General features: G+C 37.4%; 1 pseudogene; it reads right to left on the bottom strand.

Moving 5' to 3' along the window:
* Window positions 1–13,673: 13,673 nt before the first annotated feature.
* On the bottom strand, window positions 13,674–44,220 carry LOC116470526 (KICSTOR complex protein ITFG2-like; annotated as a pseudogene).
* Between the last annotated feature and the right edge of the window lie 27,869 nt (window positions 44,221–72,089).

Below are 72,089 nucleotides of genomic sequence, written 5' to 3'. Positions count from 1 at the left end.
ATCTCCTTTGTAATCTTATTAATTCAAAACTAGGTTGACTGAGGATTTGAAGTGCTAGTATTACACAGCCCATTAGCCATATTCAGCCACATTATCTCCATTCAGACTAGATGACTGCTATGTAAACAGCAAAACATTGACTACTTAAAGTCTTTCTCATCATTCTTTACACTAGCCCTGTATAAACCAAAAGCTATACAGAGAAGATAATTTAAATCTTTGGTAACAGTAAAGAAGCCAATTTCTTTGCATGTCAATGAGAATCAAATTATACCGGTGACTGAGGAAACCTATTCTGGCTGATGTGAATAGTAGATATAAATGCAGAGATTCTCTTTACTGGCCTCCCTGACTCCTTATTTTATAGTTTGTTTTTGTTTTTGATTTTTGTCTAGGGTTTCCCTCCATCACTAAATTTCGACCATCATAAACTCATTTACAAACTTTACATATATACAAAGTACTAGTTTCCTAAAATATACCCAACTCTTACAGGGTCACATTCATGGGGGTTTTCTTACCAAGATTCTCTATTATCCTAGTAACAGGTTTCCAGGGATTTTGCTATCTGTTAAAACTTGGCCCTGACAGTTATATTTCAGAGAGCCCCTGGTTTAGGAGAAAGACAAATCTTCACAGATATAACCTGGTTTCTGCTTCCCTCTTTTAAGGTGATTTGCTTATCTCATTTATACCTAAGTTGAGAAGTTGAGTCACAGAGATTGTATCTGATGATAACATTTCCTTTCTCGTTAAGGAACATAGATGTTTATTTCCATTATTGTCTAACAGAGATATAAAATAAGCAGTAAAAAATGACCCTGATAAAGCATATAATGTTAAGGCAAAAGAATATTGCACATACTTGTCCTGTATCTTAGTTATAGCCTACAGAAATCATCCTTATCTTGTGGAAATAGAATGGCTTAATCCACGCCTTCTTGACTATTTCTTAATATTTTACTAGGTCCATAGGCTCAGCGTGTAAGGAAAAACTATAACTTGCCATGATGGCCACAAAATCCCCTTGGTTTGCTGAGGCATGTCTTAAGGTCCCATAAGTTGCTGAGTGCCTAATTTCTTAGCTTTCCTCTACTAGAAATCTGAACCAAGCAATAAATAGAACAGAAGCCAAATGTGAATTAAAATTTGTTACCCATTTTATTCCTTTGCAAAGTTGAATTGGAGGGTATATCTTGGGATTGGTAGCCACCATAGAGACCTCTTACCACCTTTTATAATTTCAAGCCTAGATCTTGAAGTTTACATATGGGAAGAAGGGAAACACAGAGCATCTTGAGCATATCAGGCATCAAAGACCTAAGGGAAACAAGGATTCTATTCTGTCTGAACCTAAGAATGAAGAGAGAAATCCATCAGGCTGGAACATAATTGTCCAGGTGCTAACCCCACTCAATCAGAATGAGGCTCTTGTCAAATTGTGCGTGCCTCTTGATAAAGAGACAGTAATGAAGACAGTAGGTAGAGGGATCAGAAGCATTTCACTAATACTGACTCCACCTGGGCAGTAAAGTGAACATTTTCTCTCATCTATGGAAATGTGAGATGCATTGCACTAAACCATTTTCACTAACAAAAGAAGAACAAAGCAGAGTGTTGGAAGCCAATGAGTTAAGAAAATGAAATATCAAGTAGGCTGAGGTGCAACTTGCAAAGAACAAAGGGATACCAGAGGTCAATTCTATTAGATATTAGCAGCATGCCTGCTGGCTTTGAAAAAAAAAAAAGCTGTAAATAGGTGGCCAGTTGCAAAATCTGGTCAGAAGAAGTTTTGTTGGTGGTTTTTGTTTGTTTCTTGTTTGCCCAGACACAGTACAGTTTATTTTGTATGGTTGCTGCTTGAATTTGAATAACTTAAGCAAGGCATGTTTCTCTACTGCCTCAGCCACCATCACTTCTTGTTATCTATTCCAGGTTCAATCCACCAATATATGTACTTATCAAACTTCTGTGGGCATTGGAATTGGTGACTCCTTGCCTTTAATGAGACATACTACCACGACAGAAACTTTTATTTATCATGCAGTACAACTGGTTTTCCCTGTTGACTGAAGAATTCTTTTACTCAATATATTAGATTTCATCTTATTATTTATAAATTATTCATAACCCAATGTGTTGTTCTAGTTTATGCAGTGAATATATAATGTTTTTAAGGAAGGCCTAAACTTACTTTTCCTCCAAGAAAAATGATAATCTACACCACTGCCCATTATCAATGCCATAAAATAATGCTCACAAATTACAAAGAATGATTATTAACTCCTTCCTGCTCCTGGAAAGAAAAGTCAGTTATTTGGGTCTCAAATGTTACCTTCCCTTGCCATGAAATGCCGTTAGTCACACAGAATGTGATAGTCAAACCCTTTTTTAGCAAACATTTAATGCATGGTTATTACATGGTTATTAGTGCTATAATAGTAAATAATTCCAACAGATTTCCTTCTTTTCACTGCGGACATTTGCCAGTGTCAATCAATATTTAAAATGAAAGAGTGAATATCCAGAATCTGTAAGGAATTCAAGTCAACAAGACAAAAACAAAAATAACTCCATTAAAAAGCTGGCAAAAGACATGAACATTTCTCAAAAGAAGACATACAAGCAGCCAGCAAACATATGAAAAAATGCTCAACATCACTAATCACAGAAATTCAAATTAAAATGGTAATGAAATACTATCTTACACCAGTCAAAATGGCTACTATTAACAAGTCAAAAAACAATAGATGTTGGCATAGATGTAGAGAAAAGGGAACTCATATACTGTTGGTAGGAATGTAAATTCGTACAACCTTTATAAAAAACAGTATGCAGATTTCTCAAAGAACTAAAAATAGAACTACCCTGATCCAGCAATCCCACTCCTGGGTATCTATCCAAAGAAAAAGAAATCCCTTTGTCAGAAAGACACATGCATTTGCATGTTTATCACAGCACTATTCAAAATAGCAAAGTCATGGAATCAACCATGTGTCCACTGATGAATGACTGGATTTTAAAATGTGGTATGTATATCATGGAATACTACTCAGCAATAAAAAAGAATAAAATCACATCTTTTGCAGCAACATGGATGGAACTGAAGGCCATTATCCTTAGTGAAATTACTCAGAAACAGAAAGTCAAATATCACATATTCTCACTTGTAAGTGGGAGATACACAATGGGGACACACAGACACACAGAGTGTGAGAGAAAAAGAAGATAGAAGCAGAAACAAGAGATAGAGGGCAACAAGGCATAGTTGGCTGACAGCTTTCCACTTTTTCATTGCACTGGAGCATTCTGTTCTATCAGTTCCCCAGATATCTGTCTAATAATTTCTACTTTTTTAGTTTAAACCAGCTTGCTTTATTAATTGTGATTAAAAGGAGCTTGAGTAGGACATCATCATTTTCCTGCTCACAATATACTTTATTTTCAAGTCCAGTACTCAGAAGGAAGTTAATCCGTTTAAATGGTACCTCTATACACCAAAACGACTTTTTATGTCATAGAACATTACAATCAGAAAGAGAAGAATATGTCATATTCAGTTTTAATCTGAAGAGCTTGACACATTTCTTGGCACACAGTAGGCCCTTAAAACCAGTTTCTGAATGAATAGAATTGGATATGTGCTCATCAGATTTACAGATAACCCAATGGTGAGAATTCTCCTTTGGATTTTGCGGAGTAGTATCCGAAGCTAATCTCATAATTCACTGAAACAAAAAGGAAGCTATTAGACAACAGCTTTGTCATGTTACCAATACCAATCTATAAACCAATCTGAATCTGTGCCTATCCTCTCTGACCTTCCCCCAGTTTCAATGGAAGATGAGTCCTTCTGTCATTAAAACACATAACTCCCCCTAGGGGTCCCTCCTCAGACTTCTCTCTGAAAAGTTGGCCACTCTTTAATGAATGTTTAATTGCACCCTCTCTACCGGATCATTATCATCAGTTTGCACACATGCCCTTTTGTCTTAACAAACACACAACTACACTCACACACTAACTTGACTTCATATCTTTTGGAGTTACCTACTCATTTCTCAATTCTCTTCATGGAAAAACATTAGAAAATTTTCTATACTCTCTGTCTACTTTTCTACCTAACATTCACTCTTAAGCCATTGCAATTGGGCTCCATCCCCAATGCTCTTTGAGACTTTTCATCAAAATTATCAACAATCTTCATGTTACCAATCCAAAAGATGGTATTTTTTAAATTTATTCAATAGCAATTCACTTAGTTGACCAATCCCTCCATCAGATTCTGTGACAGTACACCATTTGTATTTTCCCACCATCAGTAGCAACCCCAAGCAAGCTCCTTTATTGGTACCTCTGATCTGCCTGACATCTAAATTTTCGACTGCTTTAGTATCAAGCCCAGGGGTTTTTTTTTTTATCAACCTATAAAAAAAAGTGTTCTAGCTTGTGTTATTCAATGCCTACTGACAATACCCATCAAGAAGCATTAGCTAAATGGATGAAATCGTTATACTCCCTGCATATCTCCCTCTTCTATCTGTTGCCTTTGCCATTAGTTCTGACAGTGCAGCCAGATCTATGGGTATATGCTAGGTCAAAAAGAAACACTTTTAAACTGTCTCTTGGGGGAACACTTATTTTGGGGATCAGTGAAAGACAGTGAGCTGAGCACTAACATCTACAGTTACCATTACAGGCATCAGAATTTTGAGGCAGCAGTCAACATCAAGAAGGTATCCAGAGGTAGAGCAGAGAAAAATAGTGGATGGTCATGACAGTCAAGTGTTTTTTTCCTGGGAATATTTGAGATCTCCCCAGGGTACTTTCTGAAATATGTGAAGAATTTTGAAAGGCAGACTAGCGTGTCAGCAATTTCTATGGTGGATAATAAAAATGAGCAAATAACACAACTTAAATTATTGCCACCCCTACCTCCTGATTAGTATGGCCTGAAACATAATGATATATCTCTTATTTAAGTTTTTCGTCACTTGATTATACTTGCTTGAATCTCTGACATAAAGCACAGTTCTGGTCAATTTTCTTTGAGATTCCAACAGCTAATATTAGATTTTATAAGTCTAATTCTATTATTCTTCTTAACTAAAAGAACTCTAAATATCTATCACACCCTTAACAATAATAAATATTTTGGTAACAAATATGGGCTTGAAATAGTTGTTGGTATTATCAGAAACAACACCAAAAATTTAAAAGCAAACAATAAAAAGTTTAAGTTTTATTTACAAATTATAAAACAAAGCCTAACAAATCATACTGCTAAAGCTTTTTAGTGTGTAGGAAGATTCAATTACCAAAGATCCTTGACTTTTCAGATAAGGGTTTAAAAGGATACTTGGTGTATTAGTCCATTTTTATGTTGCTGATAAAGACATACTCAAGACTGGGCAATTTACAAAAAAAAAAAAAAAGAAAGACAAAAATGGTTTAACGGACTTACATTTCCACATGGCTGGGGAGACCTCACAATCATGGCAGAAGGCAAAGAGGAGCAAGTCATGTCTTATATGGATGGCAGCATGCAAAACGTGAGAGAGTTTGTGCATGGAAACTCCTGTTTTTAAAACCATCGGATCTTGTGAGATGTATTCACTATCACGAGAACAGCACGGGAAAAGACCTGCCCTATGATTCAATTACCTCCAACTAGGTCCCTCCCACAACACATGGGAATTCAAGATGAGATTTGGGTGGGAACACAGCCAAACCATATCATTCCACCCCGGCCCCTCCCATATCTCATGTCCTCATATTTCAAAATCAATCATGCCTTCCTAACAGTCCCCCAAAGTCTTAACTCATTTCAGCATTAACTCAGAAGTCCACAGTCCAAAGTCTCATCTGAGACAAGGCTAGTTCTTTCTGCCTATAAGCCTGTAAAATCAAAAGCAAGTTAGTTACTTCCTAGATACAATGGGGGTACAGGCATTGGGTAAATACAGCCATTCTAAACGGGATACACGGACCCAAAACAAGGGGATACAGGCCCCATGGAAGTCAGAAATCCAGCAAGGCAGTCAAATCTTAGAGCACCAAAATGATCTCCTTTGACTCCACGTCTCACATCCAGGTCACGCTGATGCAAGAGGTGGGTTCCCTTGGTCTTGGGCAGCTCTGCTCCTTTGGATTTGCAGGGTATAGCCTCGCTCCCAGCTGCTTTCACAGGCTGGTCTTGAGTGTCTGCAGATTTTCCATGCACATAGTGCAAGCTGCCAGTCAATCTACCATTCTGGGGTCTGGAGAACGGTGGCCCTCTTCTCACAGCTCCACGAGGCAGTGCCCCACTAGGGACTCTGTGTGCGGGCTCCAACCCCACATTTCCCGTCTGCACTGCCCTAGCAGAGGTTCTCCATGAAGGCCCCACCCCTGCAGCAAACTTCTTCCTGGGCATCCAGGCATTTCCATACATCTTCTGAAATCTAGGTGGAGGTTCCCAAACCCAATTCTTGACTTCTGTGCACTTGCAGGCTCAACACCACATGGAAGCTGCCAAGGCTTGGGGCTTGCACCCTCTGAAGCCATGGCCTCAGTCTACATTGGCCCCTTTTAGCCATGGCTAGAGAAGCCGGGACTCAGAGCACCAAGTCCCTAGATTGCACACAGGCCAGGGATCCCGGGCATGGCCCATGAAACCACTTCTTCCTCCTAAGCCTCTATGCCTGTGATGGGAGCGGCTGCTGTGAAGACCTCTGACATGCCTTGGAGACATTTTCCCCATTGTCTTGAGGATTAATATTCAGCTTCTCATTACTTACGTGAATTTCTGCAGCCAGCTTGAATTTCTCCTCAGAAAATGGGATTTTCTTTTCTATCGCATTGTCAGGCTGCAAATTTTCTGAACTTTTATGCTCTGCTTCCCTTATAAAACTGAATGCCTTTAACAGCACCCAAATCATCTCTTGAATGTTTTGCTGCTTAGAAATTTCTTCCAGCAAGATACTCTAAATCACCCCTTTCAAGTTCAAAGTTTCACAAATCTCTAGGTTGGGGGCACAATGCCACCAGTCTCTTTGCTAAAACATAACAAGAGTCACTGTCGCTCCAGTTTCCAACAAGTTCCTCATTTTCATCTGAGACCCCTTCAGCCTGGACCTTATTGTCCATATCGCTGCCAGCATTTTGGGAAAAGCTATTCAAGAAGTCTCTAGAAAGTTTCAAATTTTGCCACATTTTTTTATCTTCTTCTGAGCCCTCCAAACTGTTCCAACTTCTGCCTGTTACCCAGATCCAAAGTCGCTTCCACAATTTTGGGGTATCTTTTCAGCAGCACTCCACTCCTGGTACCAATTTACTGTATTAGTCCATTTTTATGCTGCTGATAAAGACATACTCAAGACTGGGCAATTTACATAAGAAAGAGGTTTAACAGACTTACAGTTCCACATGTCTGGTGAGGTCTCACAATCATGGCAGAAGGCAAAAAGGAGCAAGTCATGTCTAACACGGATGGCAGCATGCAAAAAGAGAGAGCTTGTGCTGGGAAACTCCTGTTTTTAAAACTACCAGATCTTGTGAGACTTATTCACTATCACGAGAACAGCATGGGAAAAACCCACCCCCATAATTCAATTACCTCCCACTGGATTCCTGCCCCCACCCATAACATCTGAGAATTCAAGATGACATTTGGGTGGGACACAGCCAAACTATATCACTGGGATGGTTTGAGTTTGAAATGCCTATCTTAACCTCTCTGTTGCCGATCACTACATTTTTACCACCTACCATGCCCCATTATTACCACCTCCCTTAACCCACAAAGACATAAGGGAAAGGGGGCCAAATAGAAAATAGAAAACAAGAAGAAGAGATGGTGTAAGAGTATTTGTAGTCCCTAAAAATAAAGGAGATACCTTTAAGACTTAAGAAAAATAGGATGGGAGGGGAGGCAAGACAATGAGGTGAAAGTGGAAGAAGAGGGAAAAAAAAAAGAGTTAAGAAAGGAAAGAAATCAGCAGGAAAAATGGAGAAAAGAAATAGAGGAAAAAGGAAAGAAAGTAGAAGACTGAGAATATTGGTAGGAGGGGGCTGATAAATGGAAAGGAAAAATGAAAGGAAAGGGAGGTAGAGAAGGAGAAGATACTTTAGCAATCTCTAATGCAAAACTTTAGCAAGAACATAAATGCAGAATTCCACTGGTGTCTCTGTGGGAACAAGAGTGGTGAGAAATGTGAGTTAATAAGGTTATGTTTGTCATAGGCCTATTCTTGGAAATTGTACTCTAATATGTATATTTCAGTTTATAATCTTAGTCATCAGCTTGAAGAGACAAAATAAACCACAGCACATTTATAGGAAACTGTTCTGTCCTAAGCACCATGAAAAAGAATTGTTGTCCACAGAAACCATGAAAACCAAAATGAAAAAAAAAATGTATAGTTTTTATTACATTATTGGATGTAGAACTCCTGAATCTTAGTCTGAAGTCCAATGAAGCCCACTGGACTGTAGTAAAATAAGAACAACAAAGACATAGGGGCATTTTTATTAAGTTAAATGTATACCAATTGAAGTAAGGTCCATAGTTTTCAGAATGTGCCCTTTCTTTTTTTTTTTTTGCCAATTGATAAATAAAATTTTTATATCTTATTGTGTACAACATGATGTTTTGTAATATGTATACATTGTGGAATGGCTGGATTGAGCTCAATAATTAAAAATAGAATTACCATATGACCCAGAAATCTCACTCCTGGGTACATATCCAAGGAAATGAAATCAGTATATTGAAGAAATATCTGTACTCTCATGTGCATTGCAGCATTATTCACAATAGCCAAGATATGGAATCAACCTAGGTTTCTATCAACAAATGGATGGATAAGGAAAGTGTGATACACACATACACACTGAAATACTATTCATCCTAAAAGGAAAAGGAAATCCTGTCATTTGCAACAATATGGATAAACCCAGAGAACATTTCAGTCATTCTCCTTCACAACTGTAATAAAATCCACACTGCCATGGTTTATAAGACCCTTCTTCATCTGGATCCCATACTCTCTCCCCTTATTTACTGTACTGGCACTTGTTCCTTGGGCCCAACAAGGATCTTAGATCCTAGTTCTGGCCCACCCAACAAGCATGCCCTCGCTCAAGGATCTCTTCCATAGAGTTGCATTACTGACCCCTCACATAATGTATACCCTTAAGCTCAAATACATCAAATCTCATTATCCTATTTTATTTTCTGTAAAGCCTTATCACTATCTGGAAATATTTTATTCATTTATGTAGTTTCCTTGTTAATCCTCAGCATCCCTCAGTAGAACATAAAATCAATGAGGCAATGACTGCTATTCTTAAATTCTATAGCAATGTTTGACCCATAATAAGAACGGAAGATATATTGATTGAATGAATAAATGAGTGAAAAAATTAACCGTAACCAAAAACAAACATTTAGCAATAATTATTTAATTATTTATTGTAAAGTAATGAATGTACATGGAATTAAAATTTTAAACATCATAGAAGCCATTAAATTTAAAGTAAAATTGAAATAAATAATTAAAGTTATTTTCTCTCTCCCCATGCTTTGCTCCTGGTCCCTTTCTTACAAGTGGACTTTTAAAAATGTTTTCCCTTTTTGGTTTTCATTACCCCCATTAATCTAAATAATATTCTTATAACTGTATGTTTTGAGTTTTAAACTTTCCTGGGTGATTATTAAACTTTATTAGAGATTATTTATCTGATTTAAATCTGGGAACAATTTGTCCCAGTGTTTGGGGTTTAGGGGGTAACACACGAATGGTTCTTTAATCAATTCCCTCATTTCCTATTTATCCTCCCACATCTGTTATCCTGCTCTCATTATTTGCTGTTTTGTGGTGGCATTTCTCTGGAAGGAAAAACATTCTCACTTCTGTTTCAGTCATTCCTTCTGTGAGCCCTGGGGTACAGCTCCCTGGGCTTTAGTTTATTCACCACTACCAGACCATCCACTTTTTATCTTCCTGAATTGTGCCAAACTCTTTGACCCACTGATGTCCCCAATGTAATTCTCATCACTTTTTCTTTACAGTAATTTCAATGTGCTTCAAAAGGAAAAAAAGTTTATGTTTTGTCTACCATAATTAATGAAAAGTTATCACATAGCAAACATTTACCAATAGCACTTATTGATGAAATTCATTTCCCAAGTAATTCTTATGCACAAAGAACACATCCAAATTCAGGAAACAAATAAGATAAATTCAAAAAAAATCCACAGCGAGACACATTAAAATTGGCATATCTATACCAAAACATGAAAATTGGCAACAATCAAGACAAAGTTTTGAAAGTAGCAAAAGAAAAACAACTTGTCAAATACTAGGGCAGCACCATAAACCTCCCGTGGATTTCTCAGCAGAACATTACTGGCCAGAAAAATGTGGGACTTAAATGCTGAAATAAAGGGAAAAAAATAACCTGACAACCAAGAATATTATAGCTGGAAAAACCGTCTTTCAAAAATGAAGCAGAAATAAAGATTTTCCCAGACAAAAAAAAGCTGAAGAAGTTCATCATCACTAGATCCACTTTAAAAGAAATGCTAAAGGGAGTTCTTCCAGTTAACATGAAAGGATGTCAAACGAAAATATGAAAGTATCTAAAAGCATAAAACTTACTGAAAGGAGTAGACATAAAGAAAAATACAGAATACTGTAATAACATAATGGTGGTGGGTACATCACTTAATTCTAGTATAAAAGTTAAAAGACAAAAGTATTAAAAATCACAATAAATAAAAATATGTTAAAAGAAACAATATGAATAAAGGTAATTTGTGACAAGAATAACAAAGTATATGTATGAAGGAGAGAAGTTAAAGTATAGAGTTTTATATGTGATTGAAGTTGAGTTGTTTACAGTTTAAAACAGATTGTTATAACAGTAAGTTGTTTTATGTAAGCCTGGTGGTAACCACAAAGAAAACATCTACATAAAGGAGAAAGAAATCAAAGCATATCAATACCAAAAACTCAATGTAACATAAAGGAAGACAGCAAGAGAAGAAAAGGTACAAAAGAATCACAAAACAGAAAACTATTAACAGAATGGCAACAGTAAGTTGTTCTCTAACACTCACTTGAAATGTTAACGGAATGACCTCTTCAATCAAAAGACACAGAGTAACTGAATGGGTAGACAAAAAGATTCAACTATATGCTGTGCTCAACTGATTCACCTGAGATTTTAGGAGACACATAGGCTAAAATTGAAAAGATAAAAATACGTGTGTGTGTGCACATGTGTGTGTATATGTATATATGTATATATACATATATATATATATACACATACACATCCTATGCAAATAATAACCAAAAGAAAGCATGGTGGCTATACTTACATCAAACAAAATAGACTTTAAGTCAAAAACTGTCTCAAGATAGAGGAAAATATAGAATGATAAAAGGGTCAACTCACCAGGAAGATATCACAATTATGTGTGTGCATACATATATGCATCAGAGCACCTAAATATGTAAAGCAAACATGAACAGAAATAAAAGGGAAAATACAGAAACACAACAGTAATAGGAGACTTCAGTACTCCACTTTCAATAATGGGTAGAAGAGTTAGACAATCAATAAGGACACAGGAGGACTTGAACAACATGTTAGACTAAATGGGCCTAATAGACATATACAGAACATTCCACACAACAGCAATTGAACATTCTTGCCAAGTATACATGCAATTTTCTCCAGGATAGATCATGTTAGGTAACAAAACCAATCTTAACAAACTTACAAAGAGTCAAATCATGCTGAGTTTCTTTACTGATCATGATAGAGTGAGACTAGAAATTAATAGCAGATGGGAAACTGGAAAATCTATGAATATGTGGAAATTTAAAACATACTCTTGAATAACCAATGGTTCAAAGAATAAATCAAAAGTCAAATTAAAAAATATATTGAGACAAATTAAAACAAAAACACAACATACCAAAACTTATAGGATGCAGCAGAAGCACTACTAAGAGGACATTTATAGCAATAAACATCTATACTAAAAAGAAGAAAGATTTCAAATAAATTACCTAACTTTATACCTCAAAGAACTAGAAAAACAAACTAAGCCCAAAGGTAGGAGAGAAATAATAAAGATTAAAGCAGAAATAAATAAAACAGAGAATAGAAAATAATAGAAAATAGCAACAAAATAAGATTTTTTTAAAGATAAGCAAAATTGACAAATCTTTAGCTAGATTAAGAAAGAGAGGGATTCCAACAAATAAAATCAGAAATGAAAGTGGAGATATTATAACAGATGTCTCAGAAATAAAAATGACCATAAGTGACTATTATGAACAATTATATGCCAACAAATTGGATAACCTAGAAGAAATGCATAAATTATGATAAACATATAACCTATCAAGACTGAATAATACATAAATAGGAAATCTGAACAGATCTATAAATAGTAAGTAAATTGAATTAGTAGCCAAAATCTTTCTAATAAAAACAAACCCCAGGACCAGATGACTTCAAGTGTTGAATTCTATCAAACATCTAAAAACTTAACATTAGTCCTTCTCAATTCTTCCTAAAAATTAAAGAACACAGAACATTTTCAAACTTATTTTATGAGATCAGCACTACCCTGATACTAAAGCCAGGCAAAAAAAAATGATATTAAAAAAAGAAAACCACAGGTTAATATGTCTGGTTAACATAGACGAAAAAAAATCCTCCACAAAATACTGGCAAACCAAATTCAACAACATATTAAAGGTATACCCCATGACCAAGTAACATTTATTTCTTGGATGCAAGGATAGTTTACCATATGCATATCAATAAATGTGATATACCACATTAACCAAATGAAGGGCAAAAACACATGATCATTTCAACAAAGGCAGAAAAAACATTTGACAAATTTCTTTTCTTTTTTAATGGTCCAAGATATAATTCTGATTGTGGTCTGGATCATAAGTCTGCATCACATTTTAAATGTCTATTGTCTTACAAACAATAAGGTGTTTTATGGGGGAATGGGTGGGTGGAAAAATGGGAACAGGGCTTCTGAAGCTAATACCTGAAGAATATGGCAACATGAGAAAGCACTGACCCAGCTGCTTTGGTAAATGGAGGAAAATCATCACACGGTTGCTAGGAACATGCGTAAGACCAGGCTGTAGATTGCGCTGAAAGACCCCTCAAAACAAAACAATTTGCCATTCCTTTAACAATTACTAATATCAAGAACTTGGAATTGTGCCATAAAAGACAGAGCTTAAGATGGGGTGGAGCCCTTACCTCCACTGCTCCCCTGGGCCTAAAGCCTGGTTTCCTTATGGGTATTGGGGCCAAGCAAACAAGTCTCTATTTTCTACACAGTGAAAGTGGGGAGTGGGACATGTCCCAGATGATTTGGAATAAGGCCAGGGTCCTACGACCTTGGTGGTGTGATGGGTGAGGTCCATAAGAAAATGGGCAGAGGGTCAAATTGTCTCTTCTTTCAACAAAAAGACCATGAGGTGTATAGCTCGTGGTCACCCTAGGGCTGCTGCCATCTTTCGTGCCCAGAGTCAAATCCTGCACTTCTGTAATGCATATTCCCAATCCTGCCAATATCAAAGATACCTTGAGGTAGGGTGGGGGCTCAGAAGAATCCTTCACCAGCTATGAGGCAAGCACAGCTAGGTGGGATCCTGGAGGCTTGAGGGAACACACTGCGGTGGTTGGTCAGATGGTAGGGTGTTTGGTGAAGCAGGGCATGAGCTGCAGGGAGGTTGTCAGCATCCACGCCCAGCTCCTGCAGCAGGCTATGATACTCAGGCTTGGTCTCCAGTCGTTCAGCAGATTGGTAGACTCCATCCACTCCAACTGCACCTCCCAGTATACATAGATCTTCTGGTTGAAAGTGACATATACGAGGCAGGAGCTGTTGCATCCCCCTGCAGGCATACAGACCTGCACAGAAGGCACGGATATTTTCATCCACTTGGAAGCGGACGAGGGTGCGATTGTGATCAATAATATATGTCGGTCCATCCCAGGCACATGGAACTACCTCCTCATGTCCGTTGTCGGTGACATCCCAATTTCTCCAGGGCGAAGAGCTGGTGATCCACCTGCACTGACCACAACAGCTTGTCTGCTTCCTCCATGAGCTTCAGCCTCCCATCCAGTGTGCTCACAGCAAAGATGCCGGAGCCACCACTCTCAGTGGCATGGCCTCATTTGTTGTTGCCAATTAGGTGAGTGGAGATATTCTTGTGGATACGGCCAGATGTCTGGTGCAGCACCACATCTCGGGCAGCTAGGGTCTCCCTACTGCCATCCATGACCCCTTCAGAGGCAGGAGGGGACCCTGTGTCCTTTTTCCACACACACGTTAGAATTGCATAAGTACAGCCTGGCTAAGACACCATCAGTTCAGGAACACCCAGCGGCCCCAGAGTCACTGAGAGGCTGTCCACCTGACCCTCCAGCAACCATTTCTTGAGGGACAACAGCTGCCCGGTCAGATGTTCAGGACCCTCACCTAGCTCCTCCCAGCGAAAAGCTCGCACCACACAGTCTGTGTAGCCCACCACCACAAACAACATCCATCTCCGTCTGTGGGCATGAAAGACAAATTTCAACACTTTTTCATGATAAAAACTCTCAACAAAAGAAGATAAGAAAATAACCTCAACACGATATAGGTCATATATGAAAAAAAACACAGTTAATATTTTTCACAATGGTGAAAAGTTGAAAGCTTTCCCTCCAGGATCAGGAATAAGACCAGGATGCCTACTCTTGTGACATAGTACTGAAAGTCCTAGCCAGAGCAATTAGGGATGACAAAGAAACAAAAAGTCTCCAAATCAGAAAGGAAGCAATAAAATTAACTCTGTTTGCACATGGCATGAGCTTATCTGTATAAAACCCTAAAGATTTAACATACACACTCAAAATATAAAAAGCATAGAAGTAGAAATCAAAGTCAAAAATGTTGGATCATACAAAATCAACATATAAAAATCAGTGATATTTCTATACATAAAAAATTAAGAAAACAACTCCATTTACAATGACATAAAAAATAAAATACTAAGAAATAAACTTAAGGAGCTGAAATACTTACACATTAAAGACAATGAAATATGGATAAAAGAAATCAAAACACACACAAATAAACAAAAATATGCCCCGTGTTTATTGACTGCAAAATTCAACATTGTTAAAATATCCGTATTACCCAAAATGAATTACAGATTCAGTGCAATCCCTATTGAGATCTCATTGGCAGTTTTTTTCGGAAGCAGAAAAAAAAATTCAAAAATTAATATGAAGCCACAAAAGATCCAAATTGCCAAAATGGTCTTGAGAAAAGAACAAAGCTAGAGGCATAACATTTTCTAATTTCAAAATGAATTATAAAACTGAAGTCAACAAAACAGTGTGATACTGGTATAAGACAGATATGTAGACCAATGGAACAGAACAGAGAGCTGACAAGCAAATCTGCACATACACCACATATATCCACATATAAAGTCAACTGATCTTTGACAAGGGTGCCAAGAGTACATAATGGGGAAATTTTAATCTCTTTAATCAGTGGAATTTGGAAAAATAAAATTGGACTCTTTATATCATACACAAAAATCAACTCAAAATGGGTTCAATGTAAGACCTGAAACTACAAAATTCCTAGGAGAAAACGGAGGGAAACCCTCATGACATTGATCTAGGTAATGATTTCTTGGCTATGACACAAAAAGCATGGCCAAAAAAAACACAAAAATACACAGGGACTACACCAAACTAAAAGCTTTTAATCAGAGTAAGAGGCAACCTATGGAATGGAAGAAATACTTGTGAACCATACATCTGATAAGGGGTTAATATCCCAACTATGTAAGGAACTCCTTCAACTCAAATAGCAAAAAGGAAAAATAATGCAATACAACAACAGAAACCGTGATTACAAAACAATGAAATACTTGAACAAACATTTCCCTAAAGAAGACATATGAATGGCCCACAGGTATATGATGAGACGCTCAGCATCAATAATCATAAGGGAAATGCAAATCAAAACAATAATGAGGTATTATCTGACACCTCTTCAGATGGCTACTATAAAACATAAAAAAAAGAAGAAGAGAACAACTACTAGTGAGGGTCCAGGTTCCCCTTGCATGTTTTACAAGGAAATGTGTGGGCTACAGGTGTATACTTCCGGTTGGACCCATAGACCTCTACCCCTGTTGGTTTGGATATGGTTGGAAATGAGCTACAGCTGGGCTCTCTAAAGAATGCAGGTCTAGAGGATTATGTCACCTGGAAGACACTCCAAATTTCAGACAATGCTTAAGTAGAAGATAAGGGGAAACTAGCAGTGAAGCAATAAATTTTTAAGGATTACAGCGCCTACAATTTAAGCACTATAAAGGGAAGCAGAAAAGAGCCCTTGTAATGGCATATTCTGGAATTAAGTAATATATAAATATCAGTTTAGAGTACCATAAAGAAGAAGTAGAAAGAAGATTCAATAGACAATGGAAAAGAGATGAAATTCTTGTATTAACTAGAAATATAATGGAATCTGTGCCCATTAATACAACCTCCACTTGCAGATTTAAGCAAAGAATCTCAACTCTCATTATAATGAAAAAGTCTGGGTCTATTTTACCTATTCAAAAATGCAAAAAGGTAAATAAAAATTAAAAATAAGATATGGGGAAAAAATTAATGTAAAGCAAAATAAACTGCCTTCTGTAGGGTCAAAGAAGTGTTTTAGAAAATGTATTACGGAAGTATCTAACAGAAAATTTTTGGAACTTATTGACCTTCTAGAAAGAGTAAAAGAAGACTTGGCCTTTATAAAATTGGGAAAAGAATATATAAAGGGAAAATATTGAAATAAAAAGTAACAAAATAAGATGAAGAGGAAGATGGGTGTGATAAAGAATAATTTCAGGAATTTTAAAGCCACAAGGCAACAACTAATCTACACTGGAGGCAGTTGTAAAATTAAAACTTAGGACATAATGGTATTGCCTAGGTTGTCTTTAGGGGTTTTTATAGTTTGGGGGGGTTTATATTTAAGTATTTAATCTATCCTGAGTTAATTTTTATATATGGCATAAAGAAGGAGTCCAGTTTCAATTTTCTGCACATGGCTAGCCAGACATGCTAGCACCATTTATTGAATAGGGAATCCTTTCCCCATTGCTTATTTTTGTCAGGTTTGTTGAAGGTCCAATAATTACATAAGTGTGGCCTTATTTCTGAGTTCTCTATTCTGTTCCATTGGTCCATGGATCTGTTTTTGTACCAGTCTCATGCTGTTTTATTTACTGTATTCCTGTAATATATTTTGAATTTGGGTATTGTGATACCTCCAGCTTTATTCTTTTTGCTTATAATTGCTTTGGCTATTCAGGCTCTTTTTTGGTTCCACATGAATTTTAAAACAGTTTTTTTTTCTAGTTCTGTGGAAAATGTCAATGGTAGTTTAATAAGAACAGCATCGAATCTATAAATTGCTTTGGGCAATATGACCATTTTAATATTGATTCTTCTTATCCATGAGCATGGAATGTTTTTCCATTTGTTTGTGTCATCTCTGATTTCTTTGATAGGCAATACCATTCTGGACATAAGAATGGAAAAGATTTCATGACAAAGATGCCAAAAGCAATTGCAACAAAAGCAAAAATTGACAAATGAGATCTAGTTAACTAAAGAGCTTCTGCACAGCAAATAAAATTATCAACAGAGTGAAGAGATAACCTACAGAATGGAAGAAAAGTTTTGCAAACCATGCATCTGACAAAAGTCTACTATCCAGAATCTATAAGAAACTTAAACAAATGTATGAGAAAAAACAACCCCATTAAAAATGGGCAAAGGACATAAACAGACACTTTTCAAAAGAAGATATACATGTAGCCAACGAGCATATGAAAAAAATCTCAACATCACTGGTCATTAGAGAAGTCCAACTCAAAACCACAATTACATACTATCTCACACAAGTCAGAATGGCTATCATTAAAAAGTCAAAAAATAACAGATGCTAACAAGGTTTTGGAGAAAAAAGAATGCTTATATATTGTTGGTGGGAGAGTAAATTAGTTGTGGAAGAGTGTGTAGATTCCTCAAAGACCTAAAAACATAAATACCATTCAACCCAGCAATCCCATTACTGTGTATATAACCAAAAACATATAAATTCTTCTATCATAAATTTGCACACATATGTTCATTGCAACACTATTCACAATAGCAAAGATATGGAATCAGCCTAAATATCCATCAATGGTAGACTGGAGAAAGAAAAAGTGGTACATCTGATCTTCAATAAACCTGACAAAAACAAGCAATGGGAGTTTCTTTTGCTGTGCAGAAGCTCTTCAGTTTAATTAGATCTCATTTGTCAATTTTGGCTTTTGTTACCATTGCTTTTGGTGTTTTAGACATGAAGTCCTTGCCCATGCCTATGTCCTGAATGGTATTGCCTAGGTTTTCTTCTACAGTTTTTATGGTTTGGGGTCTAACATTTAAGTCTTTAATCCATCTTGAATTAATTTTTGTATAAGTTGTAGGGAAGGGATCCAGTTTCAGCTTTCTACATATGGCTAGCCAGTTTTCCCAGCAACATTTATTAAATAGGGAATCCTTTCCCCATTTCTTGTTTTTGTCAGGTTTGTCAAAGATCAGATGGTTGTAGATGTGTGGTATTATTTCTGAGGGCTCCGTTCTGTTCCACTGGTCTATATCTCTGTTGGTACCAGTACCATGCTGTTTTGGTTACTATAGCCTTGTAGTATAGTTTGAAGTCAGGTAGCATGATACCTCCAGCTTTGTTCTTTTGGCTTAGGATTGTCTTGGCAATGCGGGCCCTTTTTTGGTTCCACTACCATCAGAGTGAACAGGTAACCTACAGAATGGGAGAAAAATTTTGCAATCTACTCATCTGACAAAGGGCTAATATCCAGAATCTACAAAGAACCAAACAAAGTTACAAGAAAAAAACAAACAACCCCATCAACAAGTGGGCAGAGGACATGAACAGACACTTCTCAGAAGAAGACATTTATGCAGCCAACAGACACATGAAAAAGTGCTCATCATCACTGGCCATCAGAGAAATGCAAACCAAAACCACAATGAGATAACATCTCACACCAGTTAGAATGGCGATTACTAAAAAGTCAGGAAACAACAGGTGCTGGAGAGGATGTGGAGAAATAGGAACACTTTTACACTGTTGGTGGGACTGTAAACTAGTTCAATCATTGTGAAAGACGGTGTGGCGATTCCTCAAGGATCTAGAACTAGAAATACCATTTGACTCAGCCATCCCATTACTGGGTATAAACCCAAAGGATTATTAATCATGCTGCTATAAAGACACATGCACACGTATGTTTATTGCGGCACTATTCACAATAGCAAAGACTTGGAACCAACCCAAATGTCCAACAATGATAGACTGGATTAAGAAAATGTGGCACATAAACAACATGGAATACTATGCATCCATAAAAAATGATGAGTTCACGTCCTTTGTAGGGACATGGATGAAGCTGGGAACTATCATTCTCAGCAAACTATCACAAGGACAAAAAACCAAACGTCGCATGTTCTCACTCATAGGTGGGAATTGAACAATGAGAACACTTGGACACAGGAAGGGGAACATCACACACCGGGGCCAGTTGTGGGGTGGGGTGAGTGGGGGAGGGATAGCATTAGGAGATATACCTAATGTAAATGACGAGTTAATGGGTGCAGCACACCAACATGGAGCATGTATACACATGTAACAAACCTGCACGTTGTGCACATGTACCCTAGAACTTAAAGTATAATTAAAAAAAAATAGTACAAAACATTTCAAAAAAAAAAAAAAAACAAAAACAAGCAATGGGAAAAGGATTCCCTATTTAATAAATGGTGCTAGGAGAACTGGCTAGCCATATGCATAAAATTGAAACTGGACCCCTTCCTTACACCTTATGCAAAAATCAACCCAAGATGGACAGAAAACTTAAATGTAAAACCCAAAACTGTAAAAACCCTAGAAGAAAATCTAGACAATACCGTTCAGGAAATAGGCACAGCAAAGATTTCATAATGAAAACCCCAGAAGCAATTGCAACAAAAGCAAAAATTGACAAAGGGGACCTAATTAAACCAAAGAGCTTCTGCACAGCAAAAGAAACTATCATCAGAGTGAACAACCTACAGGATAGGAGAAAGTTTTTGCAATCTATTTATCTGACAAAGATCTAATATCCAGAGTCTACAAGGAACTTAGACAAATTTACAAGAAAAAACAAACAACCCCATTGAAAAGTGGACAAAGGACATGAACAGACACTTCTCAAAAGAGACATTTATGTGGCCAACAAACATATGAAAAAAGCTCAACGTCAGTGATCATTAGAGAAATGCAATTCAAAACCACAATGAGATATAATCTCATGACAGTCAGAATGGTGAATATTAAAAAGTCCAGAAAAAACAGATGCTAGCGAGGTTGTGGAGAAAAAGAAATGCTTTTACACTGTTGGTGGGAGTGTAAATTAGTTCAACCATTGTGGAAAACAGTGTGGTGATTCCTCAAAGACCTAAAGGCAGAAATACCGTTTTACCCATTGGTATTTGATACCCAGTAATCCCATTAGTGGGCATATACCCAAAAGAACACAAATTAATGTATTATAAAGATACACGCACACGTATGTTCATTGCAGCAGTACTCATAATAGCAAAGACATGGAATCAACTCAAATGCCCATCAATGATAGACTGGATAAGAAAATGTGGTATACATACACCATGGAATACTATGCAGCCATAAAAAGGAACAAAATTATGTCCTTTGCAGGGACATGGATGGAGCTGGAAGCCATTATCCTCAGCAAACTAACACCAGAACAGAAAACCAAACCCCACATGTTCTCACTTATAAGTTGGAGCTAAACAATGAGAAGACATGAAGGGGAACAACACACACTGGTGGCCTATCGGGAACATGGAGTGGAGAGGAAGAGCATCAGAAAGAATAACTAATGGATGGTGGGCTTAATACCTATGTGATGGGTTGATCTGTGCAGCAAACCACCATGGCACACGTTTACCTGCGTAACAAACCTGCAGAGCCTTCACATGTACCCCAGAACATAAAAGCTAAAGGAAAAAAAAGAAAATATAGTAAAACCAAATACCTCATATTCTCACACATAGGTGGGAAATAAATAATGAGAACACACGGACACAGGAAGGGGAACATCACACTCCGGGGACTGTTGTGGGGTGGGGGGAGGGGGGAGGGACAGCATTAGGAGATATACCTAACGCTAAATGACGAGTTAATGGGTGCAGCACACCAACATGGCACATGGATACCTATGTAACAAACCTGCACATTGGGCACATGTACCCTAAAACTTAAAGTATAATAATAATAAAAAAAAGAAAATACAGTACATCTATACCACGGAATACTATGCAGCCATTAAAAAAGAGATATTATATTCTTTGCAGGAATGTTTGCAGGAACATAGTTGGAGCTGGAGGCCATTATCTTCAGCGAACTAATGCAGGAACAGAAAACTAAATACTGCATGTTCTCACTTATAAGTGGGAGCTAAATGATGAGAACACATGGACACAAAGAGGGGAACAACAGACACTGGAGCCTATTTGAGGGTGGAGGCTGGGAGGAGGGAGAGGATCAGGAATAATAACTAATAGGTACTAGGCTCAATACTTGGATGATGAAATAATCGTTACAACAAACCCCTATGACACAAGTTCACCTGTATAGCAAATCTGCACATGTACCCCTGAACTTAAAAGTTGGGAAAAAAAAAAACTTAGGACAATGGAGTCACTGAACATGAGAAGCTTTCTAAGAAGACAGAAGAAAAATGAAAAGAAATTAAAGCACTAAAATAAAATATTAGGTTATTTTATTCAATAACTCCTGCAGCAAAACTGAAATTAGAGAATAAATGTTAAAAATAATGAAAATGCTAAAACTGTATTCAGAAGGAAATTCAGAGCATTAAAAATGTTTCTTAAACACAGAGTACAGAAAATAGGAAGTAAAATTTGAGAATAGAAACTAAAGAGTAACAGAACAAAATACTGTATGCTAATTTTAGAAGTCAAAAAGTAAAAGATACATTACTAAAGTCATTTGTGGGAAAATTTATTATACAAAGATAATGTAGAATTTTTAATTTATAGAAACTTGGCTCTGTCATAAAATATTAATGTAAAATATTTTTAAAGAATAAAAAATGTATCTACAAAAAGCAGAAAACGAACTAAGAATTAAATGTTGAGTATATAGTAGATTAAAAACAGGAACAGTAGGATAAGTATATCAACTCAAAAACTTGTTCCTTTAAGAAGAAAAACCACAATACGAAATGACAAACCTGATCAAAAAAAGAAGAAAGGCACTAATATATAACAATTAGAATAAGAAATGGATAAAAACTATCATTTATGTGCAGCTGTCTACGTACCAGAGACTTTGTTGAGTACTTTACAATCATTAGAAAATTTAAAACTACAGCCTTATCAGGTAGATACTTATATTCCAATTTTCCAGAGTAAACTGAGCCTCAGAGCATTAAGAAACTTGTTCTAGCCACAAAGCCAGGAAATGATAATGCCATTATTGGAATCCTAGAAGACCTGTAACTTGCAATATTGGCCACTATGGAGATTAACACCAAATTAGAGAAAGTTATTTAAATTATGAGAGAATCCTGTGTGCAAGTCCACTGAAAAATCAAAAACTTCAATGAAAAGAATACATTTCTTAAAAAAGTAGATTATCAAAATTTACGGAACATTCGATAAAAAGATCATCTGAAGTCAAAACCAACCTTAAAACCTGCATTTTAAATGCTCTAAATCTATGTATTGTTAGGAGTAAGTTCTAGAATGCATTTAACTGCTCAATCATCCTTAGCCTATGTATTCTTTTCCAGAACAGAGAAAACAATGAAAAACTCCATGATTTGTATGAAGCCAACATAATTAGATGTATCACAGACTAAACATAGGTACCACAAAAAAGGAGAATGAAGGTAAACATAATGATGAATACTTTACACAGAATTCACAAATAAAATATTAGCCAGTTAAATCCGTTAGTGCAAAGCTTGTCCAGAAAACTTGGCAGATGTGCAGGGGAGTGGCAATTTATCTCAGCCCATGAGGCAACAGGACAAGGCTTGAGCAGCTTGAGCCCTAACACCTTTTGCCTCAGACAGTGATGATCTTGGTGGTGGGTTCAAAGATCTGAGCTGGGTGAGTGGGTGAGATGAGGGTGGCATGCCCAGCTGCTATCACAGATGAAAATCAAGATGAGGGAGAAGCTATACCTAGCACTTGCTGCTCTGCCACAGCTTGCTGAGCATGGGCAAGTTGCTGCTATCACTGGACATTTACTTCAGCAGTCAGATGCCTGCTCACTGATGTGTGTCCCATTCCCAATGGTGACAGAGAATCCCAGGGGCACATCTCTGGGCTGTGGACCCATATGTTTGTGGCATATGCTGTCTCTAGAGGTCTTTAAACTAATGATGAGATGTTCTTATAATGCAGTATGTTCTCCAAATAAAAGCTTCACCATGATTTTGAAATACTGTTAAAAAGTTTGGTTGGATTCAAAGCCCACTCACATTATGGTAAGATATGTCAACATTACATTTATCCATGAAATAAAGGAAAACTTTAGCTTGAAATATAATTTCAGCGGTTTCAACGTAAAACATTTCAGTGGATGTAAAGTGTGTTTTAGAATGTATTACCTGCCTATGTTAATAAAGTTTCTTGTTGATGATGACTGCTATGGTTTAAATGTTTGCATTCCCTCCAATATTAATGTTAAAACTTAATCCTCAATGAAACAGTATTAAGAGATGGGGCCTTTACATGGTGATTAAGTTAGGAGGGCAGAGCCGTCACTAACAGGGTTAGTGACTTTATAAGGAATGGAGGGAACTAGCTAGACCCTTTTGCTCTTCTGTCCCTTCTGCTATCTCAAGACTCAGCATTCCTCCGCTATGGAGGATATAGGAACAAGATGCCATCTTAGAAGCAGAGGCTAGGCCCTCACCAGACACTGACACTGACATTACCTTGACCTTGGATTTCCCAGTCTGAAGAACTGTGAGAAATAAATTTCTATTCTTTATAAATGAACCAGTCTCGGGTATTTTGTTATAGTAGCACAAATGAACTAAGACAATGACCTGCAAAAATTTAAAGAGAACAAAACCAAGCCTTCATCAGAAAATTATGTGTAATGTTTTCAAGCACAAATGCTAGTACATATTTACAATAAAAGTTATGTCCATGGGAGCAAGGCAAACTTCATCATAGTAAATTCAGAAATGATTTATTTGGAAGTTGGAAGTTTTATTCAAATTTAAGGATAAATATCATTATATTAATATCATTTCTTATAAAAATATAATTTTTTTTCATATTTCATATAGGTGACCTCCAACCTCCTGTAGTTTACCTTGGGCTATCACACAAGTACTACTATTTTCTGTGTGCCCTGACCCTGACATAAGACAGGATATATAAAACGTTAGTAGTAAATTAAATGAGTCATAATAATAAATCACAATAAGATGTATTCCCAGTAATAGAACTATTAGAAAATCAGTTATAACATCTACATGTCAATGGAGAAAAGTACTGTCTGCCTTAAATTGGCAAGATTACAAATAATGACCATGCCCAATTTGGGATCCTTGTGACAAAACAACCACCATGACACACTTTTTTGTACTACCTAGCATTTCCAAGATTTCAACTTAAAATAATAATTGAACAAGAGAACAGATATCTATGTTCAAGGTTGTTCCAATTTTTAAAAGAACTAAAACTTGAAAAACTCAATGTCCAACAATAAGAAACTAGTTAAAGGTGACACACCCATAATATTAAAACACTGTACAGCCATTAAGAGACATCAAGTAAATGTGTTCAAGTTATCTGTTGCTATATAAGATATTCCAAAACATAATGACTAAAAACAGCAACAACATTTCTTTCCTTACAAATATGCAATTTGTTCAGGGCTCATCAGAAACGACTCTGCTCTACTTAGAGTCATTTCAGGTGGCTAAAATGTTGGGGACCGAAATCATCATGTATCTCTGGTGACTGGCTGGGATAAGCCAAGCATTTGAGAGCTGAATAGCTGTGGCTCCTTGGGCAATTCTTTCTTTAATATGGTTTTTCCATGTGTTCTCTCTAGCATGTCTGTTTCAGAATAGCCAGACTTCTTACATTGTTGACTCAGGGATGCCTGCATAGGTACATTTTCCAAAAGAGAAAGAGCCAAACAGAAGCTGTGTCACCTTTTATGACCCAACCTCGGAATTAACATGGTATCATTCTGCCATATAATATCCTTTAGAATCAAGTCACTAAGTCTAGCCCATATTCAAATAAGAGGAGAATTAAACTCTAATTTGTGATGGGATGGGATGAAATGGAAGTGTCAAATAATTTATGAAAATGTTTTAAAACATCAACAAGATGTATATTTACTGACTTCTTAAAAAGTTATAAATTACGAATAAAAATGTAACAAATATATATGCATGTTAACTGCTACATATGGATTTATAGATATATATGAATGTGTAAATATCTAGTAAGCTAAATACAATCTCGAGGTTACGCACCAAAGAATTAGGAGTCTTTATATGTGGGTGAGAAGCTCAAAAGGCAAATTCACTTATTTTGGTTTCTCTGTAGTTCTAATAAATATATATCACTGCAAAATTTAGTAACTATAATAATAGAATTGAGCAAAAATGTGAAGCATGTCTCAAATAATTTTTTTAACTTTTTTAGAGTCGTGAAATAGTCACCTTCTTTTTAACTGCCTAAAACCTGTAAAGAAGAAATTCTGCAACAACAGAGGCAAAGTGTGACAAGAATCCAAGCAATTTTATTTGTTTAAATCTTCAACCCATTTTCCATATTCATAGTAGGCTCATATCGAATTCCCAGAAGTCTTACTTTTCAGGCCTGAGAAAGCAATACTGGCCACTGTAGTGGGTTGAATTATGTTCCCCCCAAAGATACGTCTAGTCCTAGCCCCTGGTACTTGTGAACGAGACCTTATTTAGAGATAGAATCTTTGCAGGTTTAATTTAGTTAAGGATTTCAGCAGATAAGCCTGGATTTAGGGTTGTCCCCTAATACAATCACTGGTATCCTTGTAAGAAAAAGAAGAGAGAGATTTGAGACACAGAGGGGAAGGCCATGTGAAGAGGAAAGCAGACTTTGGAGTGATGAGTCTACAAACCAAGGAACACAAAGGACTACCAGCTGCTACCAGAAGCTAGGAGAGGGGAAAGAAACAGATTCTTCCCCAGAGCCTCTAGAAGAAAGAAACACTGATAATACCTTGATTTTCTTATTTCTGGCTCCAGAACTGTGACAGAATAAATTTCTGTTGTTTGAAGCTACCCAGTTTATGGTAATTTATTACAGCAGTCTTAGGAAATTGATACAACCACCATTATATCCACATATGTCATATCATTGTCAACTTCAAGATCCCAGTAGGCTGCTCTGTAATGGAAGACAAAGAGCCTGGGAAAGTTTAATCTGCTCATTAACCAAGGGAACAAGAGAATAACAGGGATACACTCTAGATAGTACGGGACTGCTGCAGCATGCCTGAAGCTCTAATACATGCAGGCTGCCTAATTCTCTTTAATTTTTACAGGTATATAATAGTTGTACATATGTATAGGGTACAGGTGATATTTTGATAAAAGCATCCAATGTGTAATCATCAAATCAGGGTAAATGAGATATCCATCATCTCAAAGATGTATCATTTCTTTGTGTTGGGAATATCCCAAATCTACTTCCCTAGTCATTTTGAACTATACAATAAATTGTTAACTTGGGTCATCCTATTGCACTACCAAACACTAGATCTTATTCCTACTGCCTAGCTGTATTTTTGTAACCATTAACCAACTCCATCTTAGCCCCCTCTCCCCACAACCTTCTGACACTGTGATAACCATCATTCCACCCTCTACCTTCAGAAAATCAAATATTTTAGCTCCCACATATGAGTGAGAACATGCAATATTTGCCTTTCAGTGCCTGGCTTTTTTCACTTAACACAACGTCCTCCAGTTTTCACTAAACACAAAATTGTTGAGTGAGTGTCTGAGAGGTAGGTTCAGAGTTCCATTTCTTTGAGCATCTGCTCAATCTTTAACACCATAAAATATGCCAGCTCTTATTCAATTAATTATTTGGACAAAAATACATATTCAGTCCTCACAGTGGTATCCTAAAGACTGAAGAACACTTTGAATAGTTTTCCTTAATATATACTTCAACAGTAGAGAAAAGAAATAAAAAGGACAAAATAGACAGAAGCTAGGAATAAAAGAAGGAGGAGAAAATTAAAGAAGAGTAACTTGAGGTATTCTTAGTAATTAACTATATCCTCTGGTCTAATACATTAAAATTTTACCTTTCTAAGACTACCAACAATTCTGATGGAGAGAGAGGACAAAGCACTATAAACGCTTAGGCAAACTTCCAGCAAACATTACACAAAGTAAATTTTCCAGTGTCAAAGAAACATGCTTTTTCCCTAGGGTTTGTTCCAAAAGATGACCCTATTCAGAACTGTAGAAAATAAAAAGTTCCCCTTCAAATTTCCCTTCTTGTTAAAGAATAAATCATAAGTGTTAGAAATAATAGTTTCTTTTAAAGACTAACTTTATGCTGGACATCCTCACAGGCACGTAGTACATTCTATGTCCTTGTATTTTAACCAAGATATCTAGGCTAGACATGCTCACAGGCATGTCAGCTCACAGCCTACGCCCCTTCCTTATTTAGGAATGTTATTACTCTTCTAAGTCATTTTGTAAGCAATTTCCTCTTTTCCTTTGTCTATTGCCTTTACCTATTTAGAAAAGTTTTAAGTTTTTAGCCAGTTGGGTTTTAGTTTAGATTGTGTGGTCTGGCTCCAGCCAATGGACACAGGACACAGTGGCAAGGACAAACTGCATATGAGATAAAAATTACTTCCCTCTTTTGTTCAGATGTGCTCTCGCCATTGTTCCATCTGTGATGAACACCCTTTCTGCAGAAAGTAAAGATTGCCTTGCTGAGAGAATTAAATTTATGTTTGAGTGCTATTTCTTTGCGGCACTGGGAAACAAGCATTCTGTTTCTAAATAAACATTTTACATATAACAAGAACCAACTTGCAAGTTTCAGGTCTGTTTCATGCAGATCTGAGTAGTTGGGAAAGTGTTTCAGGTTCCCTCCTCAAATTTCTTTTATTGTACTCTCTCACCATGGTCCATTTTTTCTGACCTCATAGCCCAGTAACCAAATGCATATTTAGAAACCAGGATCTCCCTTTGCACTGTATCTTCTTAAACTGTGTGCCCAGGAAGATTCTCCAAGTTGGGATCTGCCTGGCCCAATTCTTGCTTCCCATCACTTCCAACAAGCATTAGCTGTCACATGAGTCAGTTCCTTCTGGATCTTTTTCTTTACTCAATGACATCCAGAGGTAAAAATAAACTCACATCTGTGATGATGGAAGGGAATTCTTGAACTCTTCACTTTGTCTTCATATGGTCAAACAATGGATGAGATTAAGAGTTTGTTTTGAACCATGTGGAATTTGAGACACTTATGAGACATTCATGTTAAGATACTTAGTATACAGCTGGAAATGTTGGTCTCAGGAGAAAAGCAAAAAGTAAGATATTCTTTTGGGAGTTGATAATTAGGCAGTAGCTAGAATCATAAAACTGGATGAAATCAACAAAAAGAAACCAACTGGGAAGTCCAAGGAAGAATGGAAACACAAACATGAAATAAAAGTGAGAGGGGATGGGCGAATTACTGAAAACCTATGGAGGACAGACCAGACAGACTGAAGTGAGCTAGGAGATTGTGCGTCAGGGAGAAGAGAATGTCAAGAAAAAGGGAAATGGCCAGCAGAATATAATGCCCACAGATGGATCAAGAATGCTAAGAAGCAATGACTTTACATTTGGCAATGTGAAATTTGAAACTTCAGTGAGAACTGTTTTTCAAAAGGTATTGGCTGGGCATGGTGGCTCACACCTGTAATCCCAAAACTTTGGAGGCCTAGGCGGGTGGATCACAAGGTCAGGAGTTTGAGACCAGCCTGGCCAATATGGTGAAACCCTGTCTCTACTAAAAACACAAAAATTAGCCAGGCATGGTGGCAGGTGCCTGTAGTCCCAGCTACTCAGGAGGCTGAGGCAGAAGAATCACTTGAACCCAGAAGGCAGAGGTTGCAATGAGCTGAGATCGTGCCACTGCACTCCAGCCTAGGCAACAGAGTGAGACTCCATCTCAAAAAAAAAAGATATTAATAGAAGCCAGAGAATGATGCTTGACACATGAATTAGAGTTGAAGTTGAAAAGAAAAATATGGATTAGATGTTCAAGTGATTCATTTAATAGTAGTGGAATTAAGAGGAAAATTTTTACAATGTTACAACTTGTTTTCTGGTCTGGAAAAAAAGCAGTAGAAAGGAAAGGACTGATATAAGAGAAAGAAGATACAGTTGACAGACAGAGATCTTGGAGCAACCAGAAGACACATTGAAGAATTTGAGGAAAAAAGTCAAGGAGTGAGGGGATACAGCCGAGAAAATAATAAATTAGGAACTGAAAAGCAGGAAGGGCAAGGTCATCCAATGGCTGTGGCCTCTATTTTTTCAGCAAAGGAAAGGAAAAGTTTAGCTTCTGAGAATGAGATGTACAAAATAATAGGACTTCTGAGGTATTTTGGAAAAACCATTAAGGGAAATGACCAGGAGTAGGCACAGAATTTCCAAAATGTAATAGAGTTGAAATTCATAAACATGGCATATAGAGATTGTGGGATTTTCCTTTTACTTGAAGAGCCCTAAAGCTTTGGATCATATACAGAAAAGTAAGCAGCTCCTAAGAGCCAATGTGCAGTGTGGCAGAATGAAAGTTATCCAGCATGAAACAGACATCTTAGTCTTTTTGGGCTACTGCAACAAAAATATCATAAACTGGGTGGCTTACAAACAACACACTTTGATTTCTCACGGTTTTAGAGACTGAGAAATCCAAAATGAAGGCAACAGCAGATTTGGTGTCTGGTAAGGGCTATTTCCTGGTTCATAGATGGCACTTTTTTTGTAGTGTTCTCACATGGAAAAGAGACTAGCTAGCTCTCTGTGGTCTCTTTTTACAAGAGTGTTAATCCCAATCATAAAGGCTTTATGCTCATGATCTAATCACCTACCAAAGGTCCCACCACTTAATACCATTACCTTAGAGGTTGGGATTTAAATCTATGAATGTTTTGCAAATACAAAGCTGCCACAGGGTTGAGGCCACCACAGAAAGCACCTACTAGGGGAATGCTCCTTGGAGCTGTGCAGCAAGGCCATCCCCATTACCTCAGACTGGTAGGACTGTCTGTATATACAAGTCCAGCCTGGGAGAGCCACAGGCACATGACTCCAACCCTTGAGAGGTGGGATGAGGGCTGCACCTGGAAAGCCATTAGGGTAAATGCTGTCTAGAACCTTGAGGGCCCAATCTCCACCTCCTCGTGACCAGAAGGTGGAATATAGAGTCAAACAAGCTTATTCTAGAGACTTAAGATTTAGTATTGTTTGCCCTGTTGGGATTTACAACTTACTTGAGACCTGATACCCTCTTCTTTGCTATTTCTCCATTATGAAACGGGAATGTCCTACACCTGTCTCACCATTGTATTTTGGAAGCATGTAACATGTTTGATTTCATAGTTCATGGATGGAGAGAAAACTGCCTAAGGATGAGTCATACCTTGAGTCTCACTCATATCTGATTTAAATGATATTTACACCAGTCTCTGAACCTTAGACTTTTGAGTTGACTGAGTTAAGACTTTTGGGGCTATTAGAATGGAATAAATGCATTTTGCATGCGAGAAGGACAAGAATTTGGTGGGGCAGGTGGTGGCAGTGGTGCAGAATGTGAGTGTTTGTGTTTCCCCTCCAAATTCATGTTTAAATCCTAACCCTCAAGGTGATGGTATTAAGAGGCAGGGCCTTTGGGGTGATTAGATCACCAGGTCATAACCCTTGTGATTGGATTAGTGTCCTTATAAAAGAGATCACAGAGCTAGCTAGTCCCTCACACCATACAAGGACACAGTGAGAAGACATTACCCATGAGAAAGCAAGCCCTCACCAGACACCAAATCTACTGGTGCCTTGATCTTAAACTTCTCAGTCTCCAGAACTGTGAGAAATAAATGTTTGTTGTTTATAAGCTACCTGGTTTATAAAATTTTTGTTATAGCAGCCCAAACAGACTAATTCAGTGGGTCTTCACTTGAGTTGAAAATGACATCAAATCATAAAGGGAGAATGGGTTGGAAGGCTTGCAGATTCTAAGAAGTCAAGAGTTCAATAAATTTCATTCAAGACTTATTCACTATTCATCTACCACACGCCACACTCTGTGCTAAATGCTAGAGAAGTAGTAGAGTCCCTCCAAAGATTTACAGTCCAGTAGGAGAAATGGACATAAAATGTAGTGCCAAAATGAAAATATGTCTGAAGTATAACTTGGAACCAAAGTTAAGAGTTCTTATTTTACCTTTGGAAGTGAGCAGCAAAGTGAGTTTAACAGAGACAAAAAAAGGAAAAACTTGAAGGACAGCAGTTCATAGTTGTAAAGTTCCTGTCTCTATAAGGCCCTTAAGGAGCATACCTAGAGACAGAACTTCTAGCAGCCTAGTGGGAGGATTACCTGAGATCAGAATCTTTGATACTATATGACCAAGATCTAGCTTAAAGATTGTTTCACTAGCTGCCTCTGATGCAGCCCATTCACTAATATGTCAAATTTCACAAATACATCAAATCTCACTATCAAAAGAAAAGAATGACAGCTAATATCTATTGAGTATTTACTATGTGATAGCCAATATTCAGAGTGGCACACATATATTTACTCACTGAATATTTACAATAACCCTTCAGTACTATAATTATTACTCCTATTTTATAAATCAGAAAATTGAGTAACAGAGAGGTTAAGTAACTTGTCCAAAGTTCACACAGCTGGTATGAGGCAGAGCCAGTATTCCAACCAAGGTACATTGGTCCTCAGCCTATGAAATATAAACTCTGCCTCTCAACTTACCATATTGAAAACTGAAACCAACAATAAAATATTTCCAAAGCCAAATAGGAATTTCCAGATACCGCAATTTCGATGAGACTAAACTGAAATTGTTCACTCATCAACCATTTACGAAATCTCTGAAATTCTTTATCACAGTACTCAGGAGTTTAATTGGGAAATAATAGCTAATTACTAATTTGCTTTCCAAAAAAGATGATTCCTGTTAGTTAACATTGTTTTGTTAAGTTTGCAAATTTAGGCTACATTACAGGAGACCGCGGAATTCTAGAAGAAGAAAAGGCTACCACCCATAATTTCTTTTTCCTCCTTTTCCTAGTCAGTCCTCAGCCTTTCCTCCAAGTATCTGAAGAATAACTTAACATTATCAATTTGATGAGGTGGTAGCCTCCCTGGACAGCCTGTATATGTAAGCTTGACCTACATCAATGACCATAGGTCATCACGGACACTTGGTCAGCATGGAAACTGAGTGCTTATTTGACAAAGTGACTTATTGAAAACGTACTTACTGCATTGGTCTATCCATACATCAAAGCTCTGAAGCTGGCTCCTAGGAAGGAATGAGCACCATCTTCCTGAGGCAGACTCACTTCGAGGCTCGGAACCAGAGCAACAAGAAAAGGAATATGCTGTGGGCATGCCCGGCCCCAGGCTTTTCACCCTTCCCATCCCACCTCCTCTTAGGAGGAACAGCTGGCCCCTATCTTCAGTTCATTGTAACGCTGATGAAAATACCAGCTGCCTGAAAGAAACAAAACCTATAATTGGCAGCAGTACACTTACCCGCACTCACCTTAGTCTTCAACCCACGTGCACCGAAGAAATAGCCCGCAGGGAAATATGTTTGCCTGATTGGGTATTTCTGGCTGTGGAGTGAAAAAAAGAAATCATCAGAGCCTTAAAGTTTCTTGGGGTCTTACCCCTGCTCTCTTCCCTTGTTAATATAGGAGAAAGGACACAATAGGCACATACCTGTTCACACCACCACTTCTCCAGCCTAAGGGGGTAAGGATTTGTCTCTCCTCTTCCACGTTCTCTCTGCCAATGATACTTCACATGGGAACAGTACTTGAGTAACAGTTTACTTTTCTATGGAAGTGCTAGAATTCATAGATGTTCGTCATTAAGCATGCTTTCTAATGTTTTCCAGTCAATGATAAATTGGAAATTCGAAAAAGAAGCTGGAACTCAATTCTAAATAACAAGGGTTTTTCCGAGAGACATACGTAGAAACAAATTTATATTCAAAAGTAAAACCATTGGCCGGGCGCAGTGGATCACGAGGTCAGGAGATTGAGACCACGGTGAAACCTGGTCTCTACTAAAAATACAAAAAATTAGCTGGGCGCGGTGGCAGGCGCCTGTAGTCCCAGCTACTAGGAGAGGCTGAGGCAGGAGAATGGCGTGAACCTGGGAGGCGGAGCTGGCAGTGAACCGAGATCGCAACACTGCACTCCAGCCTGGGGCGACAGAGCGAGACTCCGATTAAAAAAAAAAAAAAAAAAAAACCAAAAAACCGTTGGCAGAGCTATTATTGCCTGTTCTCAGGAAATTTAATTTTTTAATTATTTTCCCACTTATTGTGGTAATCTCTTTGACAATCTTTCATATACCCTCACTTTCAAGCCAAGGTTTTTGAACCACATTATTGAAATATAACTATGAGAGAAATAGTAAACCTGTCATTTTTTTTTTTTTTTCCAGGATGGAGTCTCACTCTGCTGCCTAGGCTGGAATGCAATGGTGCAATCCTGGCTCACTGCAACACCCGCCTCCCAGGTTCAAGCAATTCTCCTGCCTCAGCCTCCAGAGTAGCTGGGATTACAGGCACCTGCCACCACGCCCAGCTAGGTTTTGTATTTTTAGCAGAGACACGGGTTTCACCATGTTGGTCAGGCTGGCCTTGAACTCCTGACCTCAGGTGATCCACCTGCCTTGGCCTCCCAAAGTGCTAAGATTACAGGTGTGAGTCACTGCGCCTGGACAAAACTGTCAATATTTTTATTTGGCTTTTTTAGTTGGAAAATTAAAGGAAAATACTCATTTTCTAATTTTCTTAATTTTTCCCCCTAAGAGACTTGGTGAGTGTGAGGTTATTACTCTAATAACAAATATCCTTTTTCCTGCCGTGGCCTTATTCCAATAATTAAGATCCCTTCCCTTTTTTTCTGAATCGAGAAGAATTTTCTAATTGGCAAAGGGTACTACTGCCTGTGGCACTACTGAGTACAATGTCATGGCAATAGGCCACGTATCCTAGCAATGTAAACTGAATAATAAGATAGTGACTGGCTGAAAAGGCATTTTGTTTGGGGTACACCATGGACTCTCCCAAATAGCTAAGGATCATAATTTTGATAAATTATATAGCTTTATTGTTATTAACCTCTGTGAAAAAACATTTGATTTTCTTTTTGCAAAATAGATCTACTCAGATCTTGGAGGGGAAAAAAGTCTTCCTTCAATTATACATCAGTGGAAATTATGAAAACTTTGGGAAGAAACCAAAGGAAAAATCATTACATTAAATCCAACTTGTTTGTTATTTTTTAAATGAGTAATGTCATTTTGAATTCCCAAATCAGAGGGTATGTACTTTGGAGAAAAGAAAGGATGAAGATAATGATATTAGGAATTTCCTCTGAGTCAGAAAACTTTAAAAATTTTAGATAATTAAAGAGCACCTCGATAGAGAATAAAGAATAAAAGGATGTCCTGTGTTTGAAAAAATTTTATTTTAATCTTAGATGAAAAAACTATATAAAAATGTAGTTCTAAGCCATAAAAATAAAGGAGTTCCTAAAGCAGTATCCATCACTTCTTTTCTTCAAAGTTCGTATAAGAATCTAATAAAATTGGCCTATCCCTTCTCCAAATACCTGTTGTACACATTTACTCACCTGTTCTCTTTGTACCCTATACTGTTTTTCTCAAATTGTTTTGAATGTGTAAACCTAACTTCTGCAAATTACAAATTCTTTTAAGTCAGGGGATGTCACTTCCAGGGGATGTCTCACAATATCTGTTAGCTTTATAATGAGCATTGTGTTAAGCATATTTATGACTCGTTAACCCATTCTTACCTCATGTAAAATTCCTTTTTAATAACTTCCACATCCAAAGTGTTATGGCGTGAAGATAAAAACGTGGAAAGAAATCACATTTTCAGCCTGAAGCCCCTAAGGATAAAATAGTTCCTAGTCATCACTGTAATAAATTTAGCAAGTGTAAACAACTGTGTGTCTTCTCTTTCACTCAAGCCTTTAGCATCTGGTTCAGTGTGCTCCTTTCACCCCAAGACTTGCAGGCAATATCAGTGTGTACATGTATGACCCAGATGAACCTTGACTTGGCTGATGTCAATGTGTACGTGAATGACCCAGACGAACCTTAGCATCTGTTTCTTAATCTCTCATTTCCGTCATCATAATTCCACATTAGTAAACTACTTCCATGGATAGATATGTAAACGTATTATCTTATAATTATCAACTCTTGAAACATTAAATCTTTCAATTCTGTAATCATGATCTCAGACCAATTCAGTTTCTTTAGGCTGATTTTCCCCATAAACCTTTCCAATCCTCTATTTTCTCCCATTCCTCCCTCATCTTGTCACCACCTTTCATGTATACCCTTGATCATATCATCTACCTACCTCTTCATCCTCTATATTGCCAATATTATCATCTTTCTCCTATTACATTTCTCTGAAAAATTCAAATCTGGACCAATGTGAAAAATTCATCTGCATCAGATTTGCAGACTATTGTTGCCAAAAATAATACAATATTATATTACAGATTGTTGCAACTATAAGTTCATGCTCTTTGACCTCAACTAGAAATTCTACACTGGCCAGAAGTGTTTCTCTATTTAGTTTTACTGCCTAATCCTCACATCATCAACAACTCCAATAATATGGTGAGTTCCTATTGTTCTTCCTGCCCAAAACAGTACCCTTCCTTCTTCTAGGAAATTCTCTTTGAATGGGAGATGGTACCTTCTTACAGATGTCATACCACTATCTGCTGTGGAGGGTTCCAAGTAGGCACCTGGGCCAAGCTTAAACAGTTTTAGTTTCCTGTTTACCCAGAAATATTTGATTGATACAGAAATGAAAATATGGCCAAAGCAGATAAAATGCAGTTCCTCCACAGATTTTTTTTTTAACTAGAACTGAAGAAGAAGAATGGTAAGGAAAAAAACACAACAAAATGAAAAGGGTAAGAGAAAAAAGAAGGAAGAGAACCACAATCACGATGGAAATGTATAAATACGTTCACATCCATAGTGACCTCTGAGAGCCAAGATCCAAACCTAAATATCTCTGACATGGAGCCAGTTCTTTCTCTCTCTCTCTCTCTTTTTTTAAATTATACTTTAAGTTCTGGGGTACATGTGCAGAATGTGCAGTTTTGTTACGTAGGTATCCATGTGCCATGGTGGTTTGCTGCACCCATCAATCCATCACTTACATAAGGTATTTCTCCTAATGCTATCCCTCCCCTAGTACCCCATCCCCTGACAGGCCCCAGTGTGCAATGTACTCCTCCCTGTGTCCATGTGTTCTCATTGTTCAACTCCCACTTATGAGTGAGAACATGCGGTGTTTGGTTTTCTGTTCTTGTGATAGTTTGCTGTGAATGATGGTTTCCAGCTTCATCCATGTTCCTGCAAAGAACATGAACTCATCATTTTTTATGGCTGCATAGTATTCTGTGGTATATATGTGCCACATTTTCTTTATCCAGTCTATTCCTGATGGACATTTGTCTTAACCACTATCATACAAACACTCACAGCTCTCCCTATGCTTCCTACCTGCCACCACTCCTCTCACTCAGAAGATGACCTTGATTCCCATTTTAAAGAGAAAATATACGTCGTAAAATGGGAACTCCTGCAAGTTCCTGCCACCACACCAGCACAGGTTTTCACGTCCACATCCTTTACTTCATCTCTTTTTGATAGGATGAGAGAGAATCTCTCTCTCAGAGGCTCATCACCCCAGTGCTCTGTTTCTAGCCTGCCTGCTCAGCATTACCCACTCCTTTGATTATTCCTTTTCTCTCCTATGTCCCCAGCCTCATTTTCATTACGCCTTTTCCCTGTCAGTATAAAATCGCACTCAAATCTTGCAATTCTTAATTAAATTTTTTTCAGCATATCCACCTCCAAATACTATCCTGCTGTTTTCTTTCCCAAATGATCAAATCCTTTTTCTTTCATTTGGCCTCTGGTACAGGAAACTAGATTAATCATAATTTGTGGTTCATGATAACATGTGGTCATTATTTCAAGCCTGGTGATTTTATTTAGTTGATTTCTTGCTTTTAATTCTGTAATAATTTGCTTTGAAAGCACCATCTCAAACAGGAGTCAATTTCTTCAGATAAGCTCTAGCCTCTCCATCCCAGCCCCCTGGCTTTCCCCTTTCAAGCCGCCATCCTCCTGAGTCCTATGTCATTCAATCCATGGCTTTCCTTTTAATATAGTTTTACTGTATCTATGTATTGTTAAAAGTATGTTGTTTCACTTTAGTTGTTTGACCTTATAGAAAGAATGTCATTTAATATTATAATGCCAAGATTTATCTCTTTTTAAATGCCACTCTGATTCATTTATTTTGAGTGCTATATAGTATGGCACAGCATTTACTGTTTATCAGGTTAAGGAATTCTATTCATCTTTTTCTAACTTATAAAGAGTTTTGAAATGATGAATGGATATTAAATATAATCAGATGTTGCCTCTTGTTTATTTTAATATAATAAGGGGTTAGACATATTTATGGATTTTTTAATATTAAACCTTCCTTATATTCTGGGATAAACCAAAATTGGCTATAGTTGTTCATTAGTTTTAGACACTGTTTGACTCTATGTTCTTTGTATTTATATTAGTAAGTCAAACAGCCCTGTAATTTCCTTTTCCACAATGTCTTTTTATTTTTGGTATCTGGGTTATTCAGACCACATAGAAGTAGCTTGGAAGAAGCTGCTCTTTGCTATTGTCTGGAAGAGCTCCTCCCCAGTAATTCTGCGCTGTGGAATTCTTTGTTCTATTTCATTCATCAACTTGTCTCCAAATACTCTCTTTCAGATTTGTTGACATTTCTTGTCCGTTAATGTCCTCTGCTCTCATATTTACCACTATATATCGAAACAGAAGATAATCCTCAAGCAATTAATTTATTGCTGCATACTATTGCAGAACATTAGTCAACGGACTAAATCTTAAACCAAGCCCTCTGGAAATTTGCAGTGCTTAACTTCAGACAGACAAAAGAGTGTGGGTTTCACATCTCGTGAATTTACATATCCCATGCAGTTACAAGTGTTCTGCAATATATACCACCTTCTTCGGCTGAAAAGCTACATTTTGCAAGTATTTTTTGTAAATACAAATAAATATTTTATTTTAGAAATGATTTCTTTATATTTCAGGCACATGGGCTTCAGGAAAGTTCTGAGTTAGAAATTTAGAAGTATTTTCCCCTAACGGTCTGCCACCAGCCCCCATGTGTTGTATAAGGATTAGTATTCACTCCCAAACTTTTTGTTTGGGGGCACAGGAAAAGACTGGACACAATTTCAAATTTTTCCTGGAACAATTATTATTCTTTTTATTTTTTCAACGTGTATTATTTGTGATTATTAAAAGGTCCTGATAGATAGGAGAGACAAATATTTGTGCTCAGTCAACAATTTTATATTCATATTTTCTTTATTTACAACTGGTACCTTACTGGCTTAAACTAATTCCTGATGATGTGCTATATTCTTTTTCTACCACCTGCTGTAGAAAATAGAAATAATATCTTACATCCTGATGACATGGATTTATTGTATGAACTAAATAGAGATGATCTCAATTCAACTACTACCAACTAATTACTGTAATAAAAATAGCCTTACCTGGCCCCTCCTTTTTCAGCCAGGGAACTATCCTACTGAGAGGTGACAGCGTGCTGGCAGTCCTCACAGCCCTCACTCGCTCTCGGCGCCTCCTCTGCCTGGGCTCCCAATTTGGCAGCACTTGAGGAGCCCTTCAGCCCACCGCTGCACTGTGGGAGCCCCTTTCTGGGCTGGCCAAGGGGGGAGCCGGCTCCCTCAGCTTGCAGGGAGGTGTAGAGGGAGAGGCGCCAGGGAAAGCGGGGCTGCGCGCGGTGCTTGCGGGCCAGCTGGAGTTCCGGGTGGACGTGGGCTTGGCAGGCCTGCCCACACTCGGAGCTGCCGCTCCCGGGCCATGAGGGTCTTAGCACCCGGGCCAGCGGCTGCGGAGGGTGTACTGGGTCCCCCAGCAGTGCCAGCCCACCGGCGCTGTGCTCGATTTCTCACCAGGCCTTAGCTGCCTTCCTGCGGGGCAGGTCTCGGGACTGCAGCCCGCCATGCCTGAGCCTTCCCCCGCCTCCGTGGGCTCCTGTGCCGCCCGAGCCTCCCCGACGAGCGCCGCCCCCTGCTCCACGGCGCCCAGTCCCATCAACCACCCAAGGGCTGAGGAGTGCGAGCACATGTCGCATGACTGGCAGGCAGCTCCACCTGCAGCCCCGGTGCAGGATCCACTGGCTGAAGCCAGCTGGGCTGAGTCTGGTGGGGCCTTGAAGAACTTTTATGTCTAGCTCAAGGATTGTAAACACACCAATCGGCACCCTGTATCTAGCTCAAGGTTTGTAAACACACCAATCAGCACCCTGTGGCTAGCTCGAGGTTCGTGAGTGCACCAGTCCATACCCTGTATCTAACTGATCTGATGGGGATGTGGAAAACTTTTATGTCTAGCTTAGGGATTGTAAATGCACCAATCAGCACCCTGTCAAAACAGACCACTTGGCTCTACCAATCAACAGGACATGGGTGGGGCCAGATAAGAGAATAAAAGCAGGCTGCCCTAGCCAGCAGTGGCAACCTGCTCGGGTTCCCTTCCACACTGTGGAAGCTTTGTTCTTTCGCTCTTTGCAATAAATCTTGCTACTGCTCACTCTTTGGGTCCACACTGCTTTTATGAGCTGTGACACTCACCGCGAAGTTCTGCAGCTTCACTCCTGAAGCCAGCGAGACCACGAGCCCACCAGGAGGAAGGAACAACTCCAGACGCCCCGCCTTAAGAGCTGTAACACTCACTGCGAAGGTCTGCAGCTTCACTACTGAGCCAGCGAGACCATGAACCCACCAGAAGGAAGAAACTCCGAATATATCCGGAACATCAGAAGGAACAAACTCCAGACGCCCCACCTTAAGAGCTGTAACACTCACCATGAGGGTCCATGGCTTCATTCCTTTTTTTTTTTTTTTTTTTTGAGATGGAGTCTCGCTCTGTCGCCCAAGCTGGAGTGCAGTGGCCCAATCTCGGCTCACTGCAAGCTCCGCTTCCCGGGTTCACGCCATTCTCCTGCCTCAGCCTCTCCAGGTAGCTGGGACTACAGGCGCCCGCCACCACCCCCAGCTAATTTTTCGTATTTTTAGTAGAGACGGGGTTTCACTGTGGTCTCGATCTCCTGACCTCATGATCCGCCCGCCTCGGCCTCCCAAAGTGCTGGGATTACAAGCGTGAGCCACCGCGCCCGGCCCGTGGCTTCATTCTTGAAGTCAGTGAGACCAAGAACCCACCAATTACAGACACACTACGTGTGCAGAAACTTGTTGGGTTACACACATTCCTCTGAGCCAAGACCAGGTTCTTCAGCCTCTGTCCCACAGTAGATCCCATGGGAGCCCAGTCTATTCTGTAGCCTCTCCTGCTGCAGTTGGGAAACTTTCCATAAGTGCAAGGACCTGCTGGGAGACACATGCCCACTTGAGCCAATGTGATAGGCACAGCAGCCTCCATTTCACAGTAGATCCTGGGAGAGTGTAGTCTCAGCTTTTGCTCCTCCTTTTGAAATTGAGGAATTAACACCACTCGTGCAGAGACCTGCTGGGTGATGCACGTCTGTCTTAGCCAAAAAGATAAGCCCATCAGCCTCCTTCCCACAGAAGATCCTGGGAGAATCCCAGTCTCAAACTCCAGTCTCTCTTACTGAATTTGGTGACCTATCCCACCTACTTAAAGATCTGTTGGGAGGCACACCAATCTGAGCCAGCGCGACAGTCTTCTGGACTCAGGACCCTGGCCAGCATCCCTACACAGACTCAGTATCCTACTTGGTTCTTCCCCAGGTCCATCTGGGCCAGAAAGCTGCATCAACTTCAATGTCCTTGCAAGACTTGGAATAAGCTTGGGCTTAGAATGTCTTCTAGTGCTGGGACAACTCTAATGGACAGAGAATCAGGGAACACAGCAGTCAGTATGTTTAGAATCCCTGAAAGGCCCTCTAAAGAAGGACAGGCACAAACAAAGCCAAACTGTGAAGACTGAAATAGATACCTAATCCCTCAATGTGCAGACATGATTGCATGTCTGCAAGTAGAAAATTCAGGGAAATATGACCTCCCCGAACAAATTAAGGTGCTAGAGACTTACCCTAAAGTGATGGAGAGGCATAATCACTCAGACAAAGAATTCAAAATAGCTGTTTTAAGGAAGTTCAGTGAACTTCAAAAAAACAGAGAATAAATTCATAAATTTATCAGAGAAATTTAACAGAGATTGAAATAATTTTTTAAAAAATCAAACACAAATACTAAAGCTGAAAAACAAAGCGAGGAACACCTATGGTAGAAATATTTATCAGGTATGACAATGTCCAAAAGCTTAATTAAGGATCAAGTAAAAATTGGCATTCTTCTTAGTATGTGCTTTGTATTTAGCCCATCAACACTGCCAAGTTTTGCTACTAGGCTTGTTTCTTCCTTTGTTTTGTTAAAGGAAAGCTCAGAACCACTATTACGTCTCACTTCTTATCAAATATGCAGCATCTTTGTTTTATGAACTTTTTATATCAACTGTATCCCTGGTATATCTTAATTTCCTATCTTGATTTTACCTTCATTCATCTTTATTCACCTGTTTATTTTTTATCCTACTGTAGTTTATTTGTATGTATAAGCCACTTTTCTTCTTTTAGGGGAAAAGGATAATATAAAACAAAACAAAGATCTCCACACAGGATGAAATGCAAGTAAACAGCTAAACTGCATCACTGGCTCCACTGCCCTCTCTAACCTGATATCTGAACTAGAGTGACTACTATAAAAACAGAGGTCTCAAAAAGCTTTCGTTCTACATTTGTTCTACCACTTACTCAGAAACTTTTATGATATACCTACCGTGTGCCAGGCACCCTGATAATTGTTAAGTTTACAAAAATAAGTAAGTTATGGTCCTGGACCATCCACCCCCAAACCTCAAATTCAAATAAGAAAAGCAGATAAATATACAGATAAGTGTAATAGAGTGTGTAAATATAATACTGTAGTAATAATAGAATGAAAAGCCTCAGGTGTTCAGAGAAGTACAGAGAGAACTATAGGTACAAGCTAGCTGACCACCCCTGCAAGGTGCATTATTCAGGAAATAGTCTACCTCTAGAGCTGAAATGTAAGGTAATTGGCATCATATCATACTATCTATGCTGAAGTAATTTAAAGTAAATCAGACATTGTAACATGTATTGTCTCTTTTGCCCTACCTTGATTTCAGCTACAGATACATATTTCTTCATCAAGAAGTTTACTCACACAATGCATTCCTTGGGATTTGGCCAATTTTTGACTTGGCCCTTTTCCCCACTCTTTCTATCAGGAAAGAAACAAACTCCTGTCCTTGCTCTCTGCTTCTGTTGCTTTTAAGCATGCTCTTGGGGGGTCTCATTCTTTATTCTCAAAGTATATCCCTTCAAAACAAATCTATTGCTCCTCCTAAGGAGAATCCTGATAATTCATAGAAGCATTTTAACCCAGGTCTGTATGACGTTAGAGCCTGAGATTTTAATCTTTCTTTTATACTAGATCATCTGTATTATATTATTTAATATCAAGATAATATATGGCTGATAAGACTTGAGATGTTTAGTAAAAACTTGATTAACAATTATTAATTCAAGAACAACTATACCACTGAGTTTTAGAAGGGAGATGAAATATAAATAAAATAATTCTGGAAGAGTTCTTACTGTCTTATTTGAATGGATTTGTCATTTGGCATAAATATGTATATTTGAAATAACTTTAGAATAGTTTCAAGCAGCATGCCAACAAACAGAATTTAAGGAAATTCTAATTACAGTCCTTTCACTTAGCAGATGAATAATTTTGAGTAAGGTATTTTTTAATTAAACTTTAAGTTCTGGGATACGTGTGCAGAACGTGCAGTTTTGTTACATAGGTATACACATGCCATGGTGGTTTGCTGCACCCATCAACCCGTCATCTACATTAGGTATTTCTCCTAATGCTGTCCCTCCCCTAGCCCCCATCCCCTGACAGACCCCGCTGTGTGATGCTCCCCTCGCTATGTCCATGTGTTCTCATTGTTCAACACCCACTTTTGAGTGATATCATGCAGTGTTTGGGTTTCTGTTCTTATGTTAGTTTGCTGAGAAGGTTTTATGTTTCATTTGCTTCCTCTGATATTGGTAAGTGTTCTCACCTCCTTAACTAGTGTGAGTATGGAGATTCTATAACTATATCCAGGAAGGAATAATTAACCATGGGTCACCTTAAAACTATATAAAATATGAATGAGGTTTCTCTTTGGAAAAGTGGAATTTTTAACTGGTGGGACTTTACATTTCATATCTTTCAATCCCTTCTTTCACCTATAAGGAATCAGAGAAGGAAAGGAATGCCTAACAGTAAAGAGCTGGGTTAGAATAACTTTTTAAATTTACTATACTGACCTCGAAACCAGTATCTATATCATTCAGCCTCTTCGTACATCTTAGGTACAGGTGAAAGTGTAGTTTAGATGACATATGACCAAATGCTCTGACTTACCTTTTAGCAAACATTTTAGAATCCAAGCATCCAAATGAGGGCCTGCTGTCGTTGGAGGTTCTAAATTCATCCGTACAATGCCCTTAACTTGCATGGTTCTGTCTCTCTGAATTTTTTCAGTCCCCAGTTGGCTCAGCTCTATATAGAAAAAATAAACCCAAGTACATCAGACTAATCGTGCAAAACTAAACCTAAGTGTGGTGACTAATGTCACAAGTTTACTGACTAATTCATTCAATAAATGTTTATTCAGCACCTATTACAAACTTATTTATTGTTTGTTCCCCAATATCCTTCTTCCTTTTCTAACAGCAAAAGAATTTCTTTTGGAGGAATTACCTCTTTTCTATGTAATACAACCTGATTTGATTCTAATTAGCAGCCTTTTCTCCTTAGGGGGAAAGCAGGCATATCTCAGGCAGGCCATCAGATGTTCTTTCCTATAATTTGAATCTTTGGCAATGAGTCTAAGATATTGAAAGTAGTTGGAGTTCCATCTTGACCAGTGGCAGCATTCTTGTCAGTGGCTAATGGATCATTAGTCCTCATCTCCTGTCAACAACATGAGCTCCAAAAATCCTTACTGCAATTTAGCTTTTACTTATATTACCCATAGTTGTTTTCTCTTGTTTGTAATCAAAGAACTTAGCTGACAAATTACCTTTCGTGTATTCACTACTATATTAGATGCTGAATACTAATGACAGAAAAGGAATATAAAATAATTAAAACACAGATCCCTATCCTTGCAAGATTTTTCTGTACAGTTTTATAGTACAATACACGCATATAAGAAACAAACACAAAATGCAAGAGGTCATTAATTACCAAATAGACTGTTTCAGACAATGAGAGTTGTTGGAGTCCAGACAAGACAGGGAAGATCAGTAAAGGGTAGGCCTTAATAGGTGTTAGATGTAATAGCAGAAGAAAAGGGAAATGACCTTTTAGATGTGAATGGTCAAATAAACGAGAACTTTGAATTCAAAATGAACAAAATGTGTTACAAGAGTAGTAAGAATTGTTTTTCAATAAGATGATAATCTTCTCAACAATATAGGATCACTTTATTTAAAGTAAATGAGCAAAGCGAGAAAATGAGGACCAACAGCAGCCTTGAGGAATGAAATGCTCACAGAGGGTACTGGACGGAGGAAGCCAGGAGCAAGCCAGCAAAGGAGTCTAATACCTAAGAGATGAGAGAGCAAAGAATCAAGGACATTTGAACTGGTCTTTCGACAAGGGTTTAACTTCTCTGGTCCTCAATTTTCTCATCTGTAAAATGGGGGCAATCACGGTACCACCTTAAAGGGTGTTGTGAGGACAAAGTTAGTTATTAAAGTACTTAAAAATATTTGGGCTAGATTAATAAGTAATACAGATCTGCATTTTCAAGGAGAGTATGACCTCTGGTGCTCAAGCCTCCGAGAAGTTCAAGTACAAGTCAAGAAGTGCCCCTGAATTTAGTTACTTGTTCATTATTGACTATCCCGAAAGTAATTTTGAGACAGAAGTGTGACAATTGTATAAAGAGAGAGTGAGTGCTGAAAAAAATGGAAGGTCTTGGATTTTTATTCAAAAGTTTGATAGTGAAATGAAAGTGAGAGAAATCATTTTATAAAGAGCAAGCAGGTACTACAACATTCCAAAGGCAAGGAGGAAGGGAATAAGGATGAGAATAGAATGAGTTTCAACCTAAGATTTTCGTGGAAGTCAAAGAAAAATCCAGGACACACAGAGTAGTTTATCTTAGGGAATTGATTGCTTCTTATTGCTTCTTCTGCATGTGAAGTAAAAGTATGTTAAGAGTGAAAAGGATGCATTGAAGTGGAGGATAAAATATATAATGAAATTCAGGACCAATGGACACAACGTTATCAGGAAAATAGAAGAGGCCAAATTTTGTGAAAAGGCCAAATTTTGTTTGTGAAGACAAAGTTACAGAAAGCTGTAAAATACCAGAAAATGGCAAATCTTTGTATATCTTATTGAGACATTCTACTATCTTAAGAAATTTCTAGTTCAAGTGCTCCCTAAACACTATCTTAGGGTTGAATCAAGAAATCATTTCTACCCAGTTAGGACACCGTAGAACTGGATATCCACTCAGGACATCGTAGAACTGGATATCCACTCAAAAATATATATTCTAAAATTGCTTATCTCAGAAAAGATTTTAGTTGTTATTCATAAGGTGGAGTTCCAGCATGTACAAAGTTAACTTACATAGATTTGGCCATTAAATCCATTGTAAAAATAATTATAAATCCTGTCATTCCATTCTATGAGCTTAAGCTAAAGAGTGAACACAAAAAGAGAGCTATGTCCCAGAGTGTTTCTTACAGCAACGAGATGTCATTTTGCTAAGTAATATTCTAGTTCACACAATGCGACCTGTAAACTCTAGCCAACTTCTCTTCTGGCACTTAGCACCCCCCACCCCCCACACACACACCTTTTTTTTTTTTCCTGCTAGACCGCAATATTTGTTGCTCTTGGCTTCCTGGTGTCCGAATGCTCTCCCACCCCTTGTTAGAATCCTGATTTCCCTTTGGGTGGAATTTCCTCATGATTAAGTTTCTCATGGGAGGGCATTTCCTATCTCTTGTTGCTCATGGTTTATCCCACCAAAAAGAAAAAAAAAAAAAACTTTCTTTGTCTGCTTCCTGGTACAATTAAGCAGTGGACAACATCACCTGAGCTTAATCCACTAGAACTTGTAATCAAAAGAAAAGGATGCAGAGACAGAATAGCTATTTGAAGTCCCAATCTATTACAGCAGAAGTACTGAAGCACAGACCAGACTCTATCCATGAAGCCTGGCCTTTGAATGCCTGTTGGTTTTTGCCCATTTATCAAATCCTATTGCCTGTTGGTTCCCAGTAAAGGATAATCTCTTGATAATCTTCTAATAAACAACTCTTTTGCTTAAAAAATGTCAGTGTCACTTTTTGTAACCTGTAAACAAAAAATAATAAAAACAATACTCACTGACACTCTAAAAGAAGAATTGACCACGTCGAATCTATTGAGAGGCAGAACATTAGTATCACAGGTGGCAACTGCTTAAGAGAATTTCAGATACAGTTATGACTATGAGATTTTGCCTTGCATGCTGACATTGGAACCTAACTTCCACTTACTAAGTACCTCTAATGCAGTATCACATATCACAGTGAAATGTTGGAAGCAACCTAAGTGTTCTACATAGGAAATTCTCTAAAAAATAAAAATCCATAGGCTATATATGGATTATCATGCAACTATTAAAATCATATTATTAACCAATATAAAATAACATTTTAGATGTTACTGTTATATTATTACCAAATCATTTGGGTAGTATGACCCCATATTTACTCATTATTATGTTTAGAAAAATGACTGAATATTATATGTATTGTGGGTTGATGAGTGACTTTTTTCTTTACATTTTTATTTATGTTTAAGTTTCTTACAATTAACATATATTGCTTTTGCAATTAGATCTTCAGCACTCTAGCAATGTTATTGTAAGTAAGTAAGAAAAGCCCCTTGTAGTATCTTAGTGCCTAATTTTTTTCTCTTTTATATTCTTCCCAAATAAATCTTTACTTTTCAGTCCATCTAAAAAGAGTGAAATTTTCTTTTTTTAATTATAACTCAAGCTATGGAAGATTAAATTTATGAAATTTTTTACAACATATTAGTTTGGTGTAAACATATTTCATCAAGCTATTGGTTAAAAAACTTATTTTTTGCTTTTAGTTTTATTTCAGGAATTAAGACTCAGAAAAAGCTCAACTTTAGATAGAAATTTCCCCATTTGGTCATTCCTTGTTTCCTACACAGCAATCCAAATGACACAATATCTTAGTAATCATATGCCCACAAACAGAACTCAGAAAACCAATTTTTTACAAAAACAATATTTAACCATGGCTGAAAATAATTTTCAATGGGCCATATCCTTAGCAAGTCTTTAGAATCTTACTAATCTGTTCTCATTGTTATTATTGATGTTTTTGGTGTGGGCACCCAACCCAGAGAAATATTCACCTGTAGTTCTGCATGCTACATTTTATCACTGATTTTTAGTAGAAAAAAAATTGCTGCACACAATAATTATTTTCTATTAATTATTTACTTCATAGGGTGATAAATGTCCTTGTTGCCTCCATTTATTAAGTAGAATTTTCACAAAATCCTTGTTCAGTGCGTATATAATGCTATTTTACAGATGAGGAAAGATAGGACCAAGAAGGTCACACAACAAGTAAGTGGTGGAATATGGTCTACCTGTCTTTCTGCTATAACTTACTGATTTGCAAACTATCTATTCTCATAATTCATTCCAGAGCATGAAATGGAAATTGTTGAACCACACATGTAGTAGAAGGTGAGCACAGTTGGCCATTCGACTTGGGTCTCAGAATGCAATACTTTAGGAAACTCCACCAGGGACCACAGTTTGGTCTTTCTTATCCTTGTGTCTGCAACTTAGCAAAGCAACACCTCTATATTAAAATTCATTACAAAGTAATGAATGGTAATGTAATCAAGAGTTAATTAGAATATAATATAAAGAATCATCTAGTAGAGCAGGGTGCAGTGGCATTTGCCTGTAATTCCAGCTACTCAGAACACTAAGGCAGGAGGATCACTTGAGCCCAGGAGTTGGAGGATATGGTGCACTCTTATGGTACCTGTGAATTGCCACACCAACCTAGGCAACATAGTGAAACCCCATCTCTAAGAAAAGAAAAAAGAATTATCTAGCCTAAACTAGAATGTTAGAATGTATTATATTATGAGACATTTCAAGTCAGTGAACATATGATGGGTTATTTAACATATTTAAGATATATTAACATGTATATTTAACAGTATATTAATGATTTATGAAAAGTAGTATATTACTATTCCAAATCAAAATATATTTTAGAAAAATTGAACATATAGGCATTTAAAAATATTGAGAATCATAAAAGCCCTAGAATAAAATATAGATTGATATTTCTTAAGTGGAATAGTAAAGACAGAAATCATAAAGTTTAAAAGACTTGTAATCAAAGCTACAACTTATAAAGGGACAAACTGAGTAAAATATTTGTAGAAAAATGACAATGAAAGAGTTGCTATCCTTACATGTGAAAAAGGTTTATGAAATTAAGAAACAAACCTCAGGTAAGATGAAGCTGTGAGATAATTTTCACATACCCACATCCCCCAACACACACACAAAAACTTGCTGCTCCAAACATGTCAATAATTGATCAAATATTTTTAAATATAATAAAAAAGACATAGCTTTAATTTTTTTTAAAAAAAGGTAAAATGTCATTGTAGTTCAAAGACAGAACCAAATACCAAAGGAGCAACTGGGGCTAAAGTCTTCTGGACTCTGGGTCTGGACACAGGAGAGGAGATGGCTGAAGTGACATTCCCGTGAGAAAATGAAAACTCAAAGTGACCCACTGAGACCAGGGACCAGCATTAAGTTCACTGCTTGGCAACTGGACAGAGATTAGATTTTCTTTGTATACAAAGATAGACTTTTTAAAAAGCTGTTGCCTTTATGCAAGGATATTGCTTTCATAAAGGTTTTTTTTTTTTTTGAGACGGAGTCTCCCTCTGTCGCCCAGAGACTGGGCTCACTGCAAGCTCTGCCTCCCGGGTTCACGCCATTCTCCTGCCTCAGCCTCCTGAGTAGCTGGGACTACAGGCCCCAGCCACCACGCCCAGCTATTTTTTTGTATTTTTAGTAGAGACGGGGTTTCACCGTGTTATCCAGGATTGTCTCGATCTCCTGACCTCGTGATCCGCCCGCCTCGGCCTCCCAAAGTGCTGGCATTACAGGCGTGAGCCATCGTGCCGGAGGAAAATAAGAGAAAGCAGAGGTGACCACCTTCCAGCTAGAAGTTGAACAAAACTAGTCATAATCTAAAATGGGACAGGAGCTTTAAACCTTGGATGTGACCTGGTTTAGGAGTGAAAGCTTCATGGAGCTGGAAGGAGTCAACTCACAAATAACCTCAATATTATATTGAGACAGGTAAATATTCAAGTATGAGTGAAAAATGAAAGAAAAACGTTCCAATCAAGATAAGTCTGCATATTGCACTTTTGTTACACATGAAGAAAATCTATAAATACAGCCAAGAAAATAAACTAGATTAATTTATCCTGATAAAAACAAAATAAAGCAATCCAAAAATGATTTTAAAATAAGTGTTCTGTGGTATTTAGGAATAAATTAAAACTAAAGGGAAAAGGAAGAGAATACAAGAAATAAACTAATATGAAATATAAATGGATATAAATATAGTTATTAATTGAAAGACTATACTGAAATAAACTCTGAATGGAAGTCAAAGAGACGTTAATCAAAATGGAACACAGCAATAATGAATTTACCAAGAAAAGATCACAGTGAGACAAAGAAATTAAAAGTTATGAAAAAGCACTTAAAATATCCTAACGAAAAACGTTTTAATAAAAATTCCAACAGAAGAGAACAGAGGGAATGACAGGTTTATAACATTCAAAAATATAATGCTAAGACTATTTTATAAGAATGTGAATATTCACACTAAAAATGCACACTAAAAAACATAAAGACTACCAGATTACAAAAAGAGCTTTGTCACAAAGGGATGACTTCGACTCAAAGCAGACATGTCACTAGCAACAAAATATAGAAGGAAATTAGTCATAGATTCAAAGTGGTAAGTTAAAATAACTGTCAACGTAAAGTTCTTTATCTGAATAAGTTATTATTTTCAGTCAGTGAAAAATAAATATACTTTTAGGGTTCCCATCTAAGAAACTTTATCACCCACAAAACTTTGCTGAAAGAATGATTAATAAGGGTCCCCATTAGAATGTTCATTATAACATTGTGTGTAGAAGTAAATATTATAATGAACTGAAGTATCTATGGGCAGAAAAATAGATCTTACAAATATGGTATTGAACATTACATAGCAGTGAAAATGAATGAACTAAAACTTCATATAATCATGGTTTTCTTCTTGAGATCTTAGAACAATTGCTCTAAAGTTAAAGATGGATTCTTTCAGAACTACAGGTAAATATTTCTCTGGGTTGAGTGCCCCTATCAAAAAACATCAGTAAGAATTGAAGTACCACGCATTAACTGATAGCGCCACTGGAGCTCCAAAAACATCAATAACAAAAATGAAAACAAATTAGTAAGATTCTAAGAGATTTATTGAGGATATGGCACAGTGAAAATTATTTTCAGCCATGGTTAAATTTATTTTTATAAAAAATTGGTGTTCTATTTTCAATATGTGGGCATATGAATATTAAGACTTGTCATTTGGGTTGCTATCTGGGAAATACGAGTAATCATAATTCTTAAGCTTATAAGTTATTTGATTATAAGTTAAAAGTAAGCTTTTTTATTTTATTCTTGCATTTAATCACATAAAAATGATACATGAAATGAAAGTTTATTACATATTCAGAAGTATGATAGAAGCATATGAACATTCTGAAAGGCCAGTAATGCTGCCTTTAATATTTAGCTTTGAGCTTTTTTTTTAAACCTAGGTAAAAAGAAAATAAGTCAGTCATATAATTATCACTATCAAAAAGGAAGAAAAATACCAGTGCCTCACCAGAGCAAAATTTTTCTGGTACTGAATTCTAAAGAAAGTTTTATTCGTGGTGCTCAATATAGGTAAAATTAAAAATGAGAATAATGTTAACAATGAAATGTGTGTAGAAAATATAATAGAGAGTTTTCAATATTATTTCCTGTACTCATCTTAAAAAATGAAAGGAAGGAAGGAAGGAAAGGAGATAGGAAGGAGAAGAGAGAGGGAGGAAGGGAGGGAATGAAGGGAGAGGAATAAAGGAAAAAAAAGAAATATAATTGTGCATTTGAAAATAATTACAAGAAGAAAAAGTCACACTCTTAAGGGATAGATCACTGAAAGCAATTTTGCAAAACACTAGGCTCCCACTGCCCAAATATTTCCTGGTAGTCAGATTTAATTGAAGTATATAATTTAAAATCCATAGAGAAATAGAATGAGTAATCTTAATTCATATACCATAAATATCACTTCTTTTTTATATGAGCTGAAGAGTAGACAGTACAAAGCTATGACTGTTCTTCAGGGTCAGGTATGTGAATATTTTTGTTGCTACTTAAAGTCAATTTTGTATGCTGCAGAAAGTACAAGAACGTGTAACAAAATAAAAGGAATTACAAAAACTGAGGAGACTATGGAGACTTTCTGCTGATGCAGATATCAAGCTTCTTCCAATCCTGCTTATATATTTGGGAAAATATTTCACTGTAATATAACAATAAGACAAAAAACAAATTTTCTTCTTATTCTTTTGACAGAGGCAATAATGAAGTTCAGGGGGCTATGTAAAAATGCACAAAGTGTGTCACATCTTTATCACTGTCTGGATTGCCAGGATACTCGATAATTAAAACTAAAATGACCTTCAGAACTGCCATAAGAGTACCTCCAATTTCCCCTCGTGAGTTTTGTCCTCAGTTGAGTTTTCTGCTTTAACTACAGTATTCTGTCACGGCTGCTTGTTTTGCATCCCTGAGTCTGACTGTAATAATCAGGTATAGCACCCCAACCCCACTGCTGATACATCATAATATAAGAAGGTGATCTTCAACTTTTTGAATGAAAGTCAAGAAGATTTTATTGCACATGCTTAAATACGGTGAACTATGCAGACTCTGAGATGAGTTCTGATAATCCATTCCCAGTTTACTCTCATGAAAAAATGCCTGGAACACTTTACAGTGTGGTTAAGGAAATACTCTCCATTCTACAGCTCCTATTTCAAATTAAATGATATCTTATCCCATGTCATTCCAAGCTGACAGTCCTTTCCCAGCTATGCGAGCCCCTTTTTGCTCAATATTAAGTTCTTACTGAGTCAAGTTTGAGAACTGCTGTCCTAGATTGTGTAGGAATACACTAGGAAGGATTTCCTACATAATCTATGACAGCAAGACATCAGAATCAAAGATTCATTAAAACACGCACTGCTGGGCGTCACTCCTTTAGTTTTTTATTCTGTAGATCTGAGGTGGAGCCTAAGAACTCACATTGTCTACAAATCTTTAGATGATGTTGATACTACTGGTCCAGGGACTACACTTTGAGTTCACAGAATATGGACTGCCGACTCTATCAATTAACACAAATGGCTGCATTTTGATACAGCTCTTGGCTCCCACTAATCTCAGAACTTTGGTTGCATGTTCTCAATATAGCTACGTATTTCCTGTAAGATCAATGTTTCCTGTATTTGGGAGACAGAGAATTTAAAATTTTAAATGCTTAATTGCCAAGACAGAAACTTGCTGCTTGAAATTCAAGAAGAGAACTCCTCCTCAGCTATTTAGTACCATGGAACTTAAAATATTCAGCAATATCACCAAAAAGCTGTCCAAAATCTGTCTGTCTCCCTTGAAAGCTCAGGGTTAGGATTAATCTCTTCATACCCAACACAGAGTGGTTTGCATTGAATTTAAGAACAGAGGAAGAGAAATCTTCATTTGCCCACTAATTTATTCATTCAAGAAATGATTTCTATTATGTGAAAGCACTGAGGTTTCAATAATGAAGAGATGAATAGGACATAAATGTCACCTGCCTGTGTGGAGCACAGTGTAAGCGTAATAAGCGTACTGTCAGGAGAAATAAAAACAGCTATGGGAACACACAGCAAATAATTCTGACCTGCTTAGAAAAGCCCTTCCCCTGGAATGATGTTTCAGTTGAGACCTCAAGGAAGAGTAGAAGGAAGCTGCTCAAAAGTAGGCAGAGGAAACAGCACTCAGGTGGGCTCAGAGTCAAAAGTGCTCAGTTGTGCTTTCTAAAAATGAAAGACGTCACTGTAGTGGAGGATGGCAAGAAAAAATAGATAGATAAGAAGTAAAAATAAAAGAAGCTCAGAGCAGCTAAAGAGAGAAGGAAGGAGAACAGCATAAATTCAAGCTGAAGAAATCATCAAGAAACAAGTGGGGGGCCTTGTCATCCCTGTCACTTTATCCTTGGGAATACCCTTGGGAATCTGGACTTTTTCAGGCAGATGAGAAGACACAGAAATATGCAGATTACACGGAATAGGATCTTTGTTTTTATAAAACCTTTCTGGCCACTGTGTGGAGAATAGGAAAGCACCACAGAGTTAAGGGAAGAGACGTGTCAGGTGAGTGGCCTTGCTTACAGCTCAAGCAGCTATGAATGCATCATTATCCTGGACAAAGTTGTTTTGAGCCCACTTAGTACATGTCTGCTGTGGACCTAAGATAGGAGGTCCTCATCTTTATTCTAATTAGACTTAAGCCAAGTTCACTATTTCCGCCCTGAGCTTCTCATCATTGAAGTGGAAATAATGATATCTGCCATATTAGATGACAAACAAAATTCCCAGACATAGGTTGTCTGAAAGAGCTAAATATCTCATCAAAGCCTATGCAATTAGTTCAAGTGTTTAATGTGATTTGGGTATTTTTTTACTAATAAAGAATCATTTGGAAAATTTTGTCTCGGGGCAGGTAAACTTTGCTCATGATAACAATCTTATTATTGGTTATAATAACAAATTCATATTAAAACAACATTTCACAACCCGCATTAAAGAAATATTTCCAAAATCACACAGCCCATGCCATAGATTTTCAACTCCAGTGAACAAAAATATCCCCTCCCTTTCTCTTCTGCCCCATCTCCCTCCTACCTCCTTTTTCCCCAGTTCTAAATCAGTAATTCAAAAACATGATTATCTAAAATATTCTCCACAAAGAGTGGTTTAAAAACAAAACAGCGGTAACTTCACTATAGCCTCTTTTTCTTTCCTTCACAGTTTTGAACAGTATACAAAAATAAACTCCAAAATATTTAAAGAGCAAAAAGCCAGATTCATTAGGGAAGAGTTTTAGCATATCTTTCACACTGAGGAGGTCCTTGTTTCTCTTTAAATTAAATACTTGTTAAATTAAGAAAGGTATCCATCATACTAGGAATACTGGCTAATAGAAGCTCCCCAGTCCTGACAACAAAAAAGAATAAAGAAATTTTTGTTATACATGATATTGAAGATTTTTAAAAATTTGCATTCTAGAGAGTTTGTGGTTCATATTGTATGAGGCAAATTGCTCTAGATAAGTATTATTATCTCGGCAAGCCAAGTCATGGAGGTATTAACCACCATACAGTAAGTGGATAACTATATTACAAGTAATATAATAACAATAAACACAGCCATTATTGAGTATATATCATGTGCCACACACCGTACCTATTTTCTGATTTATCTCTTATAGCCATATATGGTGAAGGTATTATTATTTCCATTTGTGTGCAAGGAAACAAACTTCAGAGATAAATCAACAATCTCAACATCGCACAGTTACTGAACAGTACAGCCAGAAGTTAAACCTAAAGACGACTTCAGAGCCCACATTCTTAACCCAGAGTGATGGCCATGCTGCCTTTCTGATTTCTAAATCATCCCATTAGAGCCAGTAAACCTTAGAGCCAAATTTGAAATCACTGCTGACCACTCAACAAATAGTTTTATCTAATAAACATATCACCTCTATCTAGACTCAAAAGTGCCTAGCATGAGAAGAGAGAACGTGAAGACATACAGTCCAGGACAGATGACCCTCACTTTTGAGGCCACTAAGTGACATTTGAAACATAACAAGTGTCCATCTCTGTTGTTATGGTCTAAATGTTTGTGTCTTTCTAAAATTTATATGGTGGAATCCTGACTCCCAAGACAGCGGTATTAGAAGTTGGGACCATTTGAGAGACCTATCCCCTATGAATGGGATTAGTGCTCTTATAAAATAAGGTCAAGAGGTTTGGGCACGGTGGCTAACGCCTGTAATCCCAGCATTTTGGGAGGCCAAGGCAGGTGGATCACGAAGTCATGAGTTCGAGGCCAGCCTGTCCAACACAGTGAAACCCCATCTCTACTAAAAAATACAAAAATTAGCTGGGTGTGGTGGCAGGTGCCTGTAATCCCAGGTATTTGGGAGGCTGAGGCAGGAGAATCGCTTGAACCCTGGAGGTGCAAGTGGCAGTGAACTGAGATCATGCTACTGCACTCCAGCCTGGGTGACAGAGCTAGACTCCATCTCAAAAAAAAAAAAAAAAAAGAAAGAAAAAAAGAAATGCTGCCTAGAGAATTATCATTGGTGATGATAAATATAATAATCATTATAAGTCCCCAAAGTTCTCTCAGGATCTCCCACCAGAGATTCTTGAGAACATGTGTAAATGCCAATGATATTCATTGTCCTATGTTCTCTGCAGATTCATTTACCTCTGTCTTTGTCCGTTTTCTTTTGCTTCTAACAGAATACCTGAAACTGAGTTGTTTATAAAGAAAATAATGTATTTATTACAGTTATGAAGGCTGGTAAGACGAGGTAGAGAGTCTTCATCTGGTGAAGGCCTTCTTGCTGGTGGGGACTCTGCTAAGTCCCAAGGAAGTGAAGGTCATGACATGATAAGGGAGCTAAGCCTGCCAGCTCAGATCTCTCTTTATCTTCTTTTAAAACTGCCAGTTCCATTCCCAGGATAACCTACTAATCCATTAACTCATGAATGAAGTAATCCATTCATGAGGGCAGAGCTCTCATAATCCAACAGTCCCTTAAAGGCCCCACCTTTCAATACTGCAACACTGGGGATCATGTTTTCAACACATGAAACTTGGACCACATTCAAACCATAGCAACCTCTTAGGGCAAGCTCGGGAGTTTTTTTTAACATCAAGAGGCAGGAAGGTAGTTGAGACCTTAAGTAGTCCTGTAGTTTTTATCTTAGGACTGAATATTACCTTAGACTCTAAGGATCAGACAAGGCAAAAGATTCTAAGGGAATAATAGGGATTAAAGAGTAAAATAACATACTTGTGAGGAGGTAGTAGTGAAAAGAGGAGGAGAGAGGTGTATTTGATGCTATGTACCATTCACACTTATTTATTTATGTATTTTGAATAGGTTTATGCTTAGAAATAGTACCAGATTCGAAATATACAAAGAAGTACATAGTGAAAAGTTAGTCTCTTTCTTCCCCATTTCCTCCAGCTACCCTGTTTCCTGTTCCCCTTACAAGAGTTATCAACTATTACCACTTTGTTGTGTATCCATCCAGAGATACTCTGTGTTTTAAGCAAGTCAACATAAGATTAGAAACACACAGACAGACAGAAAGACAGACAGACAGACAGACAGACAGACAGACAGATAGATAGATAGATAGATAGATAGATAGATAGATAGATAGATAGATAAAGATAGATACATAGGTACATAGGTAGGTAGGTAGGTAGATAGATGATAGATAGATAGATAGATAGATAGATAGATGATAGATAGATAGATAGATAGATAGATGATAGATAGATAGATAGATAATAGATTATTCTGGTCTACTCAAGATGGTTCCAAGTGATGGCTGTTGTCACAGATTAATTACTAATAGTGCTCTCTTTGATTCTGAAAAACACCTTGTTTGGACATATTTATGTATAAACATGCATACAATTTAGTCACACAAAAGGTAGCTACTGTATACACTGTTCAGAAAGTTGTTTTGTTGCTTTTTTCATTTAACTGTGTGTTTTAACAATGTACCCGAAAATATTGAGGTGCCTTTTTTATTTTTGTAGCTGTGTAAAATAATCTTACCCACTGCATAGGTGTGTCATAATTTTTTAACCAGTCTTCCTTTGAGGGATTTACGTTATTTCTAATCTTTGATTCTTATAATGGTAAAATTCATTTATTTGTGTATAGGTCATTTTGCACAAATACGACTATATATGTAAGGTAAGTACCTAGGAATAAAGTTGCTGAGTTAACTTTGATAAATATTGTGAAATTACCTGTATACTGTTGATTTGAGTATAAATTGTTGTACTCTTTTGAAAAAAAGAAAACTTTTAATATATATTAAAATTTTAAACATATATGCCTTTTTAGAATTTTTTTCCTAGATATGCTTAGCACTTCTGCTTTTTAGAATTGTTCCCTAGATTTGTATAGTAATTCCAGTTCTCAATGATAAATGTAGACGGCATTCATTTCAGTACTGTTTGTTAGAATTAAAGTTTCTAATGAAAGATTAGAAACTGTACATACTCGTCAGCACAAGATTGGTTACATAAATATGGTACACTTAGGCAATTGAATATCATACAACTTTAAAAATAAGGAGTATGACTGGGCACGACGGCTCATGCCTAAAATCTCAGTGCTTTAGAAGGTGAAAGCAGGAAGATCACTTAGACTAGGAGTTCAAGACTAGCCTGGGCAACATAGCAACACCATCTCTACAAAATTTTAAGAAATTAGTTAGGCATGGTAGTACATGCCTGTACTCCTAGCTACTCAGGAGGCTGGGGCAAAAGGATCACTTGAGCCCAAGAGTTCGAGGGTGCATTGAGTTATGATCACACAACTGCACTCCAGCCTGGGCAATAGATTGAGTGAGACCCTGACTCTAAAAAATAAAATAAATTTTAAAAAGGAGAAGTACATTATGTTCTTTTGTGAAATCTTTTTATCTAAGCAGTACATCTCAATAGTAGGCTTAAAATATTCAGTAAACCAGGCTGTAAACAGTTATGCTGTGATCCAGCCTCTGTTGTTCCATTTACAGCGCTCAGGAAAAGTAGATTTAGCATCATTCTTAAGGGCCCTAGAATTTGCAGAATGGTAAATGAACATTGACTTCAACTTAACATCACATGCTTCATTAGACCCTAAGAGAAAAGTCGGTCTGTCCTTTGAAGTTTTGAAACCAGGCATTGACTTCTACTCTGGAGCTATGAAAGTCCTAGATGGAATCTTCTTCCAATAGAGGACTGTTTTGTTTCCACTGACAATCTGTTTAGTGTAGCCACCTTCATTAATTATCTTAGCTAGATCTCATTTGTCTATTTTTGTTTGGATTTCATTTACTTTTTCCCTTTCTTCCTTCCTTCCTTCCTTCCTTCCTCTTTCTTTCTTTTTCTTTCTTTCCTTTTCTTTTCTTTTTTTTTTTGACAGAGTCTCTCCCTGTCACCCAGACTGGCATACAGTGGAATGATCTCAGCTCATTGTGACCTCAACCTTCCGGGTTCAAGCGATTCTCCTGCCTCAGCCTCCCGAGTAGCTGGGACTACAGGTGCATGTCACGACGCCCAACTAATTTTGTGTTTTTAGTAGAGACTGGGTTTCACCATGTTGGCCAGGCTGATTTTGAACTCCTGACCTCAAGTGATTTGCCTGCCTCAGCCTCACAAAGTGCTGGGATTAGAGGCACGAGCCACCGCACCCAGCCTGTATTTGCTTTTGAGGTCCTAGTCGTGAATTCTTTGCCTAGACCAATGTCCAGAAGCGTTATTCCTAGATTTTCTTCTAGAATTTTTATAGTTTCAGGTCTTACAGTTAATTCTTTAATTGATCTTGAGTTAATTTTTCTATAAGATGAAATACATTGGTCCAGTTTTATTCTTCTGCATATGGCTATCCAATTTTTCCAGTACCATTCACTTTCTTATAATTCATATATTCACTGGAGCAGCACTTTTAATTTTCTTTAAAAACTTTACATTCACAATTTGGCTGTTTGGCATAAGGGGCCTATCTCAACTGTTGGCTTTAGACATGCCGTCCTTGCTAAGTTTAATCATTTCTAGTTTTGAAATTAAAGTGAAAAATATGCGACTCTTTCTTTCACTTGAACATTTAGAGGTCCATGTTAGGTTGTAATTGGCCTAATTCCAATATTGTTGTGTCTTAGAGAATAGGGAGGCTGGAGGAGAGAGAGAGAGAAATGGGGAAAGACCAGTCAGTGGAGCAGTCAGAACACAAACATTTCTTGTTTTCCATGTTATATGGGTTCAGTGTGGTGCCCCAAAACAATTATGATAGTAACACCAAAAATCATTAACTGTAGATCACCATAACAGATATAATAATAATGAAAAAATTTGAAATATTACAAGAATTACCAAACTCTGACACAGAGACACAAAATGAGCACATACTGTTGGAAAAATTGTACAGACAGACTTGCTAGCTGTAGAGTTGCCACAAATCTTCAGTTTAAAATAAAAACATAATATCTGTGAAGTACAAGAAAGCAAAGTTCAGGTCTTTGCTTGAAACAAAGACATGAAACAAGGTATGTCTGTATAAGTCTATTCAAACAGAAATAAATGAAATGGCACATAAACATCAAATACACCTCTACTCCCGTCCTCACCACTGCCTCCTCACAGTTATGTTCTCTCACCTTTTGATCCCCATAATTCCCAGGAAAATTCTGCTTTTCTTCTGAGATCCCCATCTTTGCAGACTGAAGCAACATTCAGTTCCTTAACTTACAGGACCATTTAAGATCTCTAGCACCTTCCAAAATTTGCCCTAGGAGGTGAATCGATTTACAAAGAGGGTAGGATGAGGGTTTTACTCTACTCTGTCTTAACTTTTAACTCTCTATAATCTGAACATGTTATTAGGTTTTTATGCATGATGAACTATATATTAGATAATACTACATGGAAATTCCTATCAAAGCTCTGACACGTGGTAGGCTCCCTGGAAATTTTTTTGGAAGTGAATTAAAGGTTATATGTACATGTACATTTATGCTGGTCTTTGGCAAGTTTTTTTAGAGAAAAACTTAGTTACTTGCTTTTGTTTTTTACGAAGTTGATATTTCCTGTTGTGACCGCCACTGAATTTAGTCTCTCAGACTGCCCAGTAGAAGTGGGGGAAGGGTGTTGCTTACTATGTAAAATTGCTCTAAAATCAAGGCACTAATAAAATACATTTGGTACCTCTATACAATGACTCACCGTGCAGCCCTTAAAAAGGTTTAGATTCATATCTGTAACCAAGAAAGATGTTCAAGATCTTAACATCTTGATGTTAAAAAAAAAAAAAGTTAAGTTGCTGAAAGCTATGTTTAGCTGAGTTCCATTTGTTTTCAATCTAGATCTTATCTCTGGGGCCAGTGGTTCCCAATCGTTTTGGCACCAGGGACCGGTTTTGTGGAAGACAATTTTTCCAAGGCAGGGGGGATAGTTTCAGGATAATTCAAGTGCATTACATTTATTGTGCACTGTATTTCTATTATTATTGTTACATTGTAATATGTAATGAAATAATTGTACAACTCACCATAATGTAGAATCAGTGGGAGCCCTGAGCTTGTTTTCCTGCAACTAGACTGTCCCATCGGGGGCTGATGGGAGACAGTGACAGGTCATCAGGCATTAGATTCTCATAAGGAGTGCACAACCTAGATCCCTCAAATGCACAGTGCACAGTAGTGTTTATGCTTCTACAAGAATCTGATGCTGCCACTGATCTGATAGGAGGCAGAGCTCAGGCAGTAATGCAAGCCGTGGGAAGCAGCTGTAAATATATATGAAGCTTTGCTTACTCACTCACCACACACCTCCTGCTGTGCAGCTCAGTTCCTAACAGGCCATAGACCAGTACAGATCCATGGCCTTTGGGTTGGGGACCCTTGCTATGGGGCACACACATACATAGATATTTTCTGAAAAGCACATACCAAAAAGACATCAGAAGTCATTAACCTGTGGGGAATGGCACAAGAAATGTGAATTAGAAAATGTGAAAGGAAATTCGTTCTTTTTATTTGTATGTTTGGATCCTAATTTGTTACTGCGAGAGGAATGATTATTTTTATACTTAAAAAATTTTTAAGTAAAATTATTTTTTTAATTAAAAAGCTGCATTTTGGATCACAGACTAGGAAAAAAAAGGGAATTTGCAAACCCTAGAGCTTAGAAATGAGGAAGGGCCTTAAAGCCTATCCCTCCACATGATGCTTAAATCACTTTCCTGCTAAGAAACTACAGCTTCTAGAGTAGTCGGTCCTATTCTTCTATGATTCTGAATTTGAGAAATTTTATTATTCTTATTAACCAACATCAGTTACTCTGTTTTTCTCATATATTAGTTATAGTTCTACCCGGTAGGTTTACTGTAAAAAGTTTTTTAATTAAAAATGAAAAAAATTGGAAACTTTTTTGAATATTTGAAGGAAATGAGCATGTTCCTTAGCGTTTCTTCTTTATCAGTTACAGAATTTTAAATCAAAGGACGTTTTTACTTTTCAATTTCTTCAGCTCCTTCTCTGTCTCAACCTTTACTCTCCAAATACCACTGAGAGAGGAGCTCAGGGACCTAAGTCAGAAGTATGTCTACATCACAGTTATCAAGCTATTGCCATTGTCAGCTGGACTAACCTAAGGTCATTATTATTGGGTGAGTTTGTCTGTCTCTCTTCCCTCGGGGTAATAAATCCTCTCCCTAGAAATTCTTCACCAGTTGGATTTATAGTGGCCAGCTTCATCAGGTCATAAGACATGGTGAGTCAGTAAATTTGACAAAATTTAGGCATAGGGTATGACAACATTTCATCTCATTCCCCCTGCCCAAGTTACTATCTTAAACAAAAATATTTCAGATGCTTCACTGAAGTTCAAATCATTATGTTTATCAAATTTTGTAAGTTTTGTAACCCTAATGATAGAAATGTAAAGATGCTTAAATCTTATAATTTTTAAATCCTACTGAATCTTGCGGACCCTTAAGGATCATGACTCCCTTCTGTAAGTTTTACAAACAAGCTTTTTACAAAATAAATTCAGCAAAATCAAATAAAACTAAAGAGTCAATTAAGATAAGAGCAGAAAAGAATTCACTGGATTTCATGGTTAGGGATCAATATTTTCCTAGACCAAGAAATTTCACTGGGATAGTATGGTGGTAGTCCTAAAAGTTGCTTACTCAAACCTCGAGAGATACCAAGGAAAGATTCTTCTCTTGAGAAATTGATTCTGAAGGGAAGGAAACATAGTTTGATGGTTAGAGAAAATGTTTGTCTGTTGATTTGATGGGAAATATCAAATAATTATATATTGTAAATTATAGGAGAGAAGCCAATAAGGGAAAAAGAGAACAGCAAGCAGAGAAAACAACTAAAGAAGGGCTTGTCTGGTATTATACATGTCATGTAAAAATCATCCATTTGTTCGAGGACACAAATTTCAGTCCTCAAATGAAAAGGTAAAAGAAGCAGATCCAAGATGTTTATAGTGTGAGGCTTAGGGTTAAGAACTCTGGGAAGTAGGAGAAGACAAAAATTCAGGCCTAAGACTAGAAAGAAGTAGGTCCATGACCTGAATGAAGATGTGTAGTCCCATGACTTGGCTTATTGTTCTCCATGTCTGACTTGGTTTGACTTAATTTGAAGGCACTCCAAATGACAAGGATCACCTGAGGGTGCTGAGGAGTGTCAAACTTCAGGCAGAGGAGCTCTGAAACATTTGTTCTTAACCACATCTCAACAGATCCGCATTAAGGAGACTCCGCTTTTGACAGAACTCTAATTAGTTAACTATGTGTTAATTTAGGCCATAGAATACCTCACTGTAGATTATATGGGAGGTACACAGGAGAACCATATGCACCTCATGAATGAGTCCCTTTTAAGTCCCACAGAACTAAATTCTGGGGCTCTAATTAGCTCTCATTATTGACAACAACATGTTACAGAGTGAGCTGAAAGTGATCTTTACGTTGGAGATAAGCCAAATTAGGAGACAGTGGGAAACAGTGTAAATACTTCTTGGCTTCACCAATACTTCCTGTTTTCAGCTTTTCACTCCATAAGCTTTTAACTAAGCAGTGAAGGAGGAATGTAACTGTGAATCACATGTTGCCAAAAGATCAGTAACAATAAGTCTGATTTAACTTTTGGAAATCACACAGAATTACAAAATTGAACACACACTGAGCTCATCAGGAACACTAATCCAGACAGGATAACTGGAATTCCTGGTTTTCTCTTTTAGTCATCACCTAAATCTTGCTGCTGATGACTCTTTGCCAAGATTATGAAGCTGAACCTGCCCCGACTTTCTGGTGCTCATCCCTGTATCTTCAAAGTTGTTCAGTACTTTCTATTGTTGTGCTGGTGTGATCACACAGAATGTTTAGTCCACTGAGAAAGAGTTATCTGTGAAGTAGAAATTCACATTTCCATTAAACTGCAAGGTGGGCAGGGAATTGGTTATATTAGTACATAACTAGGGTCTCATCTATTGCTTCAACATACTTCACATTACCCTGATTATTTATTCAACCTGGTGCTTGCTATCTGAGACTGAAACCTCTCTGGGTCTTCTCAGAACTTTTGATTTTAGCTTCTGGGATTTCCCTGGTCCTGAATCACATTCTATCTAATTAAAAAAATTCTTCCTATGAGTTCTCTATCACCATGGGAGAAGGCTTTTCCCTAGAGTTAACAGAATGTAAATCAGAACTGGGTAAAACCCTCTGGATTAGAGTGAATTTTTATCTATACATTTTTTGAGTATGTTATTTTTTTAACCCTCCCAAACATGGAAAAATGAAACTTTTGCCAACATTGTCAGGAATGGAGCTGAGTTTGGGTGGTGGCAGAACAAACAGGTCAATGTGAGGGAGAGAAGAATTAAGAAGTTTCATAGGATTGCCCAACTGGACAAGACTTCATGACTTCACTTCACTCATTCAGCAAGGATCCCAGCATCTGAACTTCCTGAACATGTTGCAAAATTCCTTGTGTTGCCCCCACCTTTCTGAATGTATAAGAATTATTTATGGCCAGGCACAGTGGCTCACGCCTGTAATCCCAACACTTTGGGAGGCCGAGGCGGGCGGATCACGAGGTCAGGAAATCGAGGTCATCCTGGCTAACACGGTGAAACCCCGTCTCTACTAAAAATACAAAAAATTAGCCGGGCATGGTGGCAGGCGCCTGTAGTCCCACCTACCCGGGAGGCTGAGGCAGGAGAATGGTGTGAACCTGGGAGGCGGAGCTTGCAGTGAGCCGAGACTGCACTCCACCCCGGGGGACAGAGCGAGATTCCGTCTCAAAAAAAAAAAAAATCATTTATATTTGATAGAGTGCATTTCTTCCTCATTTTTCCATTTAAGGAATGATATACTGACTTTCCTCAACAAATAAGCTTCCGGGGCTTTCTGCTTTTAGACTTTTTGAATGAACTACTACTGCTTATTGAGCATTTACATGCTTGTAAGGGCATTTTTTTAAAACGCAGGTTCTGATTCAGTGGTCCTGTGTGGGACCTGAAATTCTTCATTTCTAACAAATAGTTTTAATGCTGCTGATCCACATACCACATTTTGATTAGGAAGGCCTTAAACTAGTCTTAATGTTAAGAAGAAGCCACAGCAAGCAGTGTCATTAAGACTATGTGCAAACATGTGTGTGAACATAGAGAATCAAAGGGTGGGATATATGGCCATATAATGAAAAGCTCTGTGGAATATACAGAAGCAGAATAGCATTTTGATTAAAAGTATGAAGTCCGGAATCTGACAAACTTTATTTCAAGCTACCAGCTCCATCATTCACAATCTATATAACCTTAGAAAGTAACTTAATATTGCTAAGCTTCTGTTCTTTAAACAATTAAGCGTGGCAATAATAGGCTAAACCTATGATATTGACACTTTTATAAGTGGGAAATGTTCAACTGCAGGCTGTTTCATGCAGTTTGACCTAATAGTACCACTTGCTGGAGCAATTGTAAACATTAAAATGGATAGCACATGAGATGATCATAGTACATTGCCAGGCACAGAATTAAAACACAATAAATTCTAGTATGTATCCCTTTATTCTGAGTCATGTTTGTTTGTATATGTGTACTTCTAAATATGAAGATGTGAAGCAAGTGGTTATTTTTGTCCTTTACTATCTGAAGATTTCTTGGATTTTTTTCCTTTTCTTTTCCTCCCCCTATTAATATAACATTGTAGCAAAATCACTAGCCCTGGAGGCACACCGCTTGAATTCCAATCCACCAGGTATCAGCTATATAACTTTTGGAAAGTTACTTAATCTTCCTATGCCTCAATTTTCTCATCTGTAAAATGGGGGATTTAATAGTATTTACCTAACAGGATTGTTGTGATATTAAATTAGTCAACATGTATAAACTAATTACAGCAGAGCTTGGCACATAATAAATGTTATATAAGTGTTTAAGTGATAAATGGATGGATAAGATAGATAGATACTCTACCTCTGACTATCTGACTATTCTTCCTAAAATAACTTGTTGATAATTGATCAATTCTAATGAAATAATAGTTACTAAACAATAAAACAACTGGTTAATAATCAATAAAGCCAGTAAGAATTTAGTGATTTTCCCTTTTCGCTGGTTCTTTTTTTTTTTTTGAGACAGAGTTTTGCTCTCGTTGCCCAGGCTGGAATGCAATGGCGCCATCTCGGCTTACTGCAATCTCTGCCTCCCAGGTTCAAGCGATTCTCCTGCCTCAGCCTCCTGAGTAGCTGGGATTACAGGCAACTACCACTAAGCCCAGCTAATTTTTTGTATTTTTAGTAGAGATAGGGCTTCACCATGTTGGCCAAGCTGCTTTCAAACTCCCAACCTCAGGTGATCCACCTGCCTCCATGGGTAGAGAAAAAGAGTCTATAGAAACAATCTGAAATCTGGAAGAGACATTAGAGACAATCTAGTTAAATTTCTTCATTTTACAGTTAAGAAATGTGATACATAAAAAAACAAAAATTTTCCAAATATGCACCTAAGTGACTTGGGTTAGGGGGGTCCTCGAACCATCTTGGAGCTTCTCATCTCTCCTTAGCTATCACTCACCAACTTCCTTTCCCAGCAAATTTCCAACCAGGTGCTATCAAGAGACAGAATTTACTGGTCTCAATTTTACTTTTTTCTCTACTTCTAATCACCCTCCATGGGAAGATTAACCAGTTATAACCTTTCAACAAATATCTACTATAGTTGTATTTCAGTTGCCTGTACAATTTATACTCATTCACCCAAAGATGGTTCTGAGGTCCTACGGGACCACCTCAGGACCTTGGGACTGATGTAGGCAAATTTGAAGAACTTACTTTTTGCTGTAGCCTGCAACTGCACCAAAGATACCATCTGCACAAGAGCCAGTGTTGACATTGCCAGAGATAGTCTCAGTTGTTGAGTATAAGCACAATTTAAAACATGAGTCAGAACTATTATCCCTTTTTAAATATTTTGTAAAATACATTATAGATCAAAGAAAAATAATAGAAAGCACAGTTGATAGAAAGTAAGAGATAAAGCTGAGGAGGAAAGTTTTACTTGGCTCCCTTTGATACCTGAATTGACTGAGTTCTAAAACATAGCATCCACGATTCAAGTCTATAAGACTTGAACAAAACAGGTAACACTGGAATGAACAATTCTCCAAATAAAACACACCCCACAAAATTATATCAAAATATATCACAGTCTTACTTGTTTAGACGGTTTATCCTACACTTAAGCCCTGTTTTAGTAGAATGTCATTATGTTGAATAGAGCAGGGACAGAGGCTGGAATGGAAAAAAACAGTAGCTTAAAGAGCAAAGATTTTCTTCCTTTCTCATACAACAGAGCATAGCATGCCTATCTATAAAAAGCTCTAGGAAATGCGGTCTCTAGCTGGAGAATCACTTTCTCCAGCTATTAGTGTCAAGGCAAAAAAAAAAAAAGGATTTGGAGGACAGCCAGCAGTTTCTACTATATTCACAAATAGAGTTTAATGAAATGATACTTCAGTGAATCATAGTGAGGATTCAAAAATCATTTGAAAGATAAGTACCTTTTAAGACTCATATCTTCTAAGTTTGTAAACTGGTTTATGTCAGAGTTCAGTATAATGACCTTGCATCCAGTAAAAATAATTGCTTCAATCCTAACATTCCACAACTGTCAAAAGTTTTTTTTTTATTTTAATTTAATTCAATTTTTATTTTACTTTAAGTTCCAGGATACATATGCAGAATGTGCAGATTTGTTACACAGGTATATGTGTGCCATGGTGGTTTGCTGCACTTATTAACCAGTCATCTAGGTTCCCTCCCTTGCCCCCCACCACCCAATAGGCCTCTGTGTGTGCTGTTTCCCTCCCTACGTTAATGTGTTCTCATTGTTGAACTCTCACTTATGAGTAAGAACATTCGGTGTTTGGTTTTCTGTTCCTGTGTTAGTTTGCTGAGGATGATGGCTTCCAGCTTCATCCATGTTCCTGCAAAGGACATGATCTAATTCCTTTTTATGGCTGCATATTATTCCATGGTGTGTATGTACCACATTTTCTTTATCCAGTCTATCATTGATGGACATTTGGGTTGGTTCCATAACTTTGCTATTGTAAATAGTGCTGCAATAAACATACGTGTGCATGTGTCTTTATAGTAGAATGACTTATATTGCTTTGGGTATGTACCGAGTAATAGGATTCCTGGGTCAAATAGTATTTCTGGTTCTAGATCCTTGAGGAATAGTCACACTGTCTTCCACAAGGTCGAACTAATTTACTTTCCCACCAACAGTGTAAAAGCTTTCCTATTTCTCCACAGCCTCACCAGCATCTATTGTTTCTTGAATTTTTAATAATTGCCATTCTGACTGGCGTGAGATGGTATCTCACTGTGGTTTTGATCTGCATTTCTCTAATGATCAGTGATGTTGAGCTTTTTTTCAGATGTTTGTTGGCTGCATAAATGTCTTCTTTTGAGAAGTCTCTGTTCATATCCTTTGCGCACTTTTTGATATGGTTGTTTGTTTTTTTCTTGTAAATTTGTTTAAGTTCCTTGTAGATTCTGGATATAAGACCTTCGTCAGACGGGTAGATTGCAAAAATTTTTCTCCCGTTCTGTAGGTTGCCTGTTCACTCTGATGATATTTTGCTGTGAAGAAGCTTTCTAGTTTGATTAGATCCCATTTGTCAATTTTTGCTTCTGTTGCAATTGCTTTTGACATTTTCATCATGAAATCTTTGCCCACGCCTATGTCCTGAATGGAATTGCCTACGTTTTTTTCTAAGGTTTTTATGGTTTACATTTAAGTCTTTAATCCATCTTGAGCTAATTTTTGTATAAGGTGTAAGGAAGGGGTCTAGTTTCAGTTTTCTGCATATGGCTAGCCAGTTTTCCCAGCACCATTTATTAAATAGGGAATCCTTTCCCCATTGTTTGCTTTTGTCAAGTTTGTCAAAGATCAGATGGCTGTAGATGTGTGGTCTTATTTCTGAGGTTGCTGTTCTGTGCCATTGGTCTATATGTCTGTTTTGGTACCAGTACCATGCTGTTACTGTAGCCTTGGAGGGTTACTGTAGCCTTGGAGTATTGTTTGAAGTCAGGTAGCATGGTGCCTCCAGCTTTGTTCCTTTTGCTTAGGATTGTCTTGGCCATATGGGCTCTTTTTTTAACCAAATGAAATTTAAAGTAGTTTTTTCTAATCCTGTGCAGAATGTCAACAGTAGTTTGATGGGAATAGTATTGAATCTCTAAATTACTTTGGGTAGTATGGCCATTTTCAAAATATTGATTCTTCCTATCCATTGGAATAGAATGCTTTTCCATTTGTTAGTGTCCTCTCTTATTTTCTTGAGCAGTGGTTTGTAGTTCTCTTTAAAGAGGTCCTCCATATCCCTGGTTAGCTGTATTCCTAGGTATTTTATTCTCTTTGTAGCAATTGTGAATGAGAGTTCATTCATGATTTTGCTCTCTGTTTGTGTATTTTTGGCGTATAGGAATGCTTGTGATTTTTGCAAATTGATTTTGTATCCTGATACTTTGCTGAAATTGCTTACCAGTTTAAGGAGTTTTGGGGCTGAGACAATGGGGTTTTCTAAATATAGAATCGTGTCCATCTGCAAACAGAGACAATTTGACTTCCTCTCTTCCTATTTTAATACCCTTTTTTCTTTCTCTTGCCTGATTGCCCTGGCCAGAACTTCCAGCACTATGTTGAATAGGAGTGGTGAGAGACGACATCTTTGTCTTATGCTGGCTTTCAAAGGGAATGCTTCCAGCTTTTGCCCCTTCAGTATGATATTGGCTATTTGTCATGAATAACTCTTATTATTTTAAGACGTGTTCTATCAATACCTAGTTCATTGAGAGTTTTTAACATGGGGATGTCAAATATTATCAAAGGCACTTTCTGTGTCTATTGAGATAATCATGAGGTTTTTGTCATTGGTTCTATTTGTGTGATGAATTATGTTTATTGATTTGTGTATGTTGAACCAGCCTTGTATCCCAGGGATGAAGCCCACTTGATCACGGTGGATAAGCTTTCTGATGTGCTGCTGGATACAGTTTGCCAGTATTTTATTGAGGATTTTCACATTGATGTTCATCAGGAATATTGGCCTGAAGTTTTCTTTTTTTCATTGTGTCTCTGCCATATTTTGGTATCAGGATGGTGCTGGTCTCATAAAATGAATCAGGGAGGAGTCCCTCCCTTTCAGTTATTTGAAATAGTTTCAGAAGGAATGGTACCAGTTACTCTTTTACCTCTGGTAGAATTTGGCTGTGACTCCGCCTGGTCCTGGGCTTTTTTTTGGTTGGAAGGCTGTTAATTACTGCCTCAATTTCAGAACTTGTTATTGCTTTATTCAGGGATTCAACTTCTTCCTGGTTTAGTCTTGGGAGGGTGTAAGTGTCCAGAAATGTATCCATTTCTTCTAGAATTTCTAGTTTATCTGCATAGAGGTTTTTATAGTATTCTCTGATGGTAGTTTGTATTTTTGTGGGGTCAGTGGTGATAAACTCTTTATCATTTTTTATTGTGTCTATTTGATTCTTCTATATTTTCTTCTTTATTAGTGTAGATAGTGGTGTATCTATTTTGTTAGTGTTTTCATAAACCAGCTTCTGGATTCATTGATTTTTTTGGAAGGGTTTTTCATGTCTCTATCTCCCTCAGTTCTGCTCTGATCTTAGTTATTTCTTGTCTTCTGCTACCTTTTGGATTTGTTTGCTCTTGCTTTTCTAGTTCTTTTAATTGTAATGTTAGGGTGTTGATTTGCAACCTTTCTAGCTTTCTGATGTGGGCATTTAGTGCTATAAATTTCCCTCTTAACACTGCCTTAGCTGTGTCCCAGAGATTCTGGTACATTGTCTCTTTTTTCTCATTGGTTTCAAAGAACTTCTTCACGTCTGCCTTAATTTCATTATTTACGCAGCAGTCATTCAGGAGCACGCTGTTCAATTTGCATGTAGTTGTGTGGTTTTGAGTGAGTTTCTTAATCCTGAGTTCTAATTTGATTGCACTGTGGTCTGAGAGACTGTTTGTTATGATTTCAGTTATTCTGCATTTGCTGAGGAGTATTTTACTTCCAATTGTATGGTCAATTTTAGAATAAGTGCCATGTGGCGCTGAGAAGAATGTATATTCTGTTGATTTGGGGTGGAGAGTTCTGTAGATGTCTACTAGGTCCACTGGATCCAGAGCTGAGTTCAGGTCCTGAATATCCTTGTAAATTTTCTGTCTCGTTGATCTGTCTAATATTGACAGTGGGGTTGTTAAAGTCTCCCACTATTATTGTGTGGGAGTCTAAGTCTCTTTGTAGGTCTCCAAGAACTTCTTTTATGTATCTGTGTGCTCCTGTGTTGGATGCATATATATTTAGGATAGTTAGCTCTTCTTGTTGAATTGATCTCTTTACCGTTATGTAATGGCCTTCTTTGTCTTTTTTTATCTTTGTTGGTTAAAAGTCGGTTTTGTCAGATACTAGGATTGCAACTCTTGCTTTTTTTTTTTTTTTTTTTTGGCTTTCCATTTGCTTGGTAAATTGTTCTCTATCCCTTTATTTTGAGCCTATATGTGTCTTTGCACATCAGATGGGTCTCCTGAATCCTGAATACAGCACACCGATGGGTCTTGACTCTTTATCCAATTTGCCAGTCTGTGTCTTTTAATTGAGACATTAGCCCATTTGCACTTAAGTTTAATACTGTTATGTGTGAATTTTATCCTGTCTTCATGATGCTATCTGGTTATTCTGCACACTAGTTGATGCAGTGTCTCTTTTTTTCTCTTTTTTTTTCT

Source organism: Hylobates moloch, unplaced genomic scaffold (genome assembly GCF_009828535.3).
Source record: "Hylobates moloch isolate HMO894 unplaced genomic scaffold, HMol_V3 SCAFFOLD_6, whole genome shotgun sequence".
Classification (NCBI taxonomy): Eukaryota; Metazoa; Chordata; class Mammalia; order Primates; family Hylobatidae; genus Hylobates; species Hylobates moloch.
Note: the sequence above shows the minus strand (reverse complement) of the source record. Positions and strands in the feature narration are given on the sequence as shown.